The sequence below is a fragment of the Gopherus evgoodei genome, chromosome 21 (genome assembly GCF_007399415.2).
Source record: "Gopherus evgoodei ecotype Sinaloan lineage chromosome 21, rGopEvg1_v1.p, whole genome shotgun sequence".
NCBI lineage: Eukaryota > Metazoa > Chordata > Testudines > Testudinidae > Gopherus > Gopherus evgoodei.
The window spans coordinates 8,366,299-8,438,221 of record NC_044342.1 but is presented as its reverse complement, the minus strand read 5'-3'; the positions used below and the strand labels follow the sequence as shown (position 1 = coordinate 8,438,221).

General features: G+C 40.9%; 4 protein-coding genes across 6 annotated transcripts; 2 read left to right on the top strand and 2 right to left on the bottom strand.

The window, feature by feature from the left end:
• Positions 1-1,351: 1,351 nt before the first annotated feature.
• Positions 1,352-2,005, bottom strand: LOC115637907 (olfactory receptor 1509-like). The gene has a single exon (XM_030539499.1). The coding sequence runs from the start codon at positions 2,003-2,005 to the stop codon at positions 1,352-1,354; it is 654 nt and encodes a 217-aa protein (XP_030395359.1).
• Positions 2,006-13,069: 11,064 nt separating this feature from the next.
• On the top strand, positions 13,070-14,007 carry LOC115637906 (olfactory receptor 11L1-like). Its single transcript, XM_030539498.1, is given in 2 exon segments — positions 13,070-13,327; positions 13,330-14,007. Coding segments are annotated over 2 exon segments (936 nt in total).
• A 10,818-nt stretch (positions 14,008-24,825) lies between these two features.
• Positions 24,826-25,761, top strand: LOC115638277 (olfactory receptor 14A16-like). Its single transcript, XM_030539865.1, has one exon. It carries the CDS (start codon positions 24,826-24,828, stop codon positions 25,759-25,761), a length of 936 nt encoding a protein of 311 aa, XP_030395725.1.
• Positions 25,762-36,240: 10,479 nt separating this feature from the next.
• On the bottom strand, positions 36,241-63,485 carry LOC115638276 (cytosolic phospholipase A2 gamma-like). Of its 3 annotated transcripts, none has more exons than XM_030539862.1 (16): positions 63,325-63,485; positions 60,954-61,091; positions 58,752-58,868; positions 57,659-57,801; positions 54,482-54,680; positions 53,073-53,190; positions 50,918-51,058; positions 50,496-50,549; positions 49,286-49,342; positions 48,727-48,783; positions 47,381-47,443; positions 44,374-44,418; positions 42,658-42,753; positions 40,906-41,060; positions 39,637-39,805; positions 36,241-36,766 (listed from the first exon to the last, which is right to left on the bottom strand). In XM_030539862.1, exons 2-16 carry the CDS (start codon positions 60,975-60,977, stop codon positions 36,594-36,596), a joined length of 1,611 nt encoding a protein of 536 aa, XP_030395722.1. In that variant the 5' UTR covers positions 60,978-61,091; positions 63,325-63,485; the 3' UTR covers positions 36,241-36,593. The 3 variants fall into 3 exon arrangements, with proteins under 3 accessions (XP_030395722.1, XP_030395723.1, XP_030395724.1); XM_030539863.1 differs by lacking the exon at positions 63,325-63,485 and adding an exon at positions 61,558-61,818; XM_030539864.1 differs by lacking the exons at positions 57,659-57,801; positions 58,752-58,868; positions 60,954-61,091; positions 63,325-63,485 and adding an exon at positions 55,105-55,200 and having other exon boundaries at positions 54,482-54,683.
• Between the last annotated feature and the right edge of the window lie 8,438 nt (positions 63,486-71,923).

The window sequence follows — 71,923 nt, the reverse complement described above, 5'->3', positions numbered from 1 at the left end:
GTGTGTGCGTGTGTGTTGTTTGATCCAGAACTAATTTAATTTAAAAACAAAATCTTTTACAGTAAATTTCACATTTGCTGGAGGTTTTACTAATCCCTTAGTATCATGTTGGGGAAATGAGGTCAGCATTGAGTCAGCAGATGACTTAATAGGTGACAAACATCCATTAAGTTCAACTCCAATTCCTCACTTTACATATTGGAAGCTTTGTGCTGAAGAGAGTGGTGGTGTTGAGTTCTTCAGCTGGAGGCATTTTGTTGTTTCTTCCCCTGCCCCCACAATCATACTTATGCATGTATATATTTTAATATAAAAACTGATTTCTGTCTGTGACAAGACCCAAGGGATGGGTGAAGGGAAAGCACCCTAACATTTATGTCCCCATTCCCCATTTCCTATTTCCCCAAAATTCCTGTCTCAGACCATAGCACAATTTCACTCCCACCCCAAAAAGAGATGGGACTGTGGGCATGCATTGCAAGTATATTTGGGCCTGCTAAGAAGGAGGTGGTGGGAATGGGAAATGGAGAATAGGGACACTGGCAATGCTCTGCAGCATCAGAGCTGGGAAGAATGGCATGGTAAAGGCTCTATGGCATCAGACTTGGGAAGGGGGACATGCGGTAAATGCTCTGCAGTTTCATAGCTCAGAATGGAACACTGAGAGACTGACTCTGCTGGTGTGTAGAGCTATGGATATATTGCCTGGAACTAACCCCAATAAACATTGCTTTGCCTGCACTTCAGACTTCTGGTCTTCTGCGTTCTGTCTGCGTGACAAGAACCAGGGGTGGGGGTGAAGAGAAAGCCCTTTAAAACTCCTATCTTCCCCCAGTTCATAAATCAGACTGGTGCTTAGGTGTCTGGCCACACAGAGTGCACATGCTCAGACCAAACAAAATGAATTAATTAATTACTGAAATAATTTAATAATCATAAAGTGCCCAAGGGGTTAGTAATGATTTTTTTTTTCAGTACAAAGTACATGAGATAAATGGATGGAATGGTGCCTCTTTTCTGGATGTGGTGGCTGGGAATATTTTAAGCCCTTAGATGGAGTGAGTGGGATTAATGTAATAAATCAATGTCTTTGGAGAGTGGGAATGGCCAGGTACACTGCCATAATGGAAGGGAATGTCTTCGGTTGGTATCTATGCTAAATTGGAATGCACCAGACTTGGGGCTGAGGTAACTGAAGAAAAAGTCAAGTTCCCTCCATCCCTACTCTGAATCAGCTGCCAAATAATTTAGGGAGCCCTCTTTTTGGAAACATATTGTTGCATTCAAAGAAAGAACTGTCTCCCTCTTCATGCTATTTCCTTCTCCTTCCCATGGCTTTCTTGAAAGTGGCTTACACATCCTTATTCCTGAGGCTGTAGCTCATTGGGTTCAGCATGGTTGTGACCACAGTGTAAAACACAGAGATCACTTTTCCAATGTCCATGGAGTAGCTGGAGGAGGGGTGGAGGTGGGTGAAGAAACCCGGGCCATAGAACAGCAGGACGATGAGGAGGTGGGAAGCACAAGTTGAGAAGGCTTTGCGTCTGCCCTGGGCTGAGCTGATTTTCATGATGGTGGATAGTATGTAAGCGTATGATGTGGAAATCAGCAGGAAGCAACTTCCGCCTACTGCTGCACTGAGCAGAAAAACCAGCACCTCATTAAAATAGGTGTCCATGCAGGCCAATTTGATCAAAGGAGGGAGCTCACAGAGGAAGTGATTAATTTCATTGGGACCACAGAAAGGTAGCCTGGCTATGAAGAATGTATGTAACATTGAGTAGACAAAACCACCTATCCATATAGCAATGGCAGGGCACATACAAGTCCTGTGGTTCATGGTGGTTGCATAGTGCAAAGGCTGGCATATTGCCATGTAGTGGTCATAAGCCATCAGGGCAAAAAGAAAAGATTCAGATCCACCAAAGGAGATGAGAAAGTACAGCTGGGCCATGCAAATGGAGAAGGAAAGAGATTTAATCTTGGCAACAAATGTCACTAGCATATTGAGGAGAGTGACAAAAGAGTATGAGATGTCTCAGACAGACAAGTTGAGTAGAAAAAAGTACATAGAAGTGTGCAGAGTGATATCCGCCCAGATAGTCAAGCAAATGGAGAGGTTGCCAGCCAAGATCAGCAGGTAGATAATCAGGAAGCTCATGAAGAGTAATGGCTGCATTTCTGGGAAGTTCGAGAGGCCCAGGAGTCTGAATTCTGTCACTGTGCTTTGATTGTCCATGTCTGTCACTTTACCTGCATGCAGGAACAAATAAGGTGAATATACTCAGTAGAAAACAACGTGTGGATAATACAAGATGGTGGAATGGAGAGAAAGTATATGTATGCTAAACACATGCTCCACCATGTCTTCCTTTTTGGACCACATTCTGTAGTTCAGGGAGCATTTCTGTCTGTCAAGCTCTTTCAAACATTATTAAGCCTTAAGCACTTATTTTTATTATTAATTATTATTCTTATTACTTCTAGATATATTCCCATGTAACAACCTAAATAATAACACTTGATGTTCAATATTTATTCTGGCTGCACAGTCCTAATTTACATCAACCCACCATGGAAATTCAGCAGCTACTCAAAGTTTATATTCTATGTTTTGGTTTTTTTCTATCTTAATAACAGATTCTTTTAAAATAAAGGTTTAAAGTTCCTGATAAAATGGTAACTTCTTATCAGGGCTGGTGGAAATTTTTCTGCCCCCAAAACCTTACAAGCACATGCTGGAATCCATCTTGATTCAGGTAGAAAGTGCATGCTTAAAATTAAACAAATGTGTAAACATTTTCCTCAGTACGGATGGATGAATTCCTGATTCTCTGGGCAACCCTGAGATGGTTGAGTTCAGGATCCTCACAAAAGGAAGAAAGGAGAGTAGCAAAATACAGACCCTTCAGAAAAGCAGTCTTTGACTCCCTTAGGGAACTGATGAGCAGGATCCCCTGAGAGGCTAATATGAGGGGGAAAGGAGTCCGGGAAAGCTGGCTCTATTTTAAAAAGCCTTACTGAGGGTGCAGGAACAAACCATCCCAATGTGACAGATGATGTGGAAAAAGCTGAAGTATTCAATGCTATTTTGTCTTTGTCTTCACAGACAAGGTTAGCTCCCACACTGTTATCCTGGGCAACATGGGATGGAGAGGAGATGAGCAGCCCTCAGTGGTGAAAGAACAGTTTAAGGACTATTTAGAAAAGTTGGACATGCACAAGTCCATGGGTCCAGATCTAATGCATCTTAGGGTGCTGAGGGAATTGGCTGATGTCATTGCAGAGCCATTGGTCATTATCTTTGAAAACTCATGGTGATAGGACAAAGTTCTAGACAGTTGGAAAAAGGCAAATATCATGCCCATATTTTAAAAAGGGAAGAAGGAGAACCTAGGGAAGTACAGACCGGTCAGCCTCACCTCAGTCCCTGGAAAAATCATGGACCAGGTCCTAACAGAAACCATTTTGCAGCACTTGGAGGAGAGGAAGGTGATCAGGAAGAGTCAGCATGGATTCCCCAAGAGCAAATCATGCCTGACCAATCTGATTGCCTTCTATGATGAGATAACTGGCTTTGTGGATACAGAGAAAGCAGTGGACATGATATATCTTGACTTTAGCAAAGCTTTCAGTACATTCTCTCACAATATTCTTGCCAGCAAGTAAAAAAAGTATGGATTGGATGAATGGACTATTTGGTGGATAGAAATCTGGCTAGATTGTTGGGCTCAAGGTGTAGTCATGAATGGCTCGATGTCTAGTTGGCAGACGGTATCAAGCGGAGTGCCACAGGGGTTTATCCTGGGGCCAATGTTCTTCAACATCTTTATTAATGATCTGGATGATGGGATGCACTGCAGACTCAGCAAGTTCCCATGTATTCCCACAGGCTGGGGATCGACTGACTAAGAAGAAGTTCTGCAGAAAATGACCTGGGTATTACAGTGGATGAGAAGCTGGATATGAGTAGGCAGCGTGCCCTTGTTGCCAAGAAGGCTAATGGCATATGGGGCTGCATTATTAGGAACTTTGACAGCAGATTGAGGGAAGTGCTTATTCCCCTCTATTCGGTGTTGGTGAGGCCAAATCTGGAGTATTGCATCCAGTTTTGGGCCTCCCACTGAAAAAGGATGTAGAGAAATTGGAAAGAGTCCAGTAGAGGGAAATAAAAATTATTAGGTGGCTGGGAGGCATAACTTACAAGGAGAAGATGAGGGAACTGGGCTTGTTTAGTCTGCAGAAGATAAGAGTGAGGGGAGATTTGATAGCAGCCTTCAACTACCTGAAGGAGAGGGGTTCCAAAGAGGATGGAGCTTGGCTGTTCTCAGTGGTGGCAGATGACAGAATAAGGAGCAATGGTCTCAAGTTGCAGTGGGGGAGGTCAGGTTGGATATCAGGAAATACTATTTCACTTGGAGGGTGGTGAAGCGTTGGAATGGGTTCCCTAGGGAGGTGGTGGAATCTCTATCCTTAGAGGTTTTTAAGGCCCATCTTGACAAAGCCCTGGTTGGGATGATTTAGTTGGTGTTGGTCCTGCTTTGAGCAGGAGGTTGGACTAGATGACCTCCTGAGCTCTCTTCCAACCCTAATCTTTTATGATTCCCTTAGTCCCCTTTGAATATTGCTCAGCCTTGGTAAATCACTTTGACATCTCTACAATGGGGATTAACCATTTCGCATGCCACAGAAATAAATTTAAACACTAGCTAAAATTCTAAAACAAAACAAAACTTGGTTTATCTTTGAAATTCAACTTTTAAAAAATATTTTTCATATGGGTGTTTTTATTTATATTTATTTTATAAAAGTTCACTGGACTTTTAAGTGGAACAATTTTAATCCCTTGCTGTGTGAAAATTTTGTCCATTCTACTTTTGAGAAAGATTTATTTTCTTCTTTGCTCTTTTAAAATGTTTTAAAAATCCTTTCACATGTACAGAATATTTTTTGTTACATTGAAAATGTAAAAAATGGAAAATCACACCAAAAAAAACAAAGAAATGAATTAACAAAAATCTTTCAAATTGTCCATTTCCTCAAAATGTTTTATATTTTGGTAAGCTCTAATTAAGTCATAAAATATTTTAAATATGTTCAGATAAATCAATGGGAAAATCAAACAGCTCTTTCACAGTTTGTAAAGTAAAGCACCTATATGTCTTTGCATGACTGGGGTCTTAAATACATATTCTCTGCAAAATTACGAACTGCGCTTCTACTCCTTCTTCAAATCTATTATTTTTCATCCCTCACTATTTTTTTGGGTTTTTTTGGAATTATTGTTTGTTTTTTTGCCAATGAAACTATAAATGAAATGTTAAATAGTGTCTGTTTTCACAGAGAGAGAAAGGATAGGCATCATTCTGCATCTAGGTGTTTTCATGCAGGGTGACACATATTCAGATATTAAACAAATTGTTTCTTTCTGACATGCACTTACCTAACTGCTCCATTCATCATGTTCTTTCCATGACGCAGCAGATCTCCGGAAGAAAACAGACCTTGAAAAATTCAGATTCTGAAAACCTTCCGCTGGTTGTCCATCCTCCCAAGCCTTAGAGATGTTCTAATTGTATGGTCTCCTCACCTTTCTGATGATACAGATTGCAGCAGGATAGTTGTTCTGCTTAATCTGCCAAGAGTTTATCCAAGAAGCATTATAAATTATAGACTCACAGATGTAAGTGAGGTCAAGACCCCCTTGAGTGTCTTGCCCATCCTCTTGGCTCAGTAGAAGGATTGTTTCCTACAGAATCCTCATATGCTTTCTCCTATCTAATTTTAAATGTCAACAACCTTGATCATGTAACTTTCTAAGGTTTCCCAGTGGGCATTGTTAAAAAGTTATTGGTATTTCACTATCAAGACTTTGAACTTTTCTTTCACAGAAGTCTACAGCATATCTTACACTGCTTTGAACCTGAGAAGGAACACACCTGGAGTTGTGGTTAAGCAGTGGAGTGGAGCTCAGAAAACCTTATCTCAAATTCTATCCATCTGAAGTGGATCCCTTTTGTGTCTTTGAACAAGTCACTCAGGCCGATTTTTAAAGACATTTAGGCACCTAGTGGGATTTCAAAAGTAACTAGGTGCCAAACACCCATTGGAACCAATGAGTTTTAGGCACATGGATGCTATTGAAAATCCCTGCAAGTACCCAAATACCTTTGCAAATCTGGTTTTCTGTGCCTTGGTTTGCCCATCTCTACAATGGAGACAATCATCTTTCCTTTCTTTCTTATTTAATTAGACTAGTATTTTTAAAGGACTCTAAGGGAGTTAAGCACTCAGCTCTTTCTACAGTTATATGCTCTTTCTTAACCCCAAGTAACAAGCTCAGTGAAGGAATTTCTGTGTGAAAATCTCTAATCTGTGCTATGCAGATGATCAGAAGTAGATTATTTAAATGATTTCTTCTGACTCCATAAATTATGCATCTAAAAAATCTAATTTATTTTCAGCAGCAGTTGGGCACTTAACTGCCCTAAACTTTGATAAATCTTAGATTAGAAGGTTTTTGGAGTATATAAAATATGTATATACAATGACTAGGAGAATGACTCCTGACTTCATTTGGCTCTTTTAAATGTATATAGTAAAGAATATATGTTTCTTTCTCTAGATGTTTATTCCTCTGTCAGCAGATCTTTATCTGTGCCAACAGATGGAGGCTACATTCTTTGATCACAAGTCAGTGTGCCAGGAATACTTGAGATGGATTCTTTTTGCTATCTGGGGCAATTTCCTTAAGCTAAAATTTCCAAACATGAAGATCTACAATTAAGCTTCCAGGTGCTTAAGTGACTCACAACGTGACTCAGTCACCTAAGTCCCTGTTTTAGGCTTCACTGCAACCCACATAACTCTGGCCAAAAACTTGGTGCCTATGTTTTCAGGGTCAAATTTTCCTAGGCATCTCTGTTTCTGCCACTGAGGATGGGCAGTCCTGGCTCACACTAGGAGTCCAGACACTTAACTCCCACATAAGCCCCAGTATGATAGGTGAACTGTCATAAGATAGGCAAGCAAAGACCTATTTAGTGTGCAGGACCTGATCCAATAGGCATGCTCAGCATAAAGTATTAAATAAGCTTTCATTTTAACAGCATCCCTTGTTCCTTTTCCCTTTAGCTGAAGAGAGCTTATAGAAGAAGGAAAAAACACCTCTTGTTTGACAGTTTCAGAGATGGTATCAAAGATGGTAATAACTGTTCTTTCAGGTAAAATAAAAGAAGTTGGCTGAGATGAGTTGGTTGTTATTGCTGCTCTGTTAATGTCCTTTCATTGCAGCCAGCCAGTGGGATTCAGCTGGAGCCGGTTAAGGTGTTGGACTCATCTGTGTCCATTTCTCTGCCCTGATCTGGTCCAGACATCTCTCAGGATGAGGACAAAGGAAGCCCAAGGTCCCAGAAGATGATAGAGGTGGCAACTATGTTGATGACGGTTGCTCCAGTAGCCTGTGTCCATTCTTCCTTACCCCCACCTCCTTTAAGGACTCACAAAGGGGAGCAATGGGTGGAATAGCCCATCCCCTTATTATTTTGTCCACCAATTAGGCTTAATATCAAACACACCAATTTTAGTTCACTAATTTATGGCTCTACATCTCTTGTTTTTAGCAAGCATGATTTCAGCAGTCCGTGAATTATATCAACAAGAGATTTTTGTTTAGACTAATTCAGTCCTTCTGTCTCCCTTTCAAACCTTCTCCCATAAGAGTTTGTTATTATAGGTTATTGTGACATCTTACAAACTTTCACATAATTTTTACAGTTATATTCAAAGTTAGGGTAAATTTTTAGCCCCAGTTATCATAATAAGGTTCAACTCCCTGCTCTCCCTGAAAGGAAAAGCAAAGATCTGAGCCAGGGTTTCTCATACCTTTCAGGACAATGTGCTAACCAGTGAGATATGGGATATTGCGATGGACAGGTCTCCTGTTGAAGCTGTTCCACTGTGCGCTAAATAATTGAAGAGTCACTGAGCCAGAAAAAAAACTGTCAATGAGGATGATTTGATAGCTTGGTGGTTTGGCCTTCATCTCTGAGGTGGGAGACCTGGAGTCTAGTCTAGTTTTCCTGCTTCAGTGACAGTGGAGCAGCTTCAATAGTAGAGACGGAGGGAGGTCTACATTAGAATATTACACAGGTCAGTGGTTTGGCCACACTTCAAAGAGTTAGGACACCCCTGTATAAATCCTTTCTTTCCTCAGGCATAGGGGGACTGTGACACTTTGTGCCCCAAAGCAACACCCTGGCACCCCCACATTCACCATTGTCATATAATTATGATATGTTTTGTACAAAAGATGCCTTGTGAGGTATCATTCTAAAAGTCTTGATCTATTGAACATTAATATCCTGTTGGATTGCATGTGCTGTTATTGTATGTGAAGTTATGAAGTTTTGCTATAGGTGTGTTACTGAAAGCGGTTGTGAAGTTGGAAACACTCACCATTAGCCTTTCAGATACAACAGTGCTAATGGACCAGCAACAAAGACAATGGACCATAGAAGTGTTTATCCTCACCTGCAGATGCTTCAGTCAGCCTATGGACAATGGCTGCCATGATTCACTGGGCAGCAGGCAAGGGCTTGTGACCAGATCACATGATACTGAATTCCATTTTGGTATCTGTATTTTTCCATAAACTGGGATGGGAAATTGTCTTGAAACAAAGGGGTTCCTTCCATTGTATAGGATCCTTGGTGCCTAACTCTGCTTTGTGGAACTCATGGTTGTTCCAGCAATTTCCTAGACACTTAAAAGTTAGGCAGTGCAGCACTGGGCACTGCAACACCAAAGCAGGACCAATCCCCAAGACAGGTTGTCATAAACAGATAAGTAAGAGTTAATAGAACAAAAGTGCTTCATATCTCTTTTGCCTGGAAAGGGTTCACAAGAACAGTGAGCCTGGCTGTCACCTGACCAGAGGACCAATCAGAGGACAGGATACTTTCAAATCTTGAGGGAGGGAAGTTTTTATGTGTGCAGTTAGTTTTTGGTTGTTGTTCACTCTGGAGGCTCAGAGGGACCAGATGTGCAACCAGGTTTCTCTCCAATCTCTCCGATACAGGCTCTTATAAGGTCAGAATAGTGAGTACTAGGTAGATAAAGCGAGTTAGGCTTATGGTTGTTTTCTTTATTTGCAAATGTGTATTTGGTTGGAAGGAGTTCAAATGTGTATTTGGCTGAAAGGAGTTCAAATTGGTATTTTGCTGAAAGGATTTTAATTTGTACTGGTATACTTAGGCTGGGAGGGTATTCCCAGTGTCTATAGCTGAAAGACCCTGTACTTATTCTATTTTAAATTTACAAAGATAATTTTTACTGTTTTTTCTTTCTTTAATTAAAAGCTTTTCTTGTTTAAGAACCTGATTGTTTTTTTTATTCTGGTGAGACCCCAGGGGACTGGCTCTGGATCCACCAGGGAATTGGTGGAGAGAAAGGAGGGAAGGGGGAGAAAGGCTAATTTCTCTCTGTGTTAGAATTACTGTCTCTCTCAGGGAGAATCTGGGAGGGGAAGAGAGAAGGAGGGGGGAAGGTGCATTTTCCTCTCTGTTTTAGATTCAAGGAGTTTGAATCACAGTGATCTTCCAGGGTAACCCTGGAGGGGAAGCCTGGAAGAGGCAACAGTGGGGGAAAGGGTTAACTTTCCTTGTGTTAAGATCCAGAAGGTCTGGGTCTTGGGGGCCCCGGGCAAGGTTTTGGGGGGACCAGAGTGTACCAGGCACTGGAATTCCTGGTTGGTGGCAGCGCTACAGGTTCTAAGCTGTTAATTAAGCTTAGAGGAATTCATGCTGGTACCCCATCTTTTGCATGCTAAGGTTCAGAGTGGGGGTTTATACCATGACACAGATATGTACCCCTGTTCCCTAAATGGCCCCCTCAAGGATTGAAGTCACAACCCATCCTCAGCCCTCCGAGCTATCCTTTCCCCCAATTAGCACTTGCTCAGCCTTCTTGAATTTCCCCAGTATCACAAGGGAGGTTTAGTTTGGATATTATGAAAATTGGTCCTGCTTTGAGCAGGGGGTTGGATTAGATGACCTCCTGAGGTCCCTTCCAACCCTGATATTCTACTATTTTATGATTCTAAGATTTTCTATAAATTAACGGCAGTGGTCCAGAGATCTCTTCAGCCAACTATTTTGGTACTTTTGGGCACAAATTATTTGGACTTTCTGAATTCAAAATATGTACCCTTTGGTTAATGCTATATTAATATCCTTCTTATTTACCTAAGGACTCAGAAGTACTACAGAATCCTCATGAGATATAAAAACATCATCCTTCTTCTTTTCAAATAGACAAGAAAAATATTTATTTAAATACTTTTGATTTTTCTACATCATCAACAATGTTACTGTCTCCATCTAGTGACAGGCTTATACCATTGTTATGATTCTTTTTTTCCAGATATTATTGAAAATGTCTTTCTTATTACCTTAGCCCAGCCATTGCTGGATTTTGTCCTCATGTCTTTAGCTTCCTTTATCAATTTTCATAGCTTCTAATATATATTAATCGTTATCTACTGCTCTGTTTTCATTTGCTATTCTTATATTTTTGTTTCTGTTTTAACAGCTACTTTCACTTCCCCTCTTAACCAAGATGGGCTTTTGAACAATGTTTTCTTGTTTCAAAAATGGGAAATGGTGGCTTTTTTGGCAACTGAGTAAACCTTTTTTAACAATTCCTAGTTTTAATTCACATTTTTCTGTCTCTATTCTTCATCCCAGTCACTTTTTCTCCAATTTTTTACCAGCATTTTTTAATCAGCCGTTTTAAAGCACCAGGGGTGTGTGTGTGTGTGTGTGTGTGTGTGTGTGTGTGTGTGTGTGTGATCGTTTGGGACTTTCCTGTGATTTCCCATAAGAAATGTAGTCAAGTCATTTTCAGTTGTGTATAGACAAGCACTAAATTCAAAGCCAGATATTCAGGAGCCTGTTCATTTCTGTCCATTTGGTCATAAAGTCAATGAAATCCCAAAATGAGATTTTAGGGATGGTATATGACGAGGGGAAGGGAGTTTGTGTGAGAATCAACAGACTCTTTTTAATTTTTTCTAATCAAGTTTTCTCTGAAGTAGCCAAGAGAAGTGACTTTCTGCAAGTGACACTGCAGAGTTCTAAGCTTAGAACTCCAGCGTGTCACCTGCGGAAAGTCACTTTTCACAGGAAAACCAGACACTGAGGAATCATTACTAGAGGTTTCCTGAGTTGCGTGTGGTATAATGACTGGAAATGGAGAAAGTTGGTCAGGTTTCAGGAGGGATTCAGTTCAATGTGGATTCGGAAGCTTAGAAATGCAACCCAGTGCCAGACTGCTTCCAAGCATAACCCAGAGTTTCAGCCTAAAATAGGGGACATTTGGCTCCTTTCATAAAGATCTCTTTCCTATAACTCTGCCTGTCTGCTGCATCACTGAATCACACTACGGGAGAGTAAATGGCTAATCTCCATACACACTCATCTATCTATCTATTGATCTAACTGGCCTTCATCAATATAAAATCTGACCCTAAAAGTTCTTGAATTGAGCCTGATCAAAAAACAGCCGAAGTCAATGTATTTGGGGATTTGAATCTGGCCTCATATGAATTTCCACCCTTTCTCTGATATGTCACATGCTTTAGATTACACCTCAGTCATTAAAATAGAACAGCTGGGGTCTTGCTTTGTGTATCTCTGGTTCTTGAATTCCAGCAGGGTTACAGAGAGTGGGTCCCAGAGATGCCAAGCGAGGGTTGAAATGAAGGTACAGTCCAAGAAAGAGTTATTATTTCGCTGTGTCAGACTCCAGAAAGCTGAACTCTGATCAGCAGTGGGTAGATGCGAGATAGTCTCGTTGCTATGTGATTTAGAACTTGGGAACAGGTGGTTTAGAGTCCAACCACAATTTAAAATGTGATTAATTTGGGGGTAACTGCTGATTCTTGGATTATGTCCTCATTTCTTGCTCAAAGGTAATCAAGTAAGTTACCAGGACTATCTGTTCTATACTTGGGTCTGAGCAGTTTTCAACCATGAGCACTTTAAAATTTGGTTATGGGGTTATGGAAAAGGTTAAGCAAAAATAGACCTTTTTATTGAACAGATATGTCCATATTCAGAATTGCATATGCTGACTATATTTATGAATATTCTGATAGATAGATAGATAGATAGATAGATAGATAGATAGATAGATAGATAGATAGATAGATAGATTCAATGCCAACACAACTATGAGAGGAGAGGCAATCTATTGTTTTATACATCAGCTGTAAAATTACAAACTTTTGTTACTTCAGACAATGCTTGAGCAGAGGAATTCCATCGTAACTCTTAGATGCTAGAATGAGATTTGCAGAGCATTTGTGGCTGTGAGTGTATGTTTGTGCCAATGTGGGATTGTGAGGGTATATATGTTTATATGTGTGAATTTTACTGTGAGGATGTTTCCTTTCTTTTATGTGTGTGTGAGACAGTGTGCATTTATGAGTGAGATTTTGTGTATATATTGCGGTGAGATGTGAGAAATGTATGTATATGTGTTGTGTTGTTTCTTAGGCATTTACTTGTGTGCATGAAAGTCCAAGTGTGTTTGTTAATGCAAGTGTCATAGAGTATTTTTCTGTGTGAAAGTTTGAGTAACTGTGTTTGTATGTGAGAAAGTTTGTGTGAGAGCAGTTTTGGGAATGTTCGTGCATAGGTATGTTTGTATTTCACTGTCTAAATATGAACTTTTCTATGATACCTGAAATATATGTGTACCAAAAGAGATACATTAAATAATTGGATTTAATTATTACCTTGCAAAAAAAATGAGAAGTTAAATGAATGGGGAGTTGAAAGAAAGAAAGAAAGAAAGAAAGAAAGAAAGAAAGAAAGAAAGAAAGAAAGAAAGAAAGAAAGAAAGAAAGAAAAAGCACTGTGGTGATGCTTATAGTGTTCCCTTAGGCCCCTTTGAGAATCCCAGTTGTAATTGTTATTTATTATTTTATCAGTGGTGATGCTGGTTATAAGAGTAGTAATGATGGTGCTTCTACCATTTGCAGGCAAATTCTAGCTCTCCCAAGGAGATGACCAACAACACCGCAGGGGTGGAGTTCTGGCTGCTGGGGTTCCATAGTGTTCCTGGCTGGCAGACCCTGCTTTTCTTTGTGTTCTTGGTCATCTACATCCTAACCATCACAGGGAACATTGTCATCATCTCGGTGGTAAGGCTGGAACCCCGGCTCCACTCGCCCATGTACACTTTCCTCCAGAACCTCTCCTTTCTGGAGATCTGCTACACCAGCACCATCATGCCCAAGATGCTGGCAAACTTACTGGTAGAAAGGAAGGCCCCCTAATTTCTGGATGCATGGCACAGCTCTATTGCTATGTCTTCTTGGGGGCCACTGAGTGCTTCCTCCTGGTGGTGATGGCTTATGACAGGTACCTCGCCATATGTTACCCATTACACTACACAGTGGCCATGAGTGATACATCTTGTACCCGCCTGGCCACGGTCTCCTGGGTGACTGGCATCTTCACCGGGCTCTTACCCTGCTTCCTAATCTCCAGGCTCCATTTCTGGGGCTCCAACCAGATTAAACATTTCTTCTGTGATATCCCTCCATTGCTCAAGCTCTCCTGCTCAGACACCTCCACTACCGAAGTCATCATATTCATTCTTTCCCTCCTGGTCCTCGTCAGCTGTCTGCTGCTGACCCTAGTATCTTACCTCTTCATCATTCTCACCATCCTGAAGATCCCGTCCTCCTCTGGGAAGAGGAAGACCTTCTCCACCTGTGGCTCACACCTGGCCGTGGTGGCCATCTACTATGGCACCATGATCTCCATGTATGTCCGCCCTACCTCCAGCCTGCCCTCGGAGCTCAATAAGATTGTTTCTGTGTGCTACACCATTATCACCCCCCTCCTGAACCCCGTCATCTACAGCCTGAGGAACAAGGACTTCAGGGATGCTTTAAAGAAAGTAATCAGCAGGCAGTGCAGTCTGCACAGAGTGTAAATAAATGTAAGAGCTTGGAGGCTGGATTCTGGCTAATGCTGAGGGGCCTTTATACCAAAATGGGTGTATAAAAATGAATGTAAATTACAATTTCATCCACTTTCATTTTCTTTTACACTGCCAGAATACTGTAAAAGGGCCTCAGCGTTTATCTAGCTATCCTCTTACAAGCCCCTCTATTGATAAAAAATTGAATCCTTTTTGTATAAAGTTTACCTAAATAAATTCACACACATTCCAAAGTTAACACAACCTGAATATTTGCTGTGGTGATTTACCTACTTGATTTTTGATTTTATATGTTGTCGCATTTTTCTTTTTTTGGTTTATTTCATTATCATGCTGTCAGAGCACCTTGAAATGCTTCACCAATAAACCATGCTTCTCTTATTTGTGATATTTTATTCTAAGTGTGAAGGAGTAACTGTTTGACACTGATACACTGATATTTCTAATCAGAAATTTTTTTTTGGTCATAAATAAAACAAATAGGAAAAATCCAGTATATCTGGAGAGTGTGTTGGTGAGATCAGAAATGAGAGAGGAACATTCCACAAGACAATCTCTCCTGGCATACAGTCCAGGAGCTCTAAAAAAAAAAAAAAAAAAGGGTGCAAGAACTTCAAGACCTAATGATCTGCCCAGGTGGGTCACTTTTCAGGATTGGGATGAAATAAAAGCAACTTTTGAAAATAGGGCTCAAAATAATCATTGCAAATATTGTCTTAATATTAACACGACTGCAAATAACAATACTGATGGGTCCCTAAAATGGCATGGACTAGGATGCACATTTGATGCTATCTTGTTTCAAACTAGACAAGACCTTAGATGTCCAGGTGACAAAGGGCCAAGTTTCTAAAGGCATTTAAGTTCCTCTAAGGAGGTAGTGGGTCACTTAGGAAAATGAGAGATAGGCTTTTTTTGTTTGTTTGTTTTTTGTTGGTTTTTTTTAACCGTTCTCTAGTCTTTTGGGCTGAAATTGCAACCCACTTAGAGGATTTTGAATGCTCAGATCTGAATGAAATTAATGGGGACTGACATCCCATTTGCCAAGGCAGCTTTGAAAATCTCTGTAGTAGTGATCTAAATAGCACGGAAAACATGGGAGGTAGCACCGCATCCTCACACCATGCCAGTGGTCCTGGTGATCTCTTTCTGTTCTACTCAGCGGGGTGGTGTCGAAAGCAACTGACGAGCCCAGGTCCCAGAAACCCAGCTGTTGAGAACATCAACTCTCTCCTCTACCAACACCTAGTGGTGCTGTAGCACTCAGTGAGCCTAATCCATTCATGGTGAAAAGGGCACATCACCACCTGCAGTTAATGTTGCCTGGCCAATTTACATGAGAGATGAATTTGTGCTGCTCCTCACGAGACCAAAATCTCTGGTTCTGGAGTCACCTCTGAAACACACAGGCAGTGAAATGCCATAGAATGCAGTAACAGCACTAGGTGTGCTATTTATTTGTAGAGAGAGATAGAAAACCACATACCCCAAAGTGTTGGCCTATACAACAGCATTGTAAGACATTTCGACTCGGTTCTCCCGCTTCGCAGTAGTTTATCTCCCATAACATTCTCCTTCCTTTACCATAAAAGACATCCCATTCATCAACTGTAAAATTCACCTCCTTCACCAACCATTGACCTCTCTTCCCTCTGCCACCAGTAGACTTCTCCTCCCTACATTACTTCTCTACTGTTGCCTGAGCTATTGATTATGTATTGATCTCCCTAATTATTTAGCATTCCCAATTAACACTCTGAAATATGGCAAGTTCTTGTCCAAAGATAAGGCTCAGTATTATCAGAATTACTGTTTAGCAGAGAGCCCTATTGTGCCAGTCTGTGACAACAACTCACACTCCAGGAACACTTTTTGTGATTGTGAAATTTTTTTAATTATTACTACGATTTGTAAAACAATCCACACACGTAAGGTGAAATAATACAACCCCATAATAATGTTCAGTACCATTGGCTGGGAATACTCACTCTACACTTCGAGAGGACTCAGAGGGTTGAGAAAGTTTCTATTTGGCTCCATCATGCTAATGGAGAACTCCAATAGCCTAATCCATGCCAAGAATTTATAGGCCTTAATGTTTATCAGTCACATGCATGAATATCTCCTTCCTCTTTTACCATATCTTCAGTGCCTCACAGAGTAATGGGGTGTCCTTATCCTATAGATTAGTATATTCATTAGTTTAAACTTATTAGCATATATGTCAATTAGTTGCCCTAACTACCAATGGTTAAACAGCTGCTGATCATCTATTGTTGTTTGCCCCCCTCCTCCAATACCCTAAAACTGGTACCAGCTGCTTACTAGATTAAGCAACCTACTCTTATCATGGCAGTGAGGCCTTGCTTTTATACTAAGCACTTACACTAATTCTTATAGGCTTGGGCCTATACATCTGTTGTGTTTCTGCATTATTATTCTTTTCTCTTATTCAGTCTCAGTTGCCCACTTACTTCCTTTTACTGATGCATAGCAGTGGGACTTTTTAACCCTTTACAGGTAAAATAAGTAAAGAACAGCTACTAACAGGGATTTTATAGCTAACTGGCTGGTTGTGTTTTCATAAAAGAGAGCTACCCCTCCCTTTATTTATCACAAACATTATCTTGGCACGGAAGCACTAGTATAGCATCACTTGCATCATAAAGAACAGGAGTATTTGTGGCATCTTAGGACTAACAAATTTATTTGAGCATAAGCTTTTGTGGGCTACAGCCCACTTCTTCCGATGCATGGAATGGAACATATATTGAGGAGATATATATACACATACGGAAAGCATGAAAAGGTGGGAGTTGTCTTACCAACTTGCATCATAATTACTGTTTCAAGGTCACCCTTTCTAAGATCTCTAACATCAACATGCTAACTTGGATTCCTTTGAAGTTTGGTGTGCCTTGGGAGGGTTCCGGGTAGGGGTAGTGTTCCAGATTTGGAGTCAGTTGAGCTGGACTTTGGAGAGATATCAGCTCTGGAATAAAATAGCCCTTTTCTCAAAAGTTTGTTTATTCTTGCACAGCGCTTCAGCTCAAACTTTGGACGTGATACAAGTCAAAATAGTTTCAATTTGTCGAGTTTTACCCAAGTCAGTGCATGGCCCCCGTTAACTCTTTGGTATATCCAAATTTAGAAGGACATTTAAGAACAGGAATGTTCACTTTTTACAGGATGTGCACCCCAATACAGAACTAAACATCGAGAGAGTTTCCATTTGTCCCTGCCTGCAGGTATATGGGATCTTGGGGAGCAATTACCACACAGGTGGGATGCCAATTAATTTCTTTATTAAAGGGAAAAGGAAGTGGTGGGAATTTAACGATGAAATGCAATGGGAGGGGTGTAATAGGTGTTTACAATAGACAATGTTGGGGGGGTGTTCTTATTGAACAGTGTAGGGAGTTTTAACAGTGGGGTACAGTAAGTGGGGTTCAGCACAATGGGATACAGTACAGTCAATAAGCAACTTAACTTTATATAGGCAACTATACAGAGCAACAAAACAGGAAACTATAAAAAGGCAGGTGAAACTTACAAGCTCTACAATCTTAGCAAACTATGACTTATTAAACTAAAAAGCAAAACCTACAGTGCACCTTATGCTATGGGGAAGTTACAGAGGGCAGAGTGGTATGTGCCCAGCATACAGCTCCCAAGGCAGCCACCCAAGGAAGCCAAGGGATGATGGCTGCAGCAGTGGATACAGCTGAAAGCAGGGAGCAGAGCTTAGAAGTGGTACAAGCTTATTTTTAGCAGCAAAGCGCCACGGAGTTAAAGAGAGGTTTTAAGACACAGACTAAGGCTTAGCTTGAGTCTGTGTGCTAGGGAAACAGAGCCAGCAGCTAAAGTAATAAAATAAAAGTATGGAAAGTTTCACAGAGGGATTCTTACCAGTCCCCAAGGCAGCAGCAAAGGCAGAAGCAGCAGCAACATCAGAAGAAGCAAGGATGGCTCAGTACGGTCTGGATAATCAGGAGATCTCTCAGGCAGCAATTCGTTCTTCGTGGGGGGGTTTAAAAACTGGGGGTACGCGCAAAAATAAAACAAGAGCAGAGAAAGGACCCCCCAAAACCCCTGGCTGATCAGACCAGGCAGCAATGCAGGAACCTTTCTGATGTTTGTTTCAAAAATGTCTGTTTTTAAAGGCAAATTTAGGCAGTCTCCTGCCAGTAATCCTGATAGGCTCCCTTTGTCACAGGGGAGGAGGCACAGGGAAAAAACTGCAGGTGAGCATAGAGACATGCCTGGGCAGAGTCCTGTGCAGTAGGTGACTCAAAAGCACATGAGGCCTATGACTCATGCCCAGGATCTTAAAAACACAATAGGTCTTGCAGCTCTGGACATTGCCTGCCCTACACCAAGCCCAGGTTCAACAAGGTGATAACAAGACTAACCCTTTGAACAGGGCAGTGGTCCCACTTAGCACGCAGCACAAGTGGCCATCCCTTTGAGAAGGGCAATGGCTCTTGGTAAACAACTTAAGGGGCCCTCCCTTTGAGAAGGGCAGTGGCCCTGGTAAAAAAACTTAACAGCCTGGGAAGGGCGGCCACAGGAGGAGAACAAAAACAAAATGGAGTATGGGGACAGCTATAAGAAACAAAATGGAATAGGGGGATAGCTGTAACAGACACCATTCTCTCTATTTTTTATTGTTTTAAAGCTCTACTCTTGTAAGTGGCCTAAAATCCGAATGGTTGCTCGGATTGTTTTAAACTTTGCTGCAGCAAAGGCAGGGAGAAATGGGGAGGGCGATAAGTGATGATGGTTGGTAGCGGAGGGAAGAGAGATTGGGGGCTCAGATGAGGAAGGTGTGAATGTTAGGGAGTGTGGGGAGATGAGAGAATGGATAGGGGGATATGGAGTGAGTAGGAGGGGGACTGAGTGAAAAAAAGGGCAGGGAAACCTGTCAGCCCCACATGCTCCCCTCTCATGTGTGCGCCCAAATCTAAGGGTCTCTTGCCCCTCTAAGCAGGTCCTTGCCCCCTCCCTGCCCCACTCATATGAGCTGGGATTGGAGGGCCTTTTCACTCTCGAGTGTCTGAGCCCTTCTTGCTGCCCCCCACATGTGCCAGCATCTGGGGGGCCTGTGTCCATCTAAAGATGTGGACCACTCTCCATACGTCCCCTTGTGTGAGCAAGGCTTAGGGAGGGGTTGCCATTTTGGGAGCATCTGTAGCTCCCTCCCTGCCCCACATATGAGCCCTTTAGGTGGGGAGCTAAGAATGGGCAAGTTTCCTTCCAAGGAGGGAGGTGGGAGAGCCCATGGAGATGAGCAGAGAGCCTGAGCCAAGGACGTTGAGGGGATTAGACTGCTTTGAGTAAAACTGATGATGACACCTGCCTGAGTCTTCATATAGCCTGATTCACTTGCAAAGTTAACTCCATAAAATTGAGATCCAAGACCATACTCATCCTCAGTTGATGATGTAGCCCAAAGAGCTAGCTTAGCATTGTATTCAGCAGGAACAAAAGGAACCTACAGGTCTATATCCTGTGAACCTGTTAGCAGAAGGCTTTGACATCTATGAGCCTTAGCTTAAGTAAGTGGCCCCACAATGACTCTGAGATTTGGAAAACTGGGAACATTGTTCTTATGGGGGATATTTGTATAAAATGACATCAGGTAACCACAGAAACATTGAACTGATACTGGACTTGGATGTTGACGAATATGATAATAAATGAAAATAATTAAAATATGAACTGATAGGATGAGGACCCCAAAAATTATTAGGGTGAGGAACTTATATATGGGCAAAGGAGTTGGGCATATCTGTGAATATATATGGTAATTATCGGATCCTCTACTCGCCCATGCCCCAATGTAAGGGGGAGATATGGACCATCGGACTAGTTTGGCAGGCCAGGGACAGAAGAGATGACTGCTTGTCTCTTACCACCAAATCCCCGGGAAACAGTGTGATTCTATGTAAAGAATGATACTAAGTATCAGCTTAATCTTATATTACTGCTGCAATTTTATTTGACTAGGAGCATTTGTGTCTTTACTAATTACACTAATAAAATTGCTTAAAATTTTACTTTATCCTGGTATAAAAATATCACTCCCAAAATCACAGATCCAAACCAACACTTGTCCGGTGGTAAAACATGTCTAGTACAGACCAGGTCTTCGTGTTCATTTTTATGTTCATCAGAGTCAGTTCCTTGAGTGTGTATCTACTAGGGAACAGTATTGTGTGAGCAGGTGTGCTTTTGAATGTGCTCCTGGGAAATCAATATGCAATTGAGTTTTTACACTGATCTGCATCTCTTTGAGAATATGTGTTTCTGGCTGTGAATCACTGTGTGAAGTTATGAATGTATAACATCATGTGTGAAATTCAGCACATCTCAGGAGCTTCTAACAAAGTAGCTGATGCACTCTCTCGTGAGAGTTTCCCAGAATCCAGTAGTTAAAAAGTGTTCTTAAAATGTAGAAGTCTGTTAGTTATATACTTAGTGGTATATGTAAAGGTGCATGTGTGAAACATACATGAACGTGTGCTTTATCAGCACTTGTTAGGGTCTGTGAGTGAATTTCTGAGCCTTCATTTGTGTATGATTGCTTCTGAATGACAATATTGTGTGTTTACCAGCACAAAGTACTGTGTGAGTGTGTGTGTTTTGTGAGTGTACATTGCTGTGTGTATGTTTCAAATTGCACATAACTGGTTATTTATCAGTAAATATTACTATGTTTGTAAGTGTATATTGCCTTAGCAGAATCCCTGTATTAAAGCCAAAAGCTGCTATCTCCCTCCAGCTCCTAGCCGCTAAGATAATAACCTTTTAGCGGGTTATTGAAAGGAGAGAAGTTGAAGAGTAGAACTTGTTGGGAAAGGGAGTTTCTCATCTTGTCAGGCTTTTCAAGAAATCTGAAATATTTTCCCATATGGGAAAATTGAATTATTTTTCAAACAGATAACCTGAAAGCAAAATAAAAAAAAATTAAAAAAAAAGCAGATTGGGTCAAAAGAAAACATTTACCTTCCATAATTTTTATAGTTTCATAGAATTTTAGGCCAGGAGGAATGATGCAAGCTCCGAGTCAGAAATTCTTTTTATCACCGACTATTGAATCCCACTCAGTTACCCCTGTGTTGAGCCCAATGACTTCAATTAAACTAATACATTTCAGTCCTAAGCAGACTGCATTGTTGTGAACCAGAGGCCTAGACCTTGGCAGACTGAGGTCTCACCTGTGCCCTAGGCCCTGGCAAGGACAGGGAACTAATCAGCTGGAGTAAATCCATGTGATCCTAGCAGGCGACCTGCACCCCATGCTCCAGGGCAAAGTTTCATTTTGATTTTGACCCTTTATTTTTCACTTTTCTTTAGAATGAATTAACTGAAATTTTCAAATGATTTTTTTTTCAAATTGAAAAATGTCAAAACTGGACATTTTAACAAATTTGAACCTTTTAAAAGAAATCAAATTAGAATATTCATCAAAGCCAACCAACCTTTGCTGCGAACAGAGTTTCCATGAATCATCATTTTCTGATGAACAAAACCATATTGTGAGAAAATTTCCAACTCGAGATCATAATCAGCCCACTGACTACAATTTCTTCCTTCTCTCTTAGGCCCCAACCCTGAAACCTGTCACTCCCTCCCACCGGCAGACTTCTATGTTCATGTGAATGCCCTTTGACCGGGGCTCTCAACTTTTTCTCAGATCCCTGAACATATCAATAGAGAGATGCCTTGTGGACCCATCTCCAATCTATTGTGATCTCATCAACTTCCTCTCCTCCCAGATACAAATATAGAGACCACTTCCTTTGACCATTCAAGTTCACACAACAGCTCAACATTAACCTACTGCCTCATCTTCAGTTCAGATTCACAGGGAAAGGAAATGGATCTGAAACTGTTTAACAAGGTGAGATCCCCAACAGGTCAATATCAGCCATAGCTACATTTGTGTCAGTGGGCAAGAACCACAGCTGGTGTAAATCAGCAGTAGCTCCAGTGGAGTTAATGAGACCAGATTCCCCAGCTGGTGAAAACTGATATAGCTGCCTGGGCACCTTAGGGCCAGATCCCCAGCTAATGGAAATCAGACTAACTCCACTTGAATCAAATGGCCAAATCTTGACTTGGCATAAACAGCCCTAACTACTCAGAACTCAAATGGAACTGTATCAGTTTACACCAGTTTAGGACATAGCTAGAAGCTTTTAATGTTTGCCTCTGGCTGCTTCTTAGAGGCCAACATCAAACAGCCAGGGCAGCCTGAGCTGTGGGTTCCTGTGGTGGCTGCATCCCAAGAGCTGCTGATGCAAAGCAGGAGAAAAACATCTCTGCTCTTGCAGAGCTGATTATGTGGAGTTAATGAAGGAACAGGCTCCTCCAGGCCAGCTGGGGCTCTGATGCCACTGGGCTCTGAGCTATTGTAAGTCACATGTCTGTGCTATAAATATATAGTTTATTCTGTAATCTCCTTCAGACACCCTTTGGGCCTCAGCCCTGCATTGTTTTTAGTCTAGCATCCTTTCAGGGTGCTGCCACCACCTGAGATCCAGGGCATATTGTGTTCCCTCTCTGGGGGGTTACGTTGAGCAAGGGCAGCTTATCATGGTAGTTTGCTCCTAAGGTGAGATCAGAGCTGGGCTCACAGCCCCAGAGACAGGAGTCAGCTATTTAGCCCCAGAACAAGCACATCCTGGGTTGTGACCACGTTTGAAGCCTGCAGAAGCTGGAATCAGTTTCACAGCTGGGTGGGGCTTCCTGCCCCCATCCTATTTAGACCTTCACCTCTCAGCCAAGCCAGTCTAAGGAGGGAAGCAGGGAGCGTCTATCTGTGGAGGGGATCCTTGTCTTCTAGGAACTGCTGAAAGACTCAGCAACTCAGGAAATATGGTGAAGTGACAGGGAAACTGCTGCTGGATAATACAGAGATGGGGTGTTATTGGCAGATACAGAGATAGGCAATGACTGAAGAACCCTGGTGGTGAAGTGTCTAATTCAGCACAGGCTGGGAAACATTCCACAAAGACCAGAGCTGTAAGTTTATTATTTCAGTTAAACATGTTCAACTGTTAATATGCTGGGCAAATTTCATCATAGCTCTATGGGTTACAACTGGAAATCTTTAAGAATCTTAATATGATTTAATCAAACCTTAGAGCTGCTCATAGGTGGCTTGTTTTTTTCACAGCAGAAAACATTTGATTTTTCATAGAAATTTTCATATACATTTTTGTGTGTGTGTTCATTGAGAACCAGACAATGTCAGGAAAACTGCTGGAAACTGAAACATTTTCATGTAAATTAATGGAAAAAAAGAGTTTTGCAATACATAGGTTCTGTTTCAGGAATAACAAAATTCCCCAGAATATTTCTTTAGTTGAAAACTCAGGTTTCCTTTGAAATAATTTAAATAGAAAATGTCTGAATACCCCAGACTGGAAACTTAGATGTAAGCCAAGATGGGAACATTGATATTGTCCAATAATAATAAAAGCTGCACCCAGTCACTCTGTTGCAACTTTGTTTATTTCCGTTTCAAAGGGATACTTGTTGATTCATAAAAATGAGTGTCAAGTATCAGAGGGGTAGCCGTGTTAGTCTGGATCTGTAAAAGCAGCAAAGAATCCTGTGGCACCTTATAGACTAACAGACGTTTTGGAGCATGAGCTTTCGTGGGTGAATACCCACATCTGATGAAGTGGGTATTCACCCACGAAAGCTCATGCTCCAAAACGTCTGTTAGTCTATAAGGTGCCACAGGATTCTTTGCTGCTTTTATAAAAATGAGTAAGTTTGAAAGTTGGTAGCCCACAGATGAGCCCATAGATGTTAAACATACTAGCGCCTTAGATGGAGAACAGAGAATTGAAACCCCCCACCAAAGACACTCTCTTATCCATGCCAAGGACATAAAGGAGGTGAATGGGATTAGAACCAAAATATTCTGCTCTAGCACTGTATCCTTGTCCCACACTGCTGCTGGCTAAACACAGATGCTGTAAATGAGGTCACTGAACATACACCTAATAAGACAAAGCTCGTCCCTCACAGAACCAACAGTCCTAGTAGACAAGGCAGATAAAGGGATGAAGGGGAAATAGAGGCACAGGGAGGGGAAGTGACTGGCCCAAGATCACACAGCAGATCAGTGGCAGAGACAAGAATAGAATCCAAGTCTCCTGATGGCCAGTGACCTGCACAGCCTTAAACTGACAGAGCTAAACAATGCAGCAGCGAGGTAGCTGAGCAATGCTACTAGCCCATCAGTACATAGAGATGGAAATGAGATCCTGTGTCACAAATCTATACGTAAGCAGGCAGAAAGCTGTCTATGTGGTGTTGCAAGGGAATCATTACAGATGAGATGTCATGCAGGATACCGAGTTACTGTATGTCATATTTACCTGGAAAGTGGATATCAGACAGTGTAGACATTTTAACATTTTAATTTCATGCCCAAGTCCAGAGCCTCTTATTTGTAGCAAGAGGGGATCCAGCTTAGCTAGAATTGTTGCATTGGGATTGTACTTTACACCATCCTTCACATGGCATTTTGTCAAGTCATATCCTGAGTTAGATCTTCAGATGGTGCGAACTGATGCAGCTTCATTGATTTTAAGAGAGCTACGCCAATTTACATTCATGTGATACGTCATCACTCCTACTTAATAGCAGCGACAAGTGCTATGCATCATTGACATGCAAATCATGAGACACTGCTGAAGGGAAACAGGGCCACTCCCGCTGTCAGTGTAATCCCCATTGTCTTTGTCCTTCCCTCCACAGCCATCACACAATGAACTGAAAAAGAAAATGTCCAATCGAACCACGGTGACCGAGTTCCTTCTCCTGGGATTTTCTAATGTTCGGGAGCTGCAAATTTTGCACTTTATGGTGTTTCTAGTGATTTACCTGGCAGCCCTGATGGGAAATCTTCTCATCATCACAGCCGTAGCCCTCAACCACCATCTTCACACCCCCATGTACTTCTTCCTGGCGAATCTGTCAATCATAGACCTCGGTTCCATCTCTGTCACCATCCCCAAATCCATGATCAGTTCCCTCATGAACACCAGGGTGATTTCTTATCCAGAATGTGTCGCCCAAATCTTTCTCTTCGTAGTCTTAATTGCAGCTGATCTTGCCTTACTCACCATCATGGCGTATAACCGATACGTCATCATCTGCCAACCACTGCACTATGAGAGAGTAATGAACAGGAAAGCTTGTGTCCAAATGGCAGCCAGTGCCTGGATTATTAGTATTGTCTACTCTGCCCTGCACACCGGCAACACCTTCAGTTTCCCTTTCTGCCAGTCCAATGTTATTGATCAGTTCTTCTGTGAAATCCCCCAGCTACTCAAGATCGCCTGCTCTGACTGGTACCTCAGTGAAGTTGCACTTCTTGCCTTTAGTGTGTTTTTAGGCTTAAACTGCTTTGTTTTTATTATTATGTCTTATGTTCATATCTTCAAAACTGTGCTTAGAATCCCCTCTGAGCAGGGCCGAAATAAAGCCTTTTCCACCTGCCTTCCTCACCTCACTGTGATCTCCTTGTTACTTTTCACTGCCATGTTTGACTATCTGAAATTCACCTCCAGCTCAGCATCTAATCTAGATCTCTTAGTGGGTGTTCTCTATGCTGTCATGCCTCCAGTGATGAATCCGATCATCTACAGCATGAGAAACAAGGAGATCAAAGCTGCATTGAAGAAACTGATTGTGTGGAGGTTATTCACCAAGAATTAAAGTGTCTGTTATTGTACCTTGACTGTGATTTCATTCTGAGCTTCTTTATGGATATAGTGAACCGATGATGAAATTGTCTCCTTGAGAACATAGGTTCCAATCTGTTTAGGAACTCATGAAATCCAGACTAACTTCACTGAAGTCAAATGAGTTAGTTTAGATTACATCAGTGTAAATAAAATCAGAATCTAAGTATTTATCCATAACTGTACATACACACCTATCTATTTGTCTTAGGGATTTATACTACTACCATCATCATTCATGCTGCACAGGATATCAACAACCATAGCTAGGTCACTCCTGGACTTCATGAACTTTCTGGCCCTTCTGCTTTTTTGGGATAGAAATTGTTGTTGGGGTATGAGACAATTGGCTTGTTTGTTTCCTTGATTCTTTCTTTTTCATGTTGTTTCATTTTATTGATTCATTGGTTGACTTGTTTCTTTGTTCCAGGTGACTTTTGGAGGATAGGAATTTACAGGGTGGAATATGGGTGTATCTGTTAATTTTATCATCTTTTGAAGGTGTCAATGTCATAATATCTTTGAAGCAGTTTTCTGAAAGACTTGAAGTTTTCCTTCCAATGACAAAGAATTGAAGCAAAGTTTCTGTGTATGTCTGGATAGCTGAGTTGCTGTTCAAATTATCATTTTAATGTTGGTGGGAATTTTATTGTCTTATTTTTAATGTGTTAGGGCACAAAGATCATTATATAATTATGAGTATTATCTTTTTTTATTTCAATAAATAAATACTGCATTCTTCTTGCTATGGTGAAGAGGTATTTGGAGAAAAAGCTATTGCAATGTTTCCTAAAAACAAGTAATAAAGCCAGTTTTTTATCCTACCAAACTACTGCAATGATAGATCTGGAATTGCTCATATTTTCTCTTATGTTATGCTTTATTCCTACAGTGGTAAATAAATCGTAAGTTGTATGGAAAAGCCCGGCTAGTCACTCAACTTACTACTGGTCACAGCTCCTATGGGAAGAATTCCAGGTACCAAACCTGGTTGGAAAAATCATCGTTGGTACATAAATTGCTATAGCCTGGTACCCAGTATGAGAGGGGATGAATCACGCTATTCCACCCTAAGAGAGGGACAGGTGCAAAGCTGAGACCTCAGGATGTGAACTCAGAGACAGGAGCAGGGAGTAGAGGTTCAGCTAAACATTTAACCAAAATAATTGGGATTTAGACATTTGTTTCAACGGGCAGCATACATATGAGCAAGTATGTTTGTGACCTTGGCACAGATAAATGGCCTACTGCTTGCTCTTTAGATCTTGTTTACCTAAGACTTAATGGTAACTGCAAGGTACACCACAAAGAACCTGGAAGTAACAACCAAAAACCAGTCTGATTCCTTTGATCCACTCCTGATTTTTACACAGAGGGGAAAGATGCTTCCATCCGGGCTTTCTAATGGCCTTGGAACAGGTATAAGTGGCAAAGCAGTTTAATAGGCATTGCTTGGGCACAGAATGAAAGCTTGATTTTTCCCTCCCGCAAAATGCACACCAGTTCAACTCCAAGATTGGGACAGATCTTCTGCTGAAGTAAACCAGCCCAACTGCATTAACATCAGTGGAGTTAATCTGGATTTGCATTGGTGAAAGTGAAAGCAGAATCTGGCCCATTTGTGTATAAACTGTGTTGTCATGGAAGTAACTAACATGGACTGAGAGACACAAACTGAAAGAGTATTTATTGGACAAAGACAGACAATTAATTCTTGGTGAATAAAGTCCCCCCCAGTTAGTCTCCTCAATGCAGCTTTGATGTCCTTGTTCCTCATGTTATAGATGATTGGATTCATCATTGGTAATAGCTGGAAAGAACTGGTGGCATATCCTCTTTTTTCCATCAATTTTTTTTGGGGGGGGTGGAAATTCCATTTCCCAATCGGTCCTCTTTCCTCAAAAATATTTGGTTTTTCTTTGAAAGACAGAAAATCCAGCAGAAAAAAACATTTTTTTCCGGTTTTGGGCAGTTTTTAGATGTTGATAAAGAAGCACTACTAACTCAAGAGCATCAGGTCCATCTCCAGTTAAAAGGGTCAGGTGCTGATAACCCTAACCATTACTGGTGGTATCTTCAAGGATGCTAAGGTATGTATAAACACGGGGACTAGACTGTAGCTACCTTTTCCCCTTGAAGAAACCGCACCAGCTCAGAGCTGAAGTACATTGTCCAGGTAATGTGGTGGGGGAGAACTGTTCTGCGGCTTCTGAGCCCTTTCACCCACCACTAAAAACCTAATTTTCAGAAGCACCAAACCACCACCCTCCCTCACTGCATTGCCCAGGCCTGCTTCCACTTCCTGGGGGGATCCACTGAGTTCATCCTCTTTGCTGTCATGTCCTTCAAACACTATGTGGCCATCTTCCACCTGCTGTAATATGCCAACATCATGAGCACTCATGTCTGCATCCAGTTACAGGCTGCCTAATATACATGGGGATTCCTGGCCTTGATTGTGCTCACTGTCCTGGTAGCCCAGATGCCATACATCTTTATTTAAACCAAAGCATTTCAGTCCTCAGCAGACTATACTGTTGTGAGCCACAGGCCGAAAACCAGCAACACTGTAGTCCCACCTGTGCCCTTGTTCCTGGCAAAGACAGGGAACTGATCAGCTGGGCCATGTTGAGGTGATCCTAGCAGGCGACCTTTGCTCCATGCTTTAGGGCAAAGCTTCATTTTCATTTTGACTCTTTAATTTTTTTTCACCATCTCTTTAGTATAAATTAACTGAAATTTCCAAATGAAAACCTTTTCAGACTGGAAAATGTTCCATCTGGACATTTGAACAAATGTGAATTTTCTAAAAAATAAGATTAGGAGGCTCATCAAACCCAACCCTTTCCTGCAGACAGCTGCAGCGGCACAGGAGCCAGCGAACAGAGCTGCTAACAGGGGAGTTCCAGTGGGAGTTCTGTCAGAGGAGCAGGTTTTTGTAGTTTGTAGTTTGTGGATTGTATTGTGGAGTTTGTGTGTGAGTGAGTGTGTGTGCAGGCTGCTAGGGGCTGTGTGCTGGGAGCGAGGCTGAGCCCTGAGTTGGGGGCGGGGCTTACCTGATTAGGGGTCCTATATAAGGAGCCAGGCACTCAGGCAGCGGCACAGGAGCCAGCAAACAGAGCTGCTAACAGGGGAGTTCCAGTGGGAGTTCTGTCGGAGGAGCAGGTTTTTGTAGTTTGTAGTTTGTGGATTGTATTGTGGAGTTTGTGTGTGAGTGAGTGTGTGTGCAGGCTGCTAGGGGCTGTGTGCTGGAAGCCAGGCTGAGCCCTGAGTTGGGGGCGGGGCTTACCTGATTAGGGGTCCTATATAAGGAGCCAGGCACTCAGGCAGCGGCACAAGAGCCAGCGAACAGAGCTGCTAACAGGGGAGTTCCAGTGGGAGTTCTGTCGGAGGAGCAGGTTTTTGTAGTTTGTAGTTTGTGGATTGTATTGTGGAGTTTGTGTGTGAGTGAGTGTGTGTGCAGGCTGCTAGGGGCTGTGTGCTGGGAGCGAGGCTGAACCCTGAGTTGGGGGCGGGGCTTACCTGATTAGGGGTCCTATATAAGGAGCCAGGCACTCAGGCAGCGGCACAGGAGCCAGCGAACAGAGCTGCTAACAGGGGAGTTCCAGTGGGAGTTCCCAGGGGAGACCAAGGCTGAGAAACTAGGAAGGCAGACAAGGGAAGGGGCAGGGGTCCAGTGCTCATTGGTGGCCTGTGGAACGGCGTGAGGCATGGACTGCCAGGCACAGAGGTGGAACGGCATGATGGAGGCAGAGGCAGCAGGTAGAGACATGCTGAGTATGACCGGATGCAGTAGCTGTGGCATGTACATGGTCCTGGAGGGGGCACCTGAAAGGAGTTTTGTCTGCACAAAGTGCCGCCTGATAGAGCTGCTGGAAGAAAAGATAAGAGGACTGGAGATGCAGGTGGAAACTCTGGCTGAGTTCAGAAGGGAGTTTGAGCAGATGATGGAACACAGACATGATGAGTCGCAGGGGATAAGCTCAGACGAGCGGATAGAAGCAGGATCAAAGTACTCTGAGGAGGGGCTGCTGGGTGAGGAAAGTGGACGGTGGAAGCATGTGACTAGGAGAACCAGGCAGAGGAAAAGACGGGCCAGCGATGGAGACATAGAACTCAGGAACAGGTTTGCTGAGTTGGGAAATGAAGATGGAGCACAGCAGGCTGCTGAAGGAGAGAGGGCAAGGAAAAAGAGACGAGCAGCTAGTCCTGCAGAAGGAGGGGAGGAGTCAATGGAGGCGGCACCAAGTATGAGCCCTAGGAGGATTGTAAGGGCGAATACAAATCAAGAGGACTTGCGGCAAGCTGGTGTGGGGGATAGACCGCAGAATCACACTGTCGCCAGGAAAAGGCAAGTCTACATGATTGGAGACTCTTTACTGAGAAGAATAGACAGGCCTGTAACTAGACCTGATTGGGAGAACAGAAGGGTGTGCTGTCTGCCAGGGGCTAAGATACAGGATGTGGACCTGAGGCTGAATAGGATCCTAGCGGGAGCAGGAAAGAATCCGTTGATTGTCCTTCATGTGGGAACGAATGATACGGCTAGTTACTCGCTGGACTGTATCAAGGAGGATTATGCCAGACTGGGGAAGATGCTCAAAGAAATCGAGGCTCAGGTGATCTTCAGTGGGATTCTGCCGGTTCCTAGGGCAGGGCGACGAAGGAGTGACAAGATTATGGCGATCAACAGATGGCTCAGGCATTGGTGTTACAAGGAGGGCTTTGGGATGTACGGTCATTGGGAAGCGTTTACGGACAGACAACTGTTCGCTCAGGATGGACTTCATCTAAGCAAGGAAGGAAATAGAATTCTAGGATGGAGGCTCGCCGACCTCATCAAGAGAGCTTTAAACTAGGAAGCTGGGGGAGATGGTTGGGAGATGTTCAGGAGATCTCCACGCCGGAATATAACCTGGAGAGGGAAGTAAACAATGTGAGAGGGGATACCCTTGCGGACCAAAGAATTGATCCAAAGAGGAATAGTGGAGTAGAAACCAGATTAACGGGTGATGCTGGTGGTAGAAGGTCTGTGCACGACGGGGGAAAGAATGTCATTGACGCTAAACGCCAAAAATTAAAATGTCTGTACACTAATGCGAGGAGCCTAGGTAACAAGATGGAGGAACTGGAGCTACTGGTGCAGGAAGTGAAACCGGATATTATAGGGATAACAGAAACCTGGTGGAATAGTACTCATGACTGGAGTACAGGTATTGAAGGCTATGTGCTGTTTAGAAAAGACAGGAAGAAAGGCAAAGGTGGTGGAGTAGCCTTGTACATCAACGATGAGATTAACTGTAATGAAATAAGAAGCGATGGAATGGATAAGACAGAGTCTGTCTGGGCAAAAATCACACTGGGTAAAAAAGCAACTAGAGCTTCCCCTGAGATAGTGCTTGGGGTGTGCTATAGACCACCCGGATCTGATTTGGATATGGATAGAGACCTCTTTAACGTCTTTAATGAAGTAAACACAAAGGGGAAATGTGTGATTATGGGAGACTTCAACTTCCCGGATATAGACTGGAGGACGTGTGCTTGCAAGAATAATAGGGTCAGATTTTTCTGGATGTGATAGCGGATGGATTTCTTCATCAAGTAGTTGAAGTACCTACGAGAGGGGATGCCATTTTAGATTTGGTTTTCGTGAGCAGTGAGGACCTCGTAGAAGAAATGGTGGTAGGGGATAACCTTGGTTCGAGTGATCATGAGCTGATTCAGTTCAAACTAGATGGAAGGATAAACAAATGTAGATCTCGGATTAGAGTTTTCGATTTCTCGAGGGCTAATTTTAAAGAGTTAAGGAAATTAGTTAGGGAAGTGGATTGGACGGAGGAACTTGCAGATTTAAATGTGGAGGAGGCCTGGAATTACTTTAAGTCGCAGCTGCGGAAATTGTCGGAAGCCTGCATCCCAAGAAAGGGGAAAAAAAACATGGGCAGGAGTTGTAGGCCAAGCTGGATGAGCAAGCAACTCAGAGAGGGAATTAGGAGAAAGCAGAAAGCTTACAGGGAGTGGAAGAAAGGCAGGATTAGCAAGGGAAGCTACCTTGGTGAGGTCAGAACATGTAGGGATAAAGTGAGGAAGGCTGAAATCCGCATTGAACTGAACCTTGCAAAGGGAATCAAAACCAATAGTAAAAGGTTCTAAAGCCACATAAATAAGAAGAAAACAAAGAAAGAAGAAGTGGAGCCACTATACACTGAGGATGGAATGGAGGTTAAGGACAACCTAGGCATGGCCCAATATCTAAATAAGTACTTTGCCTCAGTTTTTAATAAGACTAGTGAGGAGTTTAGCGATGATGGAGGGATGATAAACGGGAATGTGGATATGGAGGTGGATATTACCGCAACCGAGGTAGAGGCCAACTTGAACAGCTTGATGGGACAAAATCAGAGGGCCCGGACAATCTCCATCCGAGGATATTAAAGGAACTGGCGCGTGAAATTGCGAGCCCGTTAGCGAGAATTTTTAAGCAGTCGATAAACTCGGGGGTTGTGCCGTACAACTGGAGGATTGCTAACGTAGTCCCTATTTTTAAGAAAGGGAATAAAAGTGATCCGGGTAATTATAGGCCTGTTAGCTTGACATCTGTAGTATGTAAGGTCTTGGAAAAAATTTTGAGGGAGAAAGTAGTCAAGGACATAGAGGTCAGTGGTAATTGGGACGAATTGCAACATGGATTTACTAGAGGTAGATCGTGCCAAACCAATCTGATCTCCTTCTTTGAGAAGGTGACGGATTACTTAGATAAAGGAAATGCGGTAGATCTAATTTACCTCGATTTCAGTAAGGCGTTTGACACGGTTCCGCATGGGGAACTGTTAGTTAAATTGGAAAAGATGGGGATGAATATGAAAGTTGTAAGGTGGATAAGGAACTGGTTAAAGGGGAGACTCCAGCGGGTCGTATTGAAGGGTGAACTGTCAGGCTGGAAGGAGGTTACTAGTGGAGTCCCTCAAGGATCAGTTTTGGGACTGATTTTATTTAACCTTTTTATTACTGACCTTGGCACAAAGAGCAGGAATGTGCTAATAAAGTTTGCGGATGACACAAAGTTGGGGGGTATTGCTAACACGGAGAAGGACAGGGATACTATTCAGGAAGATCTGAACCACCTTGTAAACTGGAGTAATAGAAATAGGATGAAATACAATAGTGAAAAGTGCAAGGTCATGCACTTAGGGATTAATAATAAGAATTTTAGATATACGTTGGGGACGCATCAGTTGGAAGTGACGGAGGAGGAGAAGGACCTTGGGGCATTGGTCGATAGCAGGATGACTATGAGCCGCCAATGTGATACGGCTGTTAAAAAAGCAAATGTGATTTTAGGATGCATTAGGCGAGGTATTTCCAGCAAGGATAAGGAGGTGTTAGTACCATTATATAAGGCGCTGGTGAGACCCCATCTGGAATATTGTGTGCAGTTCTGGTGTCCCATGTTCAAGAAGGATGAATTCAAACTGGAACAGGTCCAGAGACGGGCTACTAGGATGAGCCGAGGAATGGAAAAATTGCCTTATGAAAGGAGACTCAAAGAGCTTGGCTTGTTTAGCCTGGCCAAAAGAAGGCTGCGGGGGGATATGCTTGCTCTATATAAATATATCAGGGGGGTTAACGTTAGGGAGAGAGAGGAATTATTTAAGTTTAGTTCTAATGTAGGCATGAGGACAAATGGGTACAAACTGGATATTAGGAAGTTTAGACTTGAAATTAGACGAAGGTTTCTAACCATTAGGGGAGTGAAGTTTTGGAAGAGCCTTCCGAGGGAAGTAGTGGGGGCAAAAAACTTATCTGGCTTCAAGACTAAGCTGGATAAGTATATGGAGGGGATGTTATGATAGGATAGTTTAATTTGGGCAATTGATCTTGGATTATCACCAGATAAGTCTGCTCATTGGTCTGCGGGGAGATGTTGGATGGGATGGGAACTGAGTTACTGCAGAGAATTCCTTCTTGGGTGCTGGCTGGTGGGTGTTGCCCACATGCTCAGGGTTTAGCTGATCGCCATATTTGGGGTCGGGAAGGAATTTTCCTCCAGGGCGGATTGGCAGGGGCCCTGGAGGTTTTTCGCCTTCCTCTGCAGAGTGGGGCATGGGTCGCTTGCTGGTGGATTCTCTGCAGTTTGAGGTCTTCAAACCAGTTTTGAGGATTTCAATAACTCAGTCCTGGATTAGGGGTTGTATAAAAGTGGATGGGTAGGGTTCTGTGGCCTGCCTTGTGCAGGAGGTCAGACTAGATGATCATATTGGTCCCTTCTGACCTATGAGTCTATGAGTCTATGAGTCTATAAGTCAAGGCTTGAGTTTGTCCAGCTCTCCAAACTGTGTAACCATCTACCCCTGTGTAAAGTGGATGGATCTAGACTGTTCTCAGTGGTACCAGATGACAGAACAAGGAGCAATGGTCTTAAGTTGCAGTGGGGGAGGTTTAGGTGGGATATTAGGAAAAACTTTTTCACTAGGAGTGTGGTGAAGCACTGGAATGGGTTACCTAAGAAGCTGGTGGAATCACCTTCCTTAGAGGTTTCTAAGCCCTGGCTGGGATGATTTAGTTGGGAATTGGTCCTGCTTTGAGTAGGAGGTTGGACTAGATGACCTCCTGAGGTTCCTTCCAACCCTGATATTCCATGATTCTATGATTAACTTCTGGCAATGAACATATCATGTACATTTTCAGCTAAAGTTTTTTGTCTTTCCAACCATTGATTATATTTTGTTTAGTATTGGTTATTGGTTTTTTTTTAGTTTTCAGCAGAAAACAATATAATTTTTGGATCAAAAGTTGAAATTTTGATTTAAACTTTCTACAGGGACAAAAGCATCCCTGCTAACTTTACTGCTGACAATACAAATACAATTTTTTATTTGCATTGTGCAATCAGATAAGATCCCCAGTCGTGGGCCAGAAGCCCATTGTGCTAAGTGCTGTGCAAACACAGGATGAACTGATTACTCTGAATGGCTGAAATGTAGCACTGTTAGGTCCCCGACACTGGCTCAATTGCCTCATTGCAGCAGCCCTTATTCACACCAGCACCTCCACTGCATTTAATGATGCCACTTTCCTGATTACAGATTAATCACAGAAGTCAGAAGTGCAGGAGACGCTGGTGCCGTATTTACCACAGGCCTGATAAAATGAGGATCCCAGGAGCAACCATAGCCATCTCCATGGGCAGTTAAGAGAGGTAGCTGGCCTGGGGGCTGTGTTAGGTCACCCATAACCAGATCCTTCTCCATGGTTGCTTAGGAGAGGCAGCTGGGATGGGCCACGGCTGCAGAGGGTGGCCCCATGTCACCCGATTGGCAAAGGAGCAGTGTTCAGCTGCAGATACGGGCTATAGAGGAAAAAAATTGAGCTGGTCTCTCTTGTGCTTCTGGGAACCAAGAGTTGCTGAAGGTGCTGTCTGTTTGCCCAGTGAGGCCAGAACCCTCAGATGAGGGAAGAAATGGAATCACGGCAGAGGAAGCATGAGGTAGAGGAAACAATGAGATCCTCCAACCTTAATACTATCGTAGCCTAAACACTGTAAAAGCCGAAATTTCTGCAGTAAGGGGTCATGACCCCCAGTTTGAGAACACCCGGTTTACAATAATATGAAGTGAAAAGTTCTTGAGAACAATCCAGGATCTTTATTCATTGGCATTTCAAACAGAATTCACTCACCTCATGGGATGAATCTGAAAGCTCTATTTTTTAACAATGCCATCTCCAGATGGACTGAACCCAGGAATGCCTGATCTGTAAGCACACGCCATACTGCCGGCACTGAAGAACCAGATCCCACCTCTGAAAGTCTGCAGAAGATTCATTGTTAAAATTGAGAGTCTTTCATGGAGGTCACAGAAGTCACAGATTTCATGATTTTCCAGGACCTCTCTGACTTCTACAGCAGTCAGTATGACTGACTTCAGGGCTGCCTGAGCAGGTGGGGCAGCTCTGGGGCCAGTCACACTGGCTTCTGCTCGGGCAGCCCCAGGGGATAGTTGCTTGGGTGGAGTCGGAGTCAGCCGCACTGGCCACTAATCAGGAGGCCCCAGGCACTTGCCCCCAGGAGCTGCCTGAGCAGCACCAGCCTCAGGCTCTGCCCCAGGGTCACAGTGAGGCCCTGGGCCTCCCCTCCGAGCAGCAGTACAGCAGCAGTCCCCCACCCCCGGAGTAGCTGCAACAGTGCCCCAGAGGCCTCCAGAGTCCCTAAGATTTAGTCATGGGTATTTATAGTACAAGTCATGGACTGGTCACAAGGTGTGAATTTTTCTTTATTGTCCATGACCTGTCCATGATTTTACTAAAAATACCTGTAACTAAATTACAGCCTTACTCATCATTTCTATGTGATTTAGTCACTGCAGGGAGACAGGGCAGATGGCTTTTATCACAGGTCTTACGTGCTTGTGCTTTTGCAGGCTATTTCTAGGCTGGAGGCACTGTGTGCAAATGATGCGATTTTATAGGCTTTATTGATTGAACATGAATTATGCATCAGGAGACAAAGGCATCTGGCATCACACAGAGCAGAGACAGATTGAGCAATAATTCAAACCGCAAGCAAAGAATACCAAGAGAGAATTTTTTTTTGACTCATGCGCAGAATCAAAATTGCTGAAGTAAAGTGCAGTCAAGTTACAGGGCTAACTCACGAACTAGGTACTAGTGCTTTCACAGCAGAAGCTGAGACTCCTCTCCCCACTGTGATTCCAAATGATAACATTTTCCAGCCAAATGACAATTCTGTAGTTCGCAAAATCTACTGGGTGGCTTTAACATATGCAAAGCATAGCTGAAAAAGTCTTCTTAAGAGTTTGCCTCCTTGCTGGAATGAGCCACAATGTATTTGATCTCTTGTAGGATCTTGTCTTTATTGTTCAATACATTCAGTCTGGCTGATTGAAGGAGTTTGGTGATGTCTCCCACATGGTAGAGAAAGCGAACAGGGGTGAATCTAATTCTCCATTCCGTCACATAGGCTGAAAGCAAAGAGAGAAAAGATATGAATGCATTTTTAGGATGAAGATATTAATATTACTAATGGAGTGTCAATAACAAGTAGAACTATGATTCTGATTGCATTCTAGGGTTCCCAGGCTGTCGTGAGAGGAATATCTTGCTTCTGAGACTTAAGGAGAAGAATCAAATGAGGTTCATGTATGGGGAAAGGGTTTCACAAATGCTCTACTCCCAATCCCAAAGCATCTGGATGTTTTGTCTACAGCTATCAGCAGTGACACAGTTAATATAGTTGAACTATCATCTTTAGGGTTCAAAGTCAACACCATCCTGAACTGAAATGGATACTTTGCACTTCTCAGATTGTCTACAGACTCTGCCAGCTTCCTTTAATTCTGTCAAATTGCGATTCCTATTTTCCCTGCTTTCTACCTCTCACCCAGCTATTCCTTTGTCTTCTTGCTTTTCTCTATAGTGTCCCATATGCAGCATGTTTGTGAAAAAAACAAGGAGCAGATTCTGCTGTCATTTGCACTAAGGCAAATTAACATAGAGTACAACTTATACATCTACCTATCTATGGATTTCAATGGAAACAATGGCATTTGGATGCCTACCTCCATTAGGCTCCCTTAAAATATTGCCAGTGAGTTCTTTTAAGATTCCTATCATTATAGGAACAGAGCATTTAATGCCATGACACTGCATTCACAATAGCTCAAAAATCAAGAGAAATAGAATTTGTGCAGAATGTACGGGTGTCTGAGCTGGTGTAACTCACATGCTCAGACTGCTGAGAGAAGGTTAAAGGTTTTCCAACTTCTAGACTCCTTTGCATTCCTCTCTGAATTTGTCCTTATGTGCCAGACTCATCTCTTCATTGCACTAGTGTAAATCTACATTTATACCTTCGATTTCACTTGTGTAACAGAGAGAAGATTTGCCTCTGTGGCTTGACTAGTGCTAAAGAAAGAAGTTGCCTGATTCTGAGCTCAAGGAGTCATTTGATGAAACTGAAAATCTGCAAATGTGAACATCACAAAAGCAAACACTTTAATTATATATACACACACACACACACACACACCTGTGAGACTCACTGCACACAACATTAAAGCCAAGAGCATAGTAGGATTCAAAACACATGGATATTTATGGATATTTTCAAGATTCACATTTAAATTAGTTTTAAAAATGGAAGAGATATAGGCTAGATTTTGAAATGTATGGAGATGCGGAAAGATACAGATAGGTGACTGGTGAGATTTTCAAAAGCAGCTCAGTAGATTAGGTATCTAATTTACTTAGGCACTTTATAAATCCCACTAGGTGCCTACCTGCATCTGGAGACACCTAAATACATTTGAAAATTGGGTGCAAAATGTTTACAAATCAGAGGGAAAAAAACAAACATAGATGCTACTGAAAACAACCCTTATGGCAGATAACTCTATTGTCATGGTATAGTTCCCGAATCTGAACCTTAGAGTCCAAAAGTTGGGGTACCAGCATGAATTCCCCTAAGCTTAATTATCAGCTTAGATCTGATAGCTGCCACCAATCAGGACTTGGAGTGCCTGATACACTCTGGTCCCCCCAAAACCTTCCCTGGGGACCATCAAGACCCAGACCCCCTGGATCTTAACACAAGGAAAGTAAACTTTCCCTCACCAGTGCCTCTCCTAGGCTTTCCCTCCCTGGGTTACCCTGGAAGATTACTGTGATTCAAACCCCTTTTCTCTCCTTCTCTGGCTTTGCCTCCCTGGGCTATCCTGGAGAGATAGTCAGATTCAAGCTCCGTGAATCTAAAACAAAGGGATTCCACCCTTCTCCCCTCCCTTCTCCTTCCCTGGTAAGTACAGACTCAATTCCCTTGAGCCTCAACAAGGGGAAAAAATCAAACAGGTCTTAAAAAGCAAAACTTTTAATAGAAAGAAAGAAAAAAAAGTAAAAGTTATCGCTGTAATTTAGATGGTAAAAGTTACAGGGTCTTTCAGCTTATAGACACTAGAAAGAAGCCTCCCCCCAGCAATATACAATTTAAAATACTTCCAGCAAACTACACATTTGCAAACACAGAAAACAATCAAAAGACTATATCCGCCTTTTCTACTTAATACTCACTATTCTGAATATATAAGAGACTGTAGCAGGGAGATTGGCAAGAAACCTGGTTGCACGTCTAGTCCCTTCCAGGACCCAGAGAGAAAAAAAAAACCTCAGAAAACAAAGGCTTCCCTCCATCGAGATTTGAAAGTATCTTGTTTCCTGATTGGTCTTCTGGTCAGGTGTTTTTGGTTCCCTGTTTGTTAACCCTTTACAGGTAAAAGAGACATTAACCCTTAACTATCTGTTTATGACATCTATAACTACCTAATCTGTGATTTCTCTCAACTTCCTCTCAAGATTCTATCACTAGATACCCACTAATATAGAACACGGGACTAGATCAGTCTGGGGGTACCTCTTCACTTCTGGCCATATTGGCAGGTAGCAATTGATTTCTCGGGGATCGATATATCACGTCTCATTTAGATGCAATATATCGATCCCCGAACGCGCTCCTGTCGACTCCAAAACTCCACCAATGCGAACGGCGGTAGCGGAGTCAACAGGGGGAGCTGCAGACATCGATCCTGCGCCATGAGGACGGTAGGTAACTCGATCTAAGATACTCTGACTTCAGCTATGTTCACGTAGCTGAAGTTGCATATCTTAGATCAATCCCCTCCCCTAGTGTAGACCAGCCCTGACATTTTATCTCAATCCCTATGCCCCTTTGCTACCTTACCTCAGACCAAACCAGACTCAGCTGTATTTAAGTCATCCACGTTAGTTAAATGAGAGTGATGTCAGTAGCATTTTAGAAAATGAGTGACATGAAAGTTACCTGGGCAATTCACTCTGTTGAAAAGTGGAAAGTGCATGACAGTTGGAGCACCCTCTCCTCTGAAGATGTAGCAGTCAGAGGGGTTATCTGGCTCTAGAAGCAATTTCTCGTCTATCTCAGGAAATGAGATGCAGTTTTCCTTACAGTATTTGGCAGTTTGCTTGAGGGCCTGTAAGTGAGGGAATCATGATTATTTTATTTAAAAGAACTGCTGCCCACAAGACCAGATAGCTCAAAACAGTTAACTCAAAATCAAACTTTCTCTCTGAGTCTTCTACTAATTGACTAAGCAGAAAACCTCCAGTGGAAACCAGACCCTCTGCTCTTGGGATAGGAAGAATGTTTGTGTAACAACACATGACTATTTATAAAGAGACCCTATAGCTGGGATTTCCAAAGAAACTTAAAGGAGCAAGAATTTATCTCCATGGAAAAGTCAATATGAGTTGGCTTAACTCACTTAAGTCCCTTTAAGTATCTCAGCCCACAGCCATAAGCATAGATCAAACATGGCACATTGAGTCCAGTACACAAGAATAGAGCTAGAAGGTTCACAGCAGCCCATAGCTGTTCAACAAGGATAGATCTGAGTGGTTCAGTAGGACCCGAAGGAGAGCTCTGCGTAAGCTCAAAAGCTTATATCTTGCACCAACTCTAGTAGGTCCAGTAAAAGAAATTACCTCACCCAATTTGGTTCAGTAGGAGACATTTTCCTGTATGGGTCAACATTCATCCCCAGTACTCGACACACGAAAGCTCAAGGCTACCAAAGGTTCATCTTTCAGTTAAGGTGAAAAACAGATTTCCTTCCTTGAGATCACTATGGGGTACTTTTTTCTATGGCACACATGGGAATTTGTTGTCCAATTTCCATTGTTTAAGGCACCAAACTGTCCATTGTGCATTTGAAAATCTGCTTCTGCAGAGATCCATTGGGCCCTGAGACATCTCACAAAAGTATTGGTGTTGACTCAAGTCAGCTGACCAACTTGCTACTGGGATGGCAGGATTCTTTCCACTAAACATTCCCCCAGCAGGATAGAAGGGGATGAGATTCTATGCTCCCTTCCTGTCTTGAACTGTTTTCCAGAAAATAAAGTAAAGAAAATACTGCTTGACTGTTTATTAAAGATTGTAAATTTCTTTGTTGGATTCTTATCTCTTGGAGTCAGGGACCATGTATTTTTCTGTCTTCAAATATCACCTGGCACAATGGGCCCTCATTACTAACTTGAATGACTGTAAAAATGTAACAATGATAGGAGTTACCTTAAATGGTTCAAAAGGGCCATAGTCAAAGGAGAGAATCAGTTTCACTTTCCTTTCCGGGCGGAGAACCAGAGGGAAAGCACAGTTTATGCCTATTCCAGCATCTACCAAGGAGATGACTTTATCCTTCACCAGCTCAGTAGAATCAAAAGCAGCTAAAGAAATGTAACAAAAAATAAAATTATCATACTAAGAGATTAGAATCTGCCCCTTGTCAGGGGCAGGATTAATAAATAATATTCACTGCAGCTGTGCTTCGGTAAAGTGTTTGTGTCTTGTGCCATTATAAAGTAGAACCACCTCTCACCTTCTGCTTCCCTTAGTACCCATTGTACAGTATGAATGCCCTTTCCTCGCCTCTCACCCTCTGCTGTGCCTAGTGCCCATTTTACAATATAGTTCTCTTATACTTGATCTTTCCATCCCCTGGCCATTATACAGTAGAACCACCACTTTCTCCTTCCTGCCATTTACGAGGCATCATTATAGGCTGTAGTGGGGTGATCACCCGCTCTGGCCTTAAAGGGCTTAAAACAATACAGGAGAGGGCTGTGGCTGGGGAAGGCTGGATGGAGAAGCAGAGTCAGCTATGGCTACTCCCCAGTCAGGGCCCAGCTGGCCCTTTTAAAAGGGCAGTGGGACAGGAGCAGATAGTCTCTAGAGGGAGAAGGGCATGGCTGCTGGCAGGCTGAACAAGATACCTGAGTGGAACAGGGCTGGGGAATAGGGCAAGGGAGCTGAGGAGCTCCCACCTGGAAAAGCCCCAGTCTGTGGCCTTGTCAAAAGCCAGAAAGGTACTAGGGTGCAAGGGTGAAGCCCAGGGTATACAGAGATAGCCAGTCCAAACCCCTCTTGCCTGTGATGAGTGGCTTTTACACTGCAGTCTATACCAGTGAGCGGGGACTAGATGGTGACTGGCAGTAGCCCAAGACTGAGGCGAGGTGGTGATAGCGGGTGAGGGTTCCCCTGGGTGGGGCATGACTCCCACTGGCCGCAGTTCACTGCTCCAGGCCAATGGGGATGGTGAGAAGCCATGGCCAGCACATCTCTCGGCCCATGCCACTTCCCACAGCCCCCATTGGCCTGGAGTGGCAAATGGGATCCACGATCGGCTGAACCTGCCATCGCGGCAGGTAAATAAACTGTCCCGGCCTGCCAGGGTGCTTACCCTGGTGAGCCACATGCCAGAGGTTGCCGACCCCTGCTCTACATAAACCAGTAAAAAAAACTGTTTCCACTGATAATCAAAATTTACTGATAAGCAAAATAAGAAAAATGCTTCTTGAGAATTTAAATTAGAGTAGTTTTAAAATAGACTAGTGAATGAATATTAAAAACTGGTATGATTAGTTGATTTAAGGATATTAAGTTTGTATATTTTGACATATGATGTTGACAATTTGTGTTTTAATGGTTTTTAAAGATGTAAGTTTTTGAATATCTGTGTCTACTGTCATTAAATATTCATTTGATTATCCTCTTAGTTTTCATCAGTGCTAGGATTTAAATTGATAAGAATTAAAAACGCTTAAAATTTATATTTTCATGCAACTGAAAATTTAAATAAAAAAACCCAAAATGCTTACAGTAGGCATTGACACCATCTGTCAAAATTTAAAAATAAAAATTTAATTCTTCCAACCTTAAAAATACTGTATAGGAAGACAACCCTTTCTCATGTTTCTGTGTGATGTATTTACCATTAAAACGTGACATCCACACCACAGAGTCAGTAACCCATATTCTACTTACAACATTTGTAAAGAAAGTTATTATTCGTTCCCCATTTCCAGGTCAAGAGACCATGAGTGGTTTTTTGCCACATTCTAGCGAAATCCACCACTGAGCCTGTGAGAGGGCACAAACCAGAATTCAAATATCAGATCTAAATATGTAAATATATTCAGGAATATCTGAAAATCAGCAGAGATTTTCTTATCTCTTATTTGCTAGTGCAGACAAGAAGCTGTGGGAAAAATAATCAGCGTGTCTTGTATATAGAGCAAAAATTAAAAAGCAAAGCTGATTGTGAGGAAAAAAAGGGCATTTGTTACTGAGACAGACAGAAGCTGTGGTATTCTCAGAATCTCTGATTCCCTCATTATGCCACATAATGACCCCCATATGCTTGCCTTGATTAATAAATTTTATTTTAATGATTTGAGATATGCCTATTTCCTAGAACTGGAAGGGACCTTTAAAGGTCATGGAGTACAGCTCCCTGCTCTCACTAGCAGGACCAAGTACTGATTGCAGCTGCAGATCCCTAAGGGGCCTGCTTAAGGACTGAACTCATAATGCTGGGTTTAGCAAGCCAATGCTCGAACCACTGAGCTATCCCTCTCCCCGAGATGAGATATGTCAGCTGTCAAGTTCTTCCCTACACAGAACACCTGATGGCAGTATAAATCATTTCCTATATTTCATTATGTAAAATATGTGGCTCAGTTCCTTTAGCTGCTGATTTGAGCTGTGCAAATAACTGATTTTTTGGTTCCACTATCAAGCAAACAATTATAATTTAAAAATCCCAAATGAAAATTAAAAAAAAAAGTCAAAAGAGAAAGTAAACAAAAAAAATTAATTTTAGGTAGAACTAAATGTTTGGCTTTACTCAGAATGAAAATAGAGAGAGAGTGTTCTAAAAGTTATTTTCAATGAAATTGAACCATTTTTTAAAATTGTTTTAAGCTGAAAAATAAAAACATTTCACTTTGAAAATTTCAGTATGAAATATTTGGGTTTTTTTTCTGATTTATTTTTGTTATAAAATAAACAGTTCCGGAAATTTGATGCGAATTCTTGAAACGTTATTGCTGACCCAAATGTGCATTTTTCAGGAAAGAAAATTGAGCTGAAAAATTTCACCCCCTTCCAGTGCTGAGTTCCCTCAACTCTGATTAGAATTGGTTTGAGCTGAGGAAACACAACCTTAAATTCTTAAACACCCAAAATGGTCAAAATCCAAACACAGCCTGCTTATAATAATAATTTTGAGTCAATCTAAACATTTTGGTCAACACCAAATGACTTTTAGATGCCTAAGTGCTTTTGAAAATCACACTAGGCACCTAAATATCTTTGAAATCTGTTACAATGTGACACAGGAGCAAAGTCCCGCTGAAAGTTAACAGGGCTTATTCTCTGACCTCCTGTTCATGCCTTTTGAAAACACATTCATTGATATTGGTGAAGAGGCTCAGAAACTTTCATAAAGAATATGACAGAAATCTCTACACATAAACCAGGCTAGTCCACAACAGCTTTGTGCTGAGCAGGCATTTGTTAAAAAATGACAATGTGAGAATCATTATTTATGAGGAAGGGTGAACAAGAGCCATGGGATTTGTTTGACTGAACAGTTCATTGAGCCTGAGTTTCTCCTCACAAAGATGCAAATATCTCCTCATACAGCCAGTGTACAAGATGAGATTCAAACTCAGTCCACAAAGGATTAAAATGACTTACCTACTCCGCCTTTAATGTTTTCAGTAATTGTCTTATTCTTAGTATCTGAAAAATATATTTGGGTTATAGGTCACTGCACACTCTCATTGACAATAATGCAATCACCTAGGCAAGAATCCAGATAAAGATAATGAAACTATGGTCACCAGTTTTGATTTTTAAAGAACCTAAGGGAGTTAGGTGCTCAAATATCATTTAATCCCAATGGGAAGTGGATACCTAATTCTCTTAGTATCCTTTGAAAACCCAGCCACTGTGAACGGTATTCACTAAAGTCACACCCTGACAGAGGCAAGTTGAAGGGACAAAGGAATGCTTGTCTCTTATTCTCTAGATCCACTTTGTGCTCACTGAGAGCTCTTTGGAAATAACTTGTGAAAATCTTACTAATCAGTTCTGGGAACATTCCCTACTTCCATGGCAAAGCTTTCTGATATAGATGGATCTTGAAAAAAAAAACAAAAAACACTGAACTTTGGCCCTTGTGGAGGGAGGTTTCATTTCAGTTTCAAGAGTCTCCATGTTTGTTTTGTTTGTCTCCTCTACTATGCTGGGTCTACTAGGAAGCCAAACTATGACTAATTTAGCCATGGCTACTTACATAGAATTGTAGAAATGTAGGAAAGGAAGGGGCCTTGATAGGTCATCTAGTCCAGTTCTGTGCACTGAGGCAGGACAAAGTATTATCTACACCATCCCTGACAGGTGTTTGTCTAATCTGTTCCTAAAAACTTCCTGTGTCAGAGATTCCACAACCTCCCTAGGGAATTTATTCCTATGCTTCAGTACCCAGACAGGAAGTTTTTCCTAATATCTAGCCTAAATCTCCTTTGCTGCAATTTAATCACATTGCTTCTTGTGCTGTGTTCAGTGGTTAAGGGGAACAATTTATCACCCACCTCTTGATAACAAACTTTTACAAATTGAAAACTGTTGTCATGACCCCCTCAGTCTTCTCTTCTCCAGACTAAATAAAGTGAACTTTTTCAATCTTTCCTCATAGGTCCTGTTTTCTAGATCTTTAATGATGTGTGTTGATCTCCTCTGGACATTCTTCATTTGTCCATATCTTTCCTGAAGTTTGCTACCCTGAACTGGACACAGTGCTCTAGCTGAGGCCTTGTCAGTGCTGAGTAGAGTGGAAATATTACTTCTTGCATCTTGCTTACAGCACTTCTGCCATGTGCTTTGTGATTGCACATAATATGTGTGCAAAGAAAGCTCTTGCTAAATATTTTGGGAGTACAATGAAAATTCCACCTCCCTGCAGAGAAGGAGTCTCTTTTTATTTCCAGGAACTCACAATTACTCAGTGGTAGCCGCCACACAGGACAGGTAATCTCTAATAAACATTGGACTTTAAAGCTCTGGGAGTGGGCTGTGAATATTTGGTCCAAGGACTCATCAGGAACTGTGTTCATACAGATTTAGATATGTCACCTAGAGACAATGAGGGTGAGAATTATTGTTTACTCTGAAAGACTAGAAGACATGACTCCCAGAGATCTTGGCAAAATGCAGTAAGCTAGATCGTTCCCTCATTTACTGATGGGTAATTCTATAGTAACTGCTATGACTTCCTCTTCCCAACGTATGCCACTGTTGCAGAGAGAATAGCATATGACTACAGAATGCCAAAATCCTATAAGCTGCAGTATTCATTGGACAGATTGGCATGCAGGCTTAAAGCCAGAAAGGACCATTAGGTCATCTAGTCTGATCTATTGTATAGCATGGGCCACACAATTTTACCAGTTACTTTCACCAAGACTGTCAACTTCTGTTTAATTAAAGTATGTCTTTTAGAAAGGCATCCAATCAGGCTTTGAAGTCAAAGAGTTGGAGATTCCACTACTTCCTTGGGAGTTTGTTCCAATGGTTAATCACCCTCATCATTAATATGTGTGCCTTATTTCTCACTTTGATTTGTCCACCTTTAACTTCCTGACATTGCTTCTTTTTATGCCTTTCCCTGCTAGATTCGAGAGTATGCCTGTATTTTGTCACTGTGAAGGTATTTAAACACCATAACCTAATCACCTCTTGGACTTCTTTTTCATATATTAAACAGACTGAGCTCCTTAAATTTCTCACTGTATAAGACTTGGCATTATTTTTGTGACACATCTCTGCATTTATCTTCAATGTCTCAGTGTCCCATTTTCAAATATGGACACCAGGATCAGACACAGTATTCAAGTATCAATTTCAGGAAATAGATTGGGAATCAATTCAAGGCAGTTCTACTCCTGGCTTTGCCAAAGAATTTCTAGGTGATATTTGGAAGTCACTTAGGCTGGGATTTGTAAGGTATTAAACACTCATATCCCATTGAATATCAATTTTAACTTGTTGAGATTCCTTTGAATTTCCCCACTTTATTTCTCATTGAACCTCAGTTCCCCATCCTGATTTTTGAAAGCTTCTCAGATAGTTTGATGGTGATCATCAAAAAGTTGCCATATTATTTAAGAAACAGGAGCATCCGGGAAGGCTTTGGTCCTGAGCACACACTCAGAAAACAGAGAACATGAGAATTACTCATGAGACTATGTCATTAACAATCTGGATATGATTATCTTCTCAAGCTGGAGTGGATCAGAAGCAATTCCACAGCTGTCAATGCAGTGGTGTTAGTCTGAAAATGTGTTAGCAATCACTTTACTTGTAAGGGGTTTCCTGATCAGACTTGTAGGCTATGGGGCTCTAAAGGAGGCATGTGATCTAAGTTTTTAAGCACTCATTCTGAATAAAGCCAGCCTAGATCAAGGTGGGGAGAGTTTTGCCTCTCTGTCTTAGGGGGAAGACTGCTTTTTCTCTCTCTGTTTGTATTTCCTGAGTATTAAGGTCTTGTTTTTCTTTTTTTTAAATAAAGTAATATTACACTGCAACCTTCTAGCAAGAGTATTTAATGTTTTTATCCAACTTCTCTGTTTGAATGCTAGGAACATAAAAGCAGTTACAGCTATAGGGTCAGAGTGAAAGATCCAAGATTATATATACCTACCTGGTGAAAAGCCTCCTGGTGAAGCTCCTGCTGGCTCACTGTGCAATGAGCCTTCCATATCACCTGAAAATGTCATAAGGATTTACAGTCATTTCACGCAGCCACAGACAATAACACAAATATCAAAGAGCTGATTTAAACTGAAAACCTAGGTCAATTTAGCTACTTTATTCAAAAGTGTGAAAAATTCACACCCCTGAGAGATGCAGTAAAGCTGACCTAAGCTCCAGTGTAGATACTGGTAGTTTGATGGAAGAATTAGCCAAGCTACATCCTCTCAAGGGGGGACTAACTACAATGATGGAAAAACCCTTCCATCGCTGCAGGAACTATTGACAAGGCAGCACCATGATGACACAACTGCAGCACCATATCTGTGCCATTGTAACAACTGTAGTAGTGTAGACAAGGCCTAAGAAACAGCACACATATAACAATGAAGATATTCTCCAATAGCCCAAGGACAAAGTTGTTAGCTGAAATACCTCAGGACAGATTCTTCCCTCTCCTTCCACATGGCTATAATCAATGTCTAGACTTTATTATTTCCCTTCTTAACTACTGCAGCCTCTTCCCCTATTGCCTCACAAAAAAATTCATTAATCTCCCTCTGGTCGGTCCATATTCTACCCCTAATGTCATCTTCCCCGTTGTCCGGCAATATGGCCACATCAGCTTGCTTTTGGAAAGTTTTCTGTCAAAACTATTTTTAGCTGCAAAATAAGAGTGTAAGGAGTTTGGGCTGTTAGCGACATTATTATGAAAATCCCCCAAATTTCAATGAAAACAGAAATTTTATATATTTAAAATAATTCCATTTAATCAAAAAGCTATTCTCTCTCTCTCTCTCTCTCTCACACACACATGCGTGCACACACACACACATACACACATGCGCAAACATGTATGACATGATCTAGTTTATTGATTAGCACTATACTGAATTCCATAAATAAATATTTCTATATTTACAAAATATGGTTGCAGATTCAGAGACTGCAATATTCATTGAAGGCTGGGTATCACAGAGGAGAAAGCCAAGAGATGGAGTTGTGAGAGTGACCATGAAAAAGAAGCACAGAGATTGAGCTGCTTGGGCACAGAGCTCTTTGAGTTGCAGACATGGGGATTTCTGATTAATTAATTAATTAATTTCTGATTAATTTGCTGATTTTATTGGTCCTACTCTGTTCAGAGAGACATGATTTACTGTACATTTTTTTTGTAAATAAAGATGTACCTGACCTTTATCATATATTCCTCCCTCTAACAACATGGCCCTGAAGGCCTCAACTATTGGCTAATGACTTAGAACAAAAAAGGCAGCTACATATATATATACTTACCAGCTTCAGGTTCAGTGGTGGGTACTGGAAATCCCTTGACTATTCCTTCTGGACAACCTGAAAATGTCATTAGGATTATCAGCCATTTCATATACCCACGGACAATCACATAAGCAACTAGGAAGTAACATTCAGGTTACAAAGATCATGGTCAAGCAACATTCAGGTTACAAAGATCATGGTCAAGTCAATATTTTCAAGTTTCATAAGGAACAAAATTTGTAGAAATTAGAAGAAGTCCAATTTTTTTTACCTGAAATAGTATTTCAACCAAATCCAAAAGTAAACCAAATAAAATTTCTGCAGGTTGAATTTTTTCATTGTTTTCATGAGTGACTAGAGTAAGAAAACTGATCTTTTTACTGTCAATTTGTTTTCGTTTTGATAAAAAAATATTTTTTTTAGAAAACTGTTAATGAAATATTTTTGATTTCTGGTATTACAGTGTATAACCAGTATTTTTTCCCCCGAGGGAGGGGAAGGGAATGACCCTTTATAGACATCAGCAGTAGGTACATTTGGTAAGTAATTGAAGTGACCATGGACTATAATGACCTACTTTCTTTAGATGGTGAATATGATTCTTTTTCTCCCTTAAAGAAGCCAAAGAATATATCTGAGGGGGAAAAAAACCTCAATTAGACAGGTCAGTTATTTTACAATACATTGACAATAATTCAGTCCTTTAGAACACAAATTTTAGACCGCAATGATTTAGGAGAAAAAATATATTGATGAAATTATACCACATCTGTTTCTGTCTACTCCCTACCAATCTTGTCACTAAATCTCTATCTTATCATTATCCCATGTTGAACACCCGCTTAGTGTCCTGCTGTGTCACCTCCAAAAGTGCCCGGGACACTTACAGAAGTTGATGTCACTTCTATTTGTGATTAAACTAAAGGGGGACAAAGTGACACTTAGAGTGGGAGTGGCTTATGTATCCCTTTCTGTCTGCCTATATGACTCAAACTATCATCTAGACCTATTACTTCGCATTTGACATATTGATTTATTACGGACTTTTAAAATATATAAAACTAGAGCTGATATAAGTGTTTTGACCAACATTTTTTCCTATCTGAAATGTGGCTTCATCAGAGTTGAAGACTTCCATTAAATATCAGTTTTGACCTTTTTTTTTTTTTAAATCGAGTAGGAAACTATAAAAGGAAACAAAGAAAAAACAATGTAAGATGACATTTTATTTCATTTTTTAGAAACCAAATTTTCTTCATTTTTCTATTTTTGGTGTTTGAATTTTCACTGCATTTTACAATCTCTCTCTTCCTTTTGTACTTCTTGTCCTCTTTTTTTTTAACTCACTGAGGAAAGTAGTAGGTAGAGAAATATAAAAAGATGGGAGAAAAGTGGAGTAAATCCCAATTTTTCACACTTATTTTACTATTTTCCAACTAGAAAAGTTGGGCACTTTTTTCCCACAGAAAATTGTGGTTTTCTGATTTCCTCTAATAAAAGATAAGAACAGCCAGTCTAAAAACCTTTGATAGAACCTCAAATAGAATAAATAGCTAAATAAAAAAAAGTCTGCAGAACATGAAACGCCCTCACCTTCAGAAGCACACACAAAGAGATGCAGTTTGCTGTGTGCTGTAAAAGTCCTTAACCTGGGTTATTTTAGAGCAGTGCAGGAAGCTTGTTCTGGAGTTGATAAAGAAGACTCCACTCTAGAGAGTCCCACCCAGCACAAAGTTGAGGATCTGAGCTCTGACTCCAGTGTGCTATGAGGAGAGAAACTGGCATACCTTTTATAACTTTTTCATTTTCTGTTTTGCTGCCAATGGCACTTCCCCACAACCCTGAAAACAAGCAGGAAAAGAATACAAAAGGATTTGACTCTGTTTATTTATACAGGTTCTACTTAGGGTTGATCAAGGTATTTTCTTCACATCTGAACCAAAACTGGTTTTTTTTTTATTTTTGTTTTGTGAAAAAATATAATTTTGATTTTTTGTTCTGATTCGGGAAAGGAATTTCTTTTGATAACTCAAAATTTTGTATGGCTTATGGAAACTGTCTTTACCCCACTCAGCTGTCTACATAAAAACTCTCTAATATATGTAAATATTGCTCCATTTTAGAATCTCATGGTTTACTTCCGATATCTATGCACCTAACCAGCCTCAGTTATCTCCATTTGCTAAGAAACAGGGGCATGATCATTCACCTTGTAGGTAACTCATGTTTTTCTCTTCTTTCTGCTTCTTTAGCTCCCCATTCTTGTATTCACTTCCAAAGTATTCCATGGGTACACTTGCTCCATAGCCAAGGAAGCTGGCTTCATGGGGAGTGAACTCAAACCAGGTTGCTGAAAAATAAAAAGAAATAGTTTGGAAACAAAGCCCGGCAACAGTTTTGAGGTGGCAGATGAATAAGTCAGCAAGGGTGGCATGAGGTATCCTTAACTCAGGGGAATGTGAGCATGCTTCAAACAATGTCTACATTAATAAAATTTCTTTCCATCCATGTTGTCACATCTTCACATCCATCCTTGACTCGTATTCACATTCTGCATGAAGCTGCTGGTCCTCATCATCCAGGCTCCAACTACAACCCCACAACAGCTGTGTCCCAGTTCAGAGTTCTTACTACTAAAGCTAAGCAAATAATGTAATTTTTAATTCAGCGGCTGAACCAGTTTGACTCGAACTGAAAAAAAAACCCTACTTTTTCACTAAATTAAAAAGTAAATAAATAAATCATTTTGAGTTGACAGAAAATGAAACTTTCTTTTGTTTTATTCATTTCAAGTCCCATAAAACTTTTTTAGTTGACTCATTTCTATTCTCCTTGATTAATCGGTTTTCACTTTTCTTAATGACCACATTTGAAATTAAAAGACCATTTGAAAGGAAACCATAAAAACAAATGTTTTACACTTACAATTTGTTTCCTTAGCTGAAACTATTCATTATAGTTGAATTTAACAAAAAGGGATCTGAAAATGCATTTTTAGTGGAAAAAAAATTATTGAAAATATTTCCCCCAGCTTAACTTGATCATCCCCTTTGCTCCACCATTGAATTCCCTATCTCCTCACCTCCTACCTTACCTTCTCCCATTATCAACTTCATGCTATCTTCCAGGAAGCCCCATCATGCAGAGTTCTCTCAGTGTTTCAGAAGGCCCATGTGATTCCCTAATTCATCTACAATTTCTCCAACTGGTTCTCACCACATCTTAGTCCCAAGGCACCTCCCCAAAATGTGTGAACTACCACCTGGTTCTAAACCACATCCAAATTATAAGAGAAATTCTTGGCACATCTAGGGCTGTGTAGAAGCTGTTATTTCTCATTTGGAAGGAAACTCCACATTTGTGAAATTTGGTTTTGTTCTGAATTGGAATGAAAACAAAACAAAATGAAAAATTCCTTGCAAAAAGAAGTGTTCAAGACAATTTTAGTTTGGTCAATCAAAAAAGTTTCATTGTGATTTTGACTTTTTATTTCATGTTAATTTATTTTTTATAAAACCTAAAGTAAAAATAATTTTGAAGCAAAATGTCTTCTTGAAATTAAAAATTGAAAGGCTTCATTTTGGTATTTTTCTAAATTGTTTTCTTAGGAGTCAAAACTGACCTATACTCATGGAAAATTTTTACTTTGTTGGACCATTTTTGATCAGCTCAAGTTATAGCTAAAAGTGAATGGAGTGATGGCTGTCGAGTTTCTTGTGAAATTATTCTTTCATGCTCCAGGAATTTTATTGTGTTATTAATGATATTAGCTTCCTAGATGCTTCAAGATGCATAATTTTATATTGTTAAATCTAAATAAGTAAATAAGATAATAAATAAAGTGTGTCTCCACCTAAAAAGACATACGAAACTAGGACAATGAGAAAAAGAAAACAATAGTGAGTTTGAATTTTTCTCAAAAAAAGTTTTTGCATAAACAAAACTTATTCTCAGCAGTAGTAGATGTTACCTGGATTTTCCATGTTTTTGAAAATTTCTGCCATAATTTTACTGATATTTTAAGAATCTTTTTAAGGTTTTGTTTCACTTTCTCTTTTCTCACTGAAAATCAAGATTTTTGCTAAAGAAAATCAAATTAAAATATGTTTTTGATAAAATTTCTAGGGGAAAAAAAGGAAACAAATATTGCAGAAAATGTCATGCAGTGTGGAAAAGGGGCCCATTAATAATCCTGCTGAACAAAAGAGATTTACATTTTAAAAAAATCATATTTTTTTTCATTTTCAATCAACTCTAAAGACAACCTTTACATCTCTGCTGCCTCGAGGAGTTGCATATAGATGGAATAAATGACAGGCTTCTTTGCACTGACATTTCCTGTAGATTTAGTTGTTTGTTTTTACCTGGAGAGTATTCAGTTACTTTGGAAAAACTTTGCTCATCTACTGCTGCATAGATGGGGTAGGGGTTATTTCCATTCTCAGAAGCACTCTGCTGCTCAGACAAGTGTCCCTTGTCCAGCTGTAAAGACAACATTTTATATGTTCAGACAAACACACCCTAATTTTAAATTATGATTGTAACATTGTCTATAATCCCTGCCCTTACAGCTTGGTCCAACCCTGAGCTCAGGGATCCAACACATTTCCACACGTTGAGATGTTAGCTAGACAGATGTGGAGTTGGCCCTCAGTTACCCAGGGGTATACATGAAGTAATCCAGTAACTGCAGAATTCAGTGGAACCACTCAGCATTTATTTATGAGACCAAACCTTCCTCAATGACTAAGTGGTCAAGCCATTAGCCTAAAACTTAATCCCCACTTACCCTGAGGACGCCTGAGACCCGTTTCTGTGCACACACAAATCAGTTTGAGTTGGTTCTGCATGGACTCAGGACCCAAGGTCTTAGGTCATTAATAGAGGGGTGGGTCAGAGCCAGTGTCCCACAGCAACTCGGGTCCAAGTCCTCTTGTTTTGCTGTGTGGACTCAAATCAAGCCACAGTCTCAAGTCAGAAGGTTGGGCAGTACAATATGACCATATTAGCATGGCTGTGACACCTAGGTCCAGCAGCTGTAAGTACATCTGCACTGCAAAGCGAAACCCACAGCTTCAAGTCTTAGAGCCTGGGACCAATTGACTTGGGTCACGGGGCTAGGGTGGTGGGGCTAAAAACAGCAGTACAGACCTTCTCCTGTGGGCTGGAGCCCAGGGTCCGAGACCCAACCCCATCACCAGGTTTTAGAGTCCAGCTCCAGCCCCGACCTATGTTACTATTTTTAACCCAGAAGCCTGAGCCCCATGAGTCCAAGTCAATCGATCCTGGTCCTGAGACTCAGCATCACAGGTTATTCTTTGCAGTGTAGATGTAAGTTTTAAGCCCAGGTTTACAATGCAGCGTGGACACTCCAGCCCAGGCTTGAAAATGCCAGGTACACCATCCTGGGTCCCACAGACCCAGATTTACAATGCAGTGTAGACATACCTTACGTGGTCTTGAGCAAGTCAAGCAAGGCCAGTTTTTTAAAGGCAATTAGGTACCCTGTGGGATTTTCAGAAGCATATGGGCACCTAAATCCCATTGAAATTAATGGGTGCTAAGTGCCTGCATGCTCATCCCACAAGATGATATCTTTAAAATCTGGCCTTTGGGTGCTTGGTGCCACAGTTTCCCCTCTGTACACTTCCCCACTTCACAGAGATGTAGTGAAGCTAAACACACTAAAAGATCATGAAGCGCCATGATACTTTGGTGAGTAGGGTCATACAAGGACCTTAGAAAGTTATAAAACTGAAAGTTTATCACCTACCTCATGTAACATTCCATAGACCACAGTGTAGGCCCAGAACTCAGTCAGGGAGTAATTTTCATCTTTAGCTGCCTCGAGAAGCAATTTTGTTGCCTTTGGGACACTCCAGGTGTATTTGGAAAGTCTAGCACACATACTTTCCTCCAGGACCTGCAATTTCTCTGTCCAGTCCCCATTTTTGTAGAGATATGACATACACCTATTACAGAGGCAAAATACAGATGGTAAGGGGAACAGGATGTGGGCTATTTTCCACAGCCATTTCAATATCTGCATAGTTATTTATTAGAATATTCTCACTCGTCATTCTATCATTGCAATGCATTTGTAACCTGCAAGGATCACATTGTTGGCTGGATAGGTGCTGTGGAAAGCCACAGTACCAGCAGAGATAAAATCCAAATCCCCCAGGTCCTTACCAGGCTGAGCAAATGGAGAATCTCTATTAGCAATACACAGGGTATCTGACACTGAATTTGAACAGCTCTGGTTACATTCAGGACATTTGTAACATCCACAGATCTGTCCAGACCATCTGCTGCCCTAACATTGACTTCAGTGGGACTATTTGTTCAGAAAGATTTGGAGGGGAATGATGGTTCAGAAATAAGGAAACTTGTCTAGAACTTGGGAAATGTGGGTTCTGCTCCCTGCTCTCCCAGAGATTGTAGCCCCAGTTTCCCATAGGGAAAGGAGGATACCGGCACTTTCCGACCTCACAAGGGTGTTCTGAAAATAAATACAATGGTGCTCAGACACTATGTTAATATGGGGCAAATAAGTAATTACGATAATTAGGAAGTCGCCCACTGGTATCAGTCTCCCTTTGAATTGCATTGACAACAGAGTGCTTAACTCTCTTAGGCTCCTGTGTCAATCGTTACTCACTGTGAATAAGACAATCAGTACGTGGCCCTGTTAGATTAGCTGGGTGTTCTGGAGGACACAGTCTCTTTTTCCATTGAGAAACTAACTCTCCACTCTATCCTACAACTTTGCAACCATTGTTATCTCTTTTCCACCTGGATAGCCCCGTCTTGTGTTACACCCTGTCACTTGTTCCAGTTTACCGAACCCCAGTTATGTCCACTTCTCATTGTTTCCATGGCCCAAACCATTGTACACACTCTGCCCTCTTGACTGGAGAAAAAAGGGCAACAGAAGGTAGCAGGCACTGTTCTGCTACCCTGTTTTTAGCATTAACGCCAACAACAAGTGTGCCAAAAAACACAGACAGGTCACAGAAGATCCTGAGTTTGGTTTAAAAATCATGAGATTTATTTAACAAAAACATAGGTTCTTTTTACTTGCCTTCCAGCATTTGAGATGGTAGGGTTCACATTACCAAGCTTTTCTCCACAAGCACCAGAGCTAGACACTTATGCTTCATAATATAATTAAAGCCTGTTTTACACTTGACTGTTTGGCCAGCATAATTTTTGCTCAAGGGGTGTGAAAAATCCACACTCCGGCTTGGCATAGTTAAGCTGACTTATGTCCCTATGTAGGTAATGCAAGTTCAATGCAAGAATATTTCTGCTGGTTTAGCTACTGCCTTTCAAGGATCTGGATTACATACACTAATGAGAGAACTTCTCCCACTGATGTAGCTAGTGTCTACACTGAAGCATTACAGTGGTGTAACTGCATCAGCTGTGGCATTTTAAGGGAAAATAAGCCATAAGACTCACAAAAAACCCATGATTAAAGACTCCACAGTCTACACTGCATTATGCAGAACTATATTTTGCCACCCATATCCCAGACTTTCGAGAGTCCTCCCAAAATGTGGCTGCATTAGCCCTTTGTTTGTGGTGCAGTAAGGGAAAATATGACTGTCAATAGGAAAAAGGAAGTCATCCATTGGGACATCTTTGACTCCCAGAGCATGAGTCCAGTGAGACTATGTCTACACTGCAAAGCAATAGATCTTGAACCCTGGGTCCTGGCCTGACTCAGGTTAAGACCCTCTACCCTCATGGAATCCTGGGACCCTGGGTCTAAGCTCTGGATTTGCATGATTTTTGGGTAGACGGAAGAGGTATTGAGTTTTAGCCTGGACTTACATTGCAATGTATGTAGGCCAAGGCCTTTCTGCAGTAAGAAAAAACAGCCATAAGAGGACAGCAGCCACCAGGAGCTAAGAAGCAGGGAGTCACGTCCCATCTAATTTGCATCAAAACAATATAATATCAGGCTGCTAATAATGGACTCCTGTCCTAATAGTATCACAATCACCAGGTAAAGAAATAGATCTTAGGATGTTTATAGACAGTTTTGTTTGATAGTATTCTGTTTGCAAAGAAACCACTTGTCAACAGTTGTGATGGTTAAATCCATAGTTCTATTGTTTTGCCTTTATGGCCCCTACTTCTTTATTGTTTGTATGGTCCCTGTGTAATTATTTTATTGTTTCTGTCCATTGCATAAATAATTTCTGCAAGATTTAAATCAGCTAAGGTGTGGGAGTATGATTGGTTAAAGAATTGTTTCATAATGGGCTAGGATTGGTGAAAAGTACTGTTTAGTTTAAAATGATTGATTAAGATATTTCTAAGTAGAATCCAATTTTAACTGTATAAACTTGGGTTCAAAGGGAAGTTCTTTGGCTCCTCACACCAGGACACAGCTCAAGATCAGAGCTGCCAGACCTCAGCACCTGGCAAAAACACCGCGCAGAAACTGGAGCCTTGGAAGATCTAATCTTGATTGGCCACTGAGTAAAGTTTATCTGCCTTATCAGGAGTAGTGAGAATTGTATGTGAAGCATGTGTATTCTGTTTTGGTAACTGTTAATAAATAGAGGTTAAGGATATTACTGTGTAAGGTTCTTTTACTCGTAAAAGAGCCCATGAACCCCCAGAAGGTTACGTCCTTAGCCCAGGACTGGTAAGGGTTAGTGCCTTATGCCCCGATCCCATGCTGGGAAAGAGTGGGGTGACTAAATTAACTGGGTTATGCCTCGAGCTTTGGTAGGGTAATGATGGTGTGGGGTGCCCTAGATTGTGCTGGTAACACGTGTATTCTCACCTCCTCAGGAAATGGACAGACAGTGTTTTCCTATTGGTTATGAAGTACTCAGTATGTCTTTTGTTAATAATAACAATAGCAATACTTTCCCCTGGCTGTCAGTTCTATAGAAGGACACAGTTTCATTCACTCTTGACATGCACCTACCAAGTTGAGCCTGAGACCCCGCACAAGTACATGATGGTGTCCAAGAGACCATGTTTCTGTAGCTCCTGCAGGGTTCCATGAAGGGCGATCATGGCTCGTAGACCTCCTCCAGCTCCCAGGATGGCAATATTGGGCACATTATCCTGACGAAAGGAAAACAGATGACAACGTATAAACTGGGATTAATGAGGAACCATCATTGCTCGTCTAAGTTACTTTCATGGTATCTGCAGTCAAACATCTGCCATTCCCACCTAGAATATCTCCCATCATGTAATTTAAAAGAATATCTTGTAGGCCCCAATTCTTCAAGCATTCACCTATGCAAGTGTCTTTAATTACACTGGTTTAAATGAGACAACTCCCATGAGTAACTTTACTCACAAGCTTTCCTGAGTGCAGTAATGAGGCCTGATTTTACCTCTTCATCTACAAAAATAACTCCAGTAGCTACTATAATATATGACATTTGTATGAATTATGTAATCCATGTAGCATGAATATTGTTAATTATCAGAACTGCTGGAAAATATTTCAACAGGGTTGTTGTTTTCTTTTGTTTTGTGGGGGGATTTTGATGATAAAATCACCTTTTTGTTTAAAAGGAATTTTTTTATTGATATTTTAGGAGTGTCCACAAAACCTGTAAAAAAAGAATCAAAACTGATATACATATATACAGGGAGAGAGAGAGAGACCTCAATACCACTATATATGTGGTTTTAGGAAACAGAAAAAATCAAGTTTGAAGATTTAAAAGAAATTGTGAAAAAATTCAACATAAATGGAAAAAAAATGTTTTCTTCATTTTTCGGAACCTGTTCTTTCCATCATTTATATTTAAACATGTATTTAAGTCCATCCCAAATCAGCAAAGCAATTAACCATGCACTTAATTTTCACCATTCACTTATGTCCCATTGGATTCAGTTTGTTTTAATCTAAAAGCTTTAAAAAAACCAGAAAACAAACACAAAACCCTTACAACTTTTTGATGAACACATTTTCACCAGCTCTGCATAAGTAATCATTACCATTATCAATGTTCTGTATGTTCCTCTATAATTCTATAAGACTTTTTATAGACTCCTACCAGATTACAGGGAATCCCAAGGCTATCCAGGCATTTCTTCACGCGCACCTTTCTGTTACTTGTTCCTAATTTTTCCCCTTCTGAGAGTTCATGGGAAATTCTGATTTTACCTTCACCCTGGGGGAAAAAATGTCAAGAGAATGTATCATCTCTGAAAAATCTGTCAGGGATGTACAATGTACAGAGATCCAGACAAACCATTAAAGTGTATTCCAGGTGGAACCCAAAGCCTGTTTGGAAAAATTTCACACATCTCTCCTACACTGGAACAACAGGGAGAAAGACTCTGTGAGGAGAAAGAGAGATGAAGTGGGTGAGGAGGTATCTTTTATTGGACCAACTTCAGTTGAGGAGAGAGACAGGTTTTCAAGCTCCACAGAGCTCTTCTTTAGATCTGGGAACAGTACTCAGAGTGTCACAGCTAAATACAAGGTGGAACAGTTTGTTAAGCATAAAGAGTTAACACATGTTGCAAGAAATCATTCAAAATCTAATATCCTAGGATCAACATGGCTTACAATTACAATGAAAACAGCTGAGAAACTCGTGGACACTTCCCAGCACTTGAGCCAGCCTCAGCCAAACCAGAGTGAGCTAAGCTGCTTCCTTTCATATGCTCCCCTCATTGGAAGCATGCCATCAGGATGAAGGGGTGGAGTCTCTTTGACCCAAATTTTTTTTTAATTTCTGTGTCGCCGGTGCAGGGTTAATACACCCCATTACAGAAGGTAAATGGAAAATAAGTATTGGTCATGATGAACCCTACTGTTCAGAGTTTAAGATGTATTTTAGGTGTCACTAAATATAGAAAGATTGGCCCGAGTCTGCATTACACCTCTACCTCTATATAATGCTGTCCTTAGGAGCCAAAAAATCTCTCTGCGTTATAGGAGAAACCTCATTATATCGAACTTGCTTTCATCCGCCAGAGTGTGCAGCTCCTCCCCCCTCGGAACACTGCTTTACTGCGTTATATCAGAATTTGTGTTAGATTGGGTCATGTTATATCGGAATAGAGGTGTATATAGTGTGATAGACCCCGGCCACTTGGGTAGAGCAGAACAGCAGAAGGCAGATATAGTGGCCACTGGATTAACAGTTTTTTTTCCCCTGACTGACCAAAGCAGGGGCTGCTTCAGGCTGATGAGAACACCTGACTCTAATTAACCTGAAAAGAGTCAGGTGAGGCCATTAAGCTAATGTGACCACCTGACTCTAATTAAGACCCCACTGATACTATAAAAAGGGCTCACTCTAGTCAGGCAGGAGGGAGCCAGGGAGCCAGAGGAGAGGAAGTGTGGCTGAAGGGCTGGTTAATGAAGACACCCTCGAACCATCAGTAAGGGAGCCCTAAGGTAAGGGTGAAGAAGGGAGAGAAACAGGAGAGCTGTGGGGAACTGGACCAGCAAAATGTAGCAACTCTGGCAGTGAAAGATTGGCTGCCAACTGCTGCTACCATTAGGGTCCCTGGACTGGACCCCAGAGTAGGGGGTGGGCCCGGGTTCCCCCCAACCCACCACAACAGGAAACATCTCCTGGGAGGAGAAGTCAGGGCCCTGTTAGGACAGGAGGCTAAACTGTTCTGAAATAAGCCCATAGGGACAACAGAGACTGTGGAAGTTCTCTCACCAACCTCCTTGCTGGCCTATGATGAAAAGGGCTCAGCGGACTGTAACCCTGGCACTAGAGAGAGAAGGGCTACATGGAGGGTCACAGTGAGCCACTGAGGCTAGTATAAACTGCCTAGAAGGACCCACGGGGGTAAGGTCAGAGCTCTGTCACAATAGCTACAATGAAGCAATGTGGCATTGCTATTGAATAAATGGAACACATGAACTTCAGAAAAAATTGCACAGAAAAGCTGGAGATGAAATTGCTTGGTCACCCTTCATATTATAATTAGTTAATAAATGGTTAATAGATGTTATAAGCTCACTGAAGACAGAAGCAGTGTGCATTATAGACAGTAATAAGCACACCAGTAAAATATATTATGGTTGCTTATACTCTATAACTAAAATAATCTGTTGAGCTGCTGGATCCTATAATAATTGATTAGCCATTTATTTATTTAAAAATCTATTGATCCTTTATGAACTCTTCATGAGCTGTTTGTGAATGCACCTTTAATATGAAATGTGATGAAGCATTTCCAAGTAACAATAGGTAGGAAAACTGCAAAATGTAAGAGGAATGGTATACCTTGTGTTTATGAAATATTTCCATTTTTGCTTTCCTGTTTCTCTGTGATTTCAAATTCCTCCGTCAGTGAAAAAGGAAAACTCCACCTCTTTCAGGACTTCCAAAAGCTCAGGCCAACATCTAATTTATTCTTCCTTGCTTTAAAGTATAGAAGAGAAAATGAACATTGAATATAGTGACATAGGAAGTGCTGAATTATCGAATCAGCCTCTAGGTCCATCTAGCTGTAGATGTATTTCAGAGTATTTCAGAGCATGTGGGGATAGATAGATAGATAGATAGATAGATAGATAGATAGATAGATAGATAGATAGATAGATAGATTCTTTTGTTTTATTTAAAGTTATTTTTGTAATGTGGTAATGGGTCTAGTGGCTACATTTTCAAGCTTAACAGAGTGAAAGTCACCTCTGCTACTTGCTTCAGATTTAGAGTCTCTAGGAACACATAAATACCAAGGGTAGTGAGAACACAGACATTCACAAGTACAAGGTCCAGTCTCTTTTACAAGTTTTGTTAAAATTACAATTAAAGCTATGGTTACCCAAGCATATAGAAATCCTATGCAGACTTATACAGAAGTTACAAATATAGTTATACTCACAGTCTTAACAATAGTTTTGAGGTCTGGTGGGTCTCTCATGGATTGATCATCATTAAAGGATGATTTATGCTGGAATTTCCCATAGGGAGCTGAATTTTCCCGTTGTTGGCACCCTAACGCCTGTCTATATCTACGTTCTGTGCATGTCCATAAATGTATTAACTCTCCTTTTCCTCATTGGTCTGATGACCCCTAGAAACTAAAGGGACCCTGATTTCTATAGGTTGTGTAGATTCTTTTTATTCTTATTGGCATTGACACACAACCTATATCCTGTAGCTAAGACATGTCGGAAACAGATAAAATTAATCTTCCAGATAATGTTTTGCAATATTACCACTTGGTTCCTCTTTCTCCGTAATCTTAGGGTATCTGGTTATTCTTCAGTCACTTACTTATGTCAGCATTTTTTAGCTCCTAGGCCTAAAATAGCTAAGCTAAAATCTTGTAGGCATGAGCCTACAGGCCTTGTGTTTCAACTCTACTTACTTCAATACCTAATACCTAATTATCCCTTCTAACTGCTCATCAATCTTATCCTTCTATAATCCTACAATTTAACTCTCTTAAGCATACAGTGATGATATATGACATAATATGTTAGTTAATTATAACATAACACAACAAATGAACAATAAACTAAAATAATTGTCTACAATAGAAAATAGATTGAAGCTACAGAGATAGAAAAGAGAGCAGGAGACAGAAAGAGAGAGAGATCCTGGGATGTAGAAGGCAGTCAATTTTTTTTTCAGACACCCAACTGCTTTTGAATTTCAATAGGATTCGGGCACCCAACTCTCATGGATCTGCAGAAAATTCTAGCCATATTAGTAATGTATTGCCCTTTTGCTACAAAAGAAAAGAGAATGTCTACATTCACATGCTTTCAATTCTTTTAAAGTTAATTATAAATAAATATAAATAGACACATAGATAAAAGATATAGGTGATGCAAGATAGATAAATAGAAGCCAGACAGATAGAAGAGAGACAGCAGAAGATAGATATATAGATAAATAGATGGCTCATCCTGGGATTTTCAAGCCAACCTATTTTTTTTTCAAGACACCCAACTCCTTTTGGATTTGGGCATTCGACTCTCATAGGCTCTGCTGAAAATTCTAGCCATACTAGCAATATATTTCCCTCTTGCTGCAAAAGAACAGAGACATTGTTCATTCACACAGCCTCAGTTATTTTAAAGTTAATTTATGAACAAAGAAAATCAGCCCAGTCCAGTGTTGTCATTGGCCTTGTTCTCTGACAGATCTTCTCAAGAGAGCATACACAAGGAATTGACCCAGAAGAGAAGCATTGTGGAACACAGCTGGCCCTGTTCTTTTCAGTGGATGTCAGGGTATACATCTATAATCATGATGTAACACTGAAAAATAGGCTTTGGATGCCCCTAAATAAACTGCCAATCACCCTCTTGGTTTGTTGTTCCCAAGATATGGGCCTCCAGTCCAGGGTAATAAAGGAAAATATTTGGAGGACATGTATGTAACCTTCTGATAAAGTGATTGACATGGGCAGTATTCTTTTCAAAGCAAAGTATCTTTTTATTAATGTATCTAATAATCCCTACTAGAGTGTAATCTAAAATTCTCTTATTGTAAATTAAAGAGCAGCTAGACCACAAGAGCGCATAGTATAAATGATTCTAAGCACTTCACTTTGCTAAAGAAGGCCAGGCCATAACAAATCACAGACAATGGTTTGTAACATTTGTTAAATACTATAATTAAAAACTAGCAAGCTTACTCTGCCCTTTGGCTTTGCCGCATTATTTTCTTGTTGCTGTTTGTTGCTTGCAGCTTCTGCTTCTCCCTAGTCAGCTCTGCCCAGTCAGCTCTGTCTGTGGTCAGGTCTCTCGGCAGCTTTTAACTTCTTTCCAGGAGCTCTACTGGCCAGCACCTACTTGTCTTCTGCCTGTCAATGGTCTGCCCTTTATACTGCCCTAGCCTTCAGTGCTTTTATACGATCTATTCTTAACCTTAGATAACATATGCTCACTGTCATGCATTAACTCATTCTTGGATGTTGCCAACATTTCCCACATGCTCACTCCAGTTGTTTACTTAAGAGCTATGACCTTCCCTAATGAGCTTTTTGTTGTTGTGCTATAGTGGAACCCCTTGGATTTTTGCTAATGACCTTTAATAACCCTTAGAACCTTCTACTTGGCCTGCTCCATCTAGAAACGTTTTGTGGCTGTGCCTCATTCTGCGCTCAGCTCTGGTCATGTGATCTATATTGTCCAATGGTAAGTGATTGCAGCTGTCAATGGGAGCTGTGCAGAGGGAGCTTGGGGTAGGGGCAGCGTGTGGAGGGAGGGTCATGTCACTGCTCCCAGGGAGCATCACAATAAGCTGGGTAGGGAGCCTGTCAGCCCCTCTAATCACCGCACCCAAAACCACCGGGTTCCCAGGCTGTTCCCACCAAAGCACCCGCGGTGATCTACGGACTGCCACCCCACAAGATTTAGTCCGGGGTGCATAGTACAAGCCATGGATAGGTCACGGTCTGTGAATTTTTTTTTTACTGCCTGTGACCTGTCCATGACTTTTACTAAAAACACCTGTGATTAAAATGTAGCCTTATTGTTGATCCACTCTCTAAATAGGTGGATGAATTCCCCTTAAGGCAAATGCTGCTATAGCTACAACAGCAATCTTAGTGGAACTAGTCTTCTCTCGCTGGAGACTCCACAGTTGGGCAGAGCCAGACGAAGGAACACATTTTACTGGACAAGTCTTCCAAATGGGTTTGCAGTTCTTGGGAGTGCAAAAAAATTGCACATTCCAAATAGCCCTAAATCATCAGGGATGATAGAGTGAACAAATTGCACCATCAAATTAATGCTGCAGAATCAGGTAGATTCCAACAGAATGCAATGGGGACATTCTAATTCCTCTCATTTTAATGACACTCAGGGCAAATCCAACTCCCTCCACAGGCCGTACAACCATTGAGGTAATGACTGAGCCAACCATGTGAATGCTGCAGCATCTCTTGAGGCATGCCAGTGGCACACAGCTAGAGGGAGTCAAACTGGAGACCTATCTACACTCATTAAAGAAACATTTAAGCAGATTCACTTGCCAGTAGCTGTTAAACTGGGAAAATCCAAACAAAAGACAAAAGGCTACTCTGATAAAGGTGAAAGAGAAAGCACTTAGAAAATTGGAAATCAGATGATGCTCCTATCATATGTTGTACCAGAATGCAATTTCTGTAACAAATGAACTGGATCACACTATATTATGGATGAACTCAGTTCCTCTCTGTATACAGAATTAGGATCACAAAAGAGAAAAGAAAGGTGACTGCATTCTATCATGCTAATCACTTAATATTGTACCATACAAGAAATATATTTCCACAGAAAGAGGAACCAGAGAAGTGTAATGTAAAAGAGGAAGTGGAGGATTAGAAACACAGCCTAGAAGAGGGAAAAGAAAAAAAATGCATGTCATAACAACGCTGATGCTGCAATACTGCTGTAACGCTGCACTTCAAACAAATCAACCAGACTGCTCCAGTAAAAAAAGAACCTCCAATGCAATGAGAATTATTTTGGGACTAGCTTCAAACTTTCCTCTTGAGGCTCAGTATCCAATAGTGATCTGGGCACGAGAATGAATAAGCCAAGTTAGAATCATAGAAGATAAGGATTAGAAGAGACCTCAGGAGGTAATCTAGTCCACCCCCTGCTCAAAACAGGACCAACACTAACTAAATCATCCCAGCCAGAGCTTTGTCAAGCTTCTAAGGGTAGAGATTCTACCACCTCCCTAGGTAACCCATTCCAGTGCTTCAACACCCTCCTAGTGAAATAGTGTTTCCTAATATCCAACATAGACCTCCACCACTGCAACTTGAGACCATTGCTCCTTTTTCTGTCATCTATCACTACTCAGAACAGCCGAGCTCCGTCCTCAAGGACTACAAGAGATTACACTACAAATTTCAACTGAAATTTTATTTGAATGGGATATCAATCCGCACAAGAACAGTTTATAACTAAGCCTTGTGATAAAATACTGTTTACTGCATGGACTAATGGTGCAACTTTAAAAAATACAAAAGGTGCAAAGTCATGTGTCAAGTCTGTATAGATAGCAGTACATCTAGCATTGAAAGATGAGCATTGTGGAAGGATTGTGTATTGTGGAAGGATTTTCCATTGGAGGTCCAGAAATTTGGAGTAGGTATGTACATTATTTTCCAAGAAAAGTTTAGTTGGTCAAACAGTTCTTCCAACTGCTCATAACAAATTTAATCAAAAGGTTAAAGGAGTAATAGGTGAGAAACTTGTTCTTGAATATGATATAGAAAAAATGATCAAATGACTTTGTTAAACTGAAGGAAAATATCACTCCCTTAAAAGTAATCCAGAGTGGGGAGGATATAAAACATATGTTACAACTGAAAATAAATCTTCAGCAACAAGTGATGAAATCCTATATGGATCATGGAAAAAAAAATAAAACCAAATGCCAGAACTCAGTAAACAAAATGGAGCACTGACCATATATAACTTAGACTACCAAAATAAAGGAGAATATGAAGCTTGTATCCAAAATAAGTCATTGAGTAGTGTAACAGTTATTAACAAATATTTTAAAATAGAGGTACGGGCAATAGTAGTGAAAAAGGACTATGGGTCACTGAACCCTGTGGAATGTCCAGTTCTACAAGAAGGCCTTGCTAGTGTTCTTACTGCCATGTCTATACCAGGGGTACTAATTAAATAAGTGCAATTTATGCATATCGCTGATATGTGAAATTTATCTAATTGCCAATTAATAAATTCAGTTATTGTTAGGATACTAAAGTTGGATTTTTCTTTTCAGTACTCCTAGTACTCCTTATAAGTAAGCTTACTTTTTATAAGCAACATGTACAAAATATTGCCTGTCTAGGTATCAATATAAAAAAAAACAACCTTTCTGTTCCCAGAAGAAAATGAGGGCTTAATCCTTTTCAAATGTTAACAATATTATAGGTGTATTTGGTACAGGAATGTCAATATGAAATAAGGTCAATGTTGAAAAAATCAAGAGACATATCCATTATGTGGTTGAGGAAGAAATTGATCAAGTAGCTGACTCAATGTTGAAATAAATGCATGATTTAACAACTTAAGAGTGATTAACATGCATTAAATAACCAAATATTTTAATAAAACTCTAAATCAGATGAACCAACTGATAAAATACAATATAATAATGATTAGGAAAAAATAACTATTTTGGAAAAGAAATCATTTGTTCAGCTTATGGTGACTATGTAATAAACACTGTTGATAATAGTGTTCTTGAAATTAAGAAAAGTACCAGAATTAATTAAAGGCAAATAGATTTTAAATCAGTATTCAAAAACACAGAGAAGAAAAAGTCAAATGTCAAATTAAATGTTAAAATAAATATAATTTGTTTCAATTAAAAACTTGGAATCTGAGATACCACATCCAAATCATGACATGTTATATAAAGAAAACTTGTGATATTTCAAATCCTTATATGTCTCGTTCAAATTATCATTACCCATGTTTGATCCAAATAAGCATATATTTAATCAATTAACTTCTGTCCATTCCATGGATCACCTAAAAGACAACATCTACTGAGAATGAATGAAAGTACTTCCGCTGGTGATATATCATCACAATGCCCAAACATGGAAAGTCCCACAGATAACTTGTTGCTCTCAATGGGAGCTTCAGTGGATCTGCAGGTGCAATGTGTTTGAGGTAACATTTCCCCGAGAGAGACCTATGACAGGTAGGAACAGTATTGTGCAGTATCAAATCACAAGTAAATTTATTATGGTCAATTTAGATGTGTGGTCATAAATCCAAATTTTTGTTTTAAGCCACAAGTACCTACAATTTCTAGGCACACAACAATAATTCCCAGTACTAGTTTTTGAAAATGAAACGGTTATTCTTAGCAACCTGGATTATCAAAATCTTATCAAACAAAGTGCTGCAGTGTTTCATGCATTTATACCACCATTAATTTTACAGCTAAAAGAGTTGTTGGACAGAAGAAATTCACATTAAATTTAAATTAGTAATGACAGGACTAAGGCAGACAAGCACATACAATTTGGAAGGTAGCAGCTCAAATGGAGTATTCATTACTCCTATAAGAATGGAAATTGGATGGAAGGAATGGATTGTTATCCACAGTATCCTCACTGTGAGTATTATTTTTACAGTATTTTATACAGAAAAAAATAGAACCATAAGTAAACAAAGGGTTAAGCCCAGTCTTATTCAGTCCAACCTATTTTCATGGTCCTTTTATCTACAGGGAACTCACCAGTATCAACTAGAACTGCTGTAAGAGACTAAACAGTTTATGAGGATATGTGTTGCACAAGCCCACATCAACTTCCAATGTCTCCATATGCAGCTGCACCAATATCCAGGAAAAAAATAGAGCCACCACTTAACATGATCCCTAGAGAAATAACTAATTCCTAATAAGTATAAAACAATAAAGTTACACATAGATTTAAGTTACAAATGTGTTTTATTGTTATAAAAATTACATTTGCTGTTTATCATTAGGTAATATGTGTGTGATAGGGTTCCTATTACGCTTCATTTGTTTCATAATAACCACCCTGTCAAGGGGGAAGCTGTAGTCAATTAGTTCATTTTAATATTAATTAATCAACTAATATTCTATGTTATATATAACCATTGTATGCTAAATACATTTAAGCTGTTGGATTATAGAAGGATAAGACTGATAAGTATTTAGTAAGTGATAAGTATGCATTAGGTATATAAATAAAGCATGGCTGAAATGCAAGGCCCACAGGTTGAGGCCTGTAAGATTTTAGCTTAGCTATACTTGGCCATAGGCTTTAGAAATGCTAGACATAAGTAAATAACCAAAGAGTGAAATTTTCCACCCATTAGTCCCTTTTCAGGTCCTTAAAAAAAAGACTTTGGAGAGAAATATGAGAAAAAAAATGCTGACTGAAATGTGGGGGAGGGGGGAGGAATTGAGTGTCACCATCATGGCGGCCACCCTGACAAACTCCTGGGACTTTAGGATACACTGTGACATTGCTAGGCCTTTGTCATCATGAATCTGTGAGATGTCTTAATGAAACCAGGCCAGAAAGAGGGCTCCAGATGATGCGTGCTCTGGCTGAATCCCAACCACCACCTGGGATGTGACAATTTGCAACTCCCCTTTTCTCCTCTCTACATCATTTTCCTTCCCTGCCTTATTTCTTTTCTTTCTCATCTCTCTCCTTCTTCTTTTCCCTTCTGTCTAATAAGAGTCTGGCTTAGCCAGCCCAGACTGTATATTTTGTGACACTGCTGTGAGTCTATGACCAGAAAGAGGCAACTAAAAGCAGTGACCTAAACAGTACACCCTAGTACAAGTTTGCTCTGTCTGAAAGTGGCCGATAAGACCACATGCTGGGCTTGTGTTTCTCCAGTAGGAATATTGCAAGGGAGAGTCAACACCACAGAGAGAAGCTGCATTTTCTCCCTTTGCATTTTTTCTCTCTCCCCTTTTGTGTGTGTTTGTCTTGTTTGGTTTTTAGGAAATGGGATCAGACTTTAAAAACAGCAGCCATTACAGTCCCAGCCCACTTCAGCTGAATTTATTCTTTTTTCTCCAAAAGAGTAGTTATTACCATCTTCATTACCATCTAAAGGAATGTCAGACAAGGAGTTTTACTTCTAAAGTTATAGCTAAATGGAAAGAGAACAAGGGATGTTGTTAGCATGAAAGCCTTATTTAATATTTTACATTTAAAATACTTTAACTGGTTTTCCTTCTTTTCTGAATCTTTAATAAAGAGTTAAGGGGATGCTTAATGGTGAGTTTGCCATAATGCTTAGCAGGCTGAGGTCTCTGTGTACCAAGCCTTGAACCTTTGAAAAACTGTTTAATTTTATTTATAGGGTTATATTAACATCTTTGACTCTTTGAACCCAAATATTCCAACTAAATTAATATAACATCCCCTCCTATTGGCTGCCTATTCGCTGCCTGTGGCATATAGTAATGTTGAGGGTTGTGATACTTCAGTGGGATTTTGGTTGTTTGGTTTCATGTGCCGGTGCTGAGTGATGGCCTGTGATATGCATGTGATCAGATAAGATGATGTGGTGGTCTCTTCTGGCCTTCAGCTGTATGACTCTTGTAGGAAAAATATGAAATTAAAGAATTAAAGTTAGTGTAAGCTTGGTTAAAGAAATATGTGTTGTGAAGAGAGGCCCTGACTAGCCAATAGAAGGAAGGCCTTGAAAATAATAGGTTGCAAGGCCAGAAGGAATGAAACAGTGAGGATTTCTGGTTCAAAGAATAACTAATGAAATAAAAGGCAGTTTCTCAAAAGAAGGCCTCTGACAGATTGCCGTGGATGCAAAATATTTTAAATAACACAAAAAGAGTTGGTCTTAAAATGAGCCAACATGTCCCTTCCTACTCCACATACCAGTGTTAGCTCAGACATCAGGGCCTACATGAACCCTAGAGTAAAGGAAAGCAAGAAGAAGGGGAAGTGATAGGAAGGAAAGGTCTTGGAAAGAAAGGAGATTGTACATCTTATCTCTCTTAAGACTGGAAATAAGGGTGTTTTGTCTCAAGTTTTTTAGCTGAAGTCAGAATAACATCCCTTGTTTGTTAAAAAATATAAAAAGTCAATTCTTAAAGGCTTCTTGCTACTACCCTCACAAACATATTGGAGCTGACCAATACGGGTCTAAGCGCCCCTGCAGTTAGTCCTTTTGTAAGAACCTTGATCAAATGCTTATACATATTTTTTTACTGTTTGGGGGTAGTAACTGCTTATTTTTAGGTGAATCCGCATGTTTAGAACAATTGTGCAAAATGCCATTTAGCCTTTTGATTTAATAAAGGAATTAATGGATAAATTGGTGTCTGGTGGTTTCCATATGAATAACAACAGATTTAAATATTAAGAATTCCAACAAGTCTGTGTCATAGATCCCAAAAATGTTGCCAGGCATTCAGGATAATAAATAGCCAGCAATTTGATTTTATCGTATTGTGGTGATTCACTCTAACTAATGGATGGGATAAAGAAATGAATGCCTAAATTCAAGTGAAATTCAGTGTGAGTGATGATAAATTCCTCCAGACTTCTTTGGAAATCCAACCCAGTATGTGCAAAGCATGGGAAATGTGTAATGTTCCAAATATTGTACTGAGTTAATTATAGGTGGAGCCCTAGCGTGTGCAGAGCAGGGCAAGCCCAGGACCAGCTGGAGCTTGAGAGCAGAATTAAAATGTCTGAAGGGCTGGCTCCTAGAATATTAGGGTTGGAAGAGACCTCAGGAGGTCATCTAGTCCAATCCCCTGCTCAAAGCAGGACCAACACCCACTAAATCATCCAAGCCAAGGCTTTGTCAAGCCAGAACTTAAAAAGCTTAAGGATGGTGAAGAAACACCTCTGTAAAATTAGAATGCAAGATAATCTCACAGGGCAATCAGATTCAAAACACAGAGGATTTCTTTCTGAGCAAATCTTTTAAGTTACAAAAAGAAAACCACTCTCCCTCTCAGCACAGGGAAAATCACAAGCCGTAATAAAAGTAAGATAATGCATTCCCTTGCTAGTACTTACTAATTGTAATGGAGTTGGTTTGCTTGCTTCCTTGCTATGTATCCGGCAAGCACATAGAACAGACAAAAGAACAGACAAAAACAAAGCCTTGCCCCTCACACATCAGATTTGAAAGTATCTTGACCCCTTATTGGTCCTTTTGGTCAGGTGTCAGCCAGGTAACTGAGCTTCTTAAACCTTTACAGGTAAAAGGATTTTGTGCCTCTGACCAGGAAGGATTTAATAGTACTGTATACAGAAAAGCTGTCACCCTTCCCTTTATATTTATGACAGATGGAGATTTCACCACCCCCTAGGTAACCCATTCCAGTGCTTCACTACCCTCCTAGTGAAATAGCGTTTCCTGATATCCAACCTAGACCTCCCTCAGGGCAACTTGAGACCATTGCTGCTGCTTCTGTTATCTGCTACCCCCAAGAACAGCCTAGCTCTATCCTCCATCCCCTTCAGGCAGTTAGAATCATAGAATATCAGGGTTGGAAGGGACCTTAGGAGGTCATCTAGTCCAACCCCCTGCTCAGAACAGGACCAATCCCCAGACAGATCTTTACCCCAGTTCCCTAGATGGCCCCCTCAAGAGCTGAAGTCACAACCCTAGGTTTAAGCAGTCCAGTGCTCAAACCATGGAACCATTTCTCCCCTAGTTGAAGGCTGCTATTAAATCCCTCCTCCCTCTTCTCTTCTGTAAATTAAATAATCCCAGTTCCCTCAGCCTCCCCTTGTAAATCAT

Bases quoted from the DNA above. Each gene is read 5' to 3' on its own strand.
- LOC115637907 (XM_030539499.1), bottom strand. From the start codon at position 2,005: ATGCTAGTGACATTTGTTGCCAAGATTAAATCTCTTTCCTTCTCCATT.
- LOC115638276 (XM_030539862.1), bottom strand. From the start codon at position 60,977: ATGGAAATATTTCATAAACACAAG. The intron at 53,191-54,481 runs GTAGGTGATAAA...TTGTCTTTACAG, and splicing joins TCTATGGAATGTTACATGAG to CTGGACAAGGGACACTTGTC. The intron at 50,550-50,917 runs GTGAATGATCAT...GCTTGTTTTCAG, and splicing joins AAACATGAGTTACCTACAAG to GGTTGTGGGGAAGTGCCATT.
- LOC115638277 (XM_030539865.1), top strand. From the start codon at position 24,826: ATGTCCAATCGAACCACGGTGACCGAGTTCCTTCTCCTGGGATTTTCT.